Consider the following 72,089-nt stretch of genomic DNA (forward strand, 5'->3'; position numbering starts at 1 on the left):
ATAAAGAGAGCTGTGGGGACTGAGTGTGGAGCACAATATAATATTTTCTTGCTTGAATTTTGTTCTTTCTCATTTTTTTCTTTTTGATCTGAATTGTGAAATTTTGTATAGAAAAATGTTTAAAACATATTGGATTACTTGCTGTCTAGGTGAGGGGGTGAGGGGAAGGGAGGGGAAAATTTGGAACACAATGTTTTGCAAAGGTGAATATTGAAAATTATTTAGTCATATATTTTGAAAATAAAAAGGTTTAATAAAAAATAAATAAAAAGAGAGGAGTTGAGAATAACAATGACTTGAAATCTTTGCATATCTAATCAGTCACAGACATGCTTCATATTCTGCCTTTTTTTCTTGCCATCTATGCTGCTATCTCATACATAATCTATTTCCCCTTCTTCCTCATCACCCTCTGGAAATGTCATTAAATTAATACTGCCATTCCTAGAAGAAAGAACATGTCAATCAGTTCCCCAGACACTGTTCACTATCTCTATCATTTCTCATATCAAAACATCCTTCCTTGGCCACCATCTCCTGGATGTGCCATCTCTCCCTATTGGAATGCAAGCTTCTTGTGAATAAGAACTGTCTTCTTTTTTATATTTGTTATCTCCAGAAATTAGTATAGTGTTCAACACATAATTACTGTCTCACAAATCCTTTCTTATTCATTTATTGGTAGTTTACAAAGTATTTTCACATAACACTATTACTTGAACTTCACAACAATTCAATGAAATAGGCAAGTATAATTATGAGAGTCCCAGAGAGAGAAAGAGACTTTAGAGACCTCTAGACCTCTAGATACATGCCTAAGAAAAAAATCTCTTTTACAACAGAAATAAAAGTGTTCATCCAGTCTCTACTTGAAGACCTTCAAATATGGGACACTCATACTGCTTGGGACAGTCCTGTCCACTCTTAGAAAGCTCTATTTGTAAGAAAGTTTTCTTCTATCAAGTATAATTGTATTTTCCACCCATTTTGCCCTCTAAGGACAAACATTACAAGTCTAATTCTTCTTGAGATGGTAGCTCTTCAAATACTTAAAACAGTTATCATTATCTCTGTTTTAAAGACAAAGAAATGGAAGCCAAGAAAGTCTGTATATTGCCCAAGGTCACACATTCATCAAGGAATGAAACTAGAACTTTCTAATTTCAGATTCAGCATTCTCTCCATTACAAATGGGCAGAAATTATAAGGAGGCTCGATAGAAAGAACTCTACTGAGAACCGTCCCAAAAGGGAATATTCCCTCTTCTTAGGTAGCAAAGAGGTTGTCACTTCAAGTATTCAAGAAGAAGTTGAATGACTATATGACAAGGATGTGTCCTTCATTAGATAACAGGATGAACAGGGCAAACCCAAAGCTGCCTTCTTACTTTCAAGTTCTGTGATTCTACAGTCTTCTGAAATACAATATGGAATACTGGACTACAGAGGACCAGCCTTGTAGTCAGGAAGATCTGGGTTCAAGTTCTGCCCAAGATACATATTATCTACGTGTGACTCTCAAGCAATCTTCTAATACTCTTAAGTCACAAAAGAACTGATACTCTGCACCAGTGGTGGGAGTTTTCACCCTGAAAAAAAGATCTAGAACACACACATACACGAAGTAATCTAGTCCTACTTTCTATAGAGGTTGACCCAAAAGTCTGAGTGCTATTAAAAGTCTTTTAAGCTATTACAACTTAAAACTGAGCTAAGATTTGTGGGACAATAAGTCTTGGATTTACAAACAAATTGTGAAAGAATAGTTACTTAAACAACATTTAATAAACTTTTATTAAGTGCTTCCTATGTATTAGACACTGGAATTCAAAAGATTAAAAATAAAAAATAAAAGATTAAAACTAAATATGGTCAAATAGGTTTGTAAATCCAAGACTTTTATTGTTTTTTGTGTGTTACTAGTCGAATCTAGATTATATTTTGTTAGGGATATTGTAGAAAGGATTCTTACATTATAAAATGTCCCACAAGTCTTAACTCAGTTTTAAGTTGTAATAGCTTAAAAGATTTTTAATAGCACTAAGACTTTGGGTCAAGTTCTATAGAGGTCTTTATCTTCAAAGAACCAATATTTTACTAGGGGTAACATAAATCTACAACATAATTGGAGAAGGGAATAAACATTACTAACTGGAGTGATCCTAAACTTCCCATAGCAAATGATAGCTGAGCTCAGTCTCAAAGAAAATTCAGGATTCTAAGGGACAGAAGAAAGAAGAAGGTACATTCCAGGAATGGAGAGCACAACCTCTCCTAAATACTAAAGCTAAATACAGATAGAGGAAATAGAATTCAATGTATGAGGAACAAAAAAAAGTTTACTTTGGATGAACTGAAAAGTATGTGAGGGGGAGAAATATTTAATCTACCTGGAAAGGTAGATTGAAGTCAGATTCTGAAGGGTCAAAGAGAATAGTTTATATTTTATCCTGGAAGCAATTAGAAGCCCCTAAAGGGTAGTAAGCAGGGGAGTGACATGAACTAGCTTGTTTTTAAGTAATTTAAATTTGGCAGCTTTGGGAAGGATAAATTGGAGAGTGGAGTAACAGGAAGCAAGGAGCTCAATTAGGGGTTTTTTTTGCAATATTCTATGCAAGTGGTGATGAAGACTTAGAGTGATAGCTGTATGACTATAGAGAAGGTTAAAAGTATGAGATGTTACAGAGTTAGAATCACCAAGACTTGGCAAGTGATTTTATATGAGTGTAGGAAGGTGAAGAAGAGGAAGCTTAAGTATGACTCTGAAGTTTCAAACTCAAGTGATTGAGAAAGTAGTAATAGCCTCAATAGAAATAAGGAAGTCTGGAAGAGGGACATGTTTTAAAAAGGGAGACAGAGTTTCACTTTGGATATACTGTATTCAAAATGTTAATGTGATTTTTCAGTGGAGATGTGCAGCCCACAATTGGTGATGTAGAAGTAGAAGTCAAGAGAGATTAGGACTGGATATATTAGAATTATTAGGGCTGGGAGTCATCTGCCTAGTTGGGAGCTGATGGAATGGCCAAGAAAGAGCGTATAAAGAAAAAAGGGAAGTAGGTCTAGAAAACATCTGAAAAGAATAGTGACAAAAAATTGATGATTCAGTGAAAGACTGAAAAAGGAGTACCAAAAGAAAACAATGTCCCATAAAACAAGAAAAGAACATCCAAGCTACCAGATATAGCAGGTTAGAGATCTCAGAAGAACTTGGAAAAAGTGGTTTCAATCAAGTGACAGGATGTGAGAAGTAATAAATTGGAAGCAATAAGTATAAGTAATTGAACTTCATAGGAATTTAACAATGAAACAGAGAATAAATGAAGAATAGTAGTTTAAGGAAACATCAACATTAATTGAAAGCTTTTTAAGATAGACAAGACCTAGGTATGTTTGAAGGCAATAAGGAGGACCTAGTTGATAAGGAGAGGGTGAATAAGGAGAGAATGAGAATGATTGGAAGGGTCTTCTCCAGGAGGAAAAAGTGAAGATGGGATGAAAGATACAAGAAGTTAGACTTCAGAAGAAATAGACCCAAGTTTTGTCTTTCCTTTTCTATGAAATGCATGAACTTCCCACAGTCTTAAAAATTTAGGTAATGCAGGTTCAGATCCCCTAAAAGGAGTCAAAGGGAAAGGTGAAGAATTCTTCATACAGTGGCTTATTGCAGGTCTCTTATAAGTTGGGGATATTCTTTGAGACCAGGTAAGACCGTCCTTAGGAAAGATCAATAACACTATAGAGAAGCATTCTACCCCACTCCTCCTCATAAAGGGAAAATGTATTCACATGGAAAACTACAGAATTATACGTTGATACATGCAAAATAATATTTTACTATATCTACAAAAGCTTATCAAAGGAGTAATTGAGATGAGATAGCATTAACCAAAAAAAAAAAAAAAACTTCTTGAATGTGGTCAGGGAGAAACATTGTCCAGTATTTAAGAGACTATTCTAAAGAACAAACCAAGTGATGAACTATATATACGTGATCCTAGATCCACTCAGGTTGGCCATAGAGTCATGAATTTTTCAGTTGGACATCTCTCTCTGTCTTGTTCTGTCTCTATTTTTGTATCTATCTCTCTGTGTCTCTGTCCTGTGTCTCTGTGTCTCTGTCTATCTCTTTGCTTATCTTTTTCTATTTCTCTCTCTTTTCAACATTTCCCTGATATTACTCTTCTTTAAAAGTTGAGGGGTTGGGGGGGAAAGAGGAGAGGAGAAGAGAGATTTACAGTTAAGGCTCACTATACAATAAGACAATGGAGAGGAAACTTAATACTTGGAGTCATAACAGCTTAGTTGATATATAAATTTTATCCAAAAAAATTATAATATATAAATATAAATTTTATTTAAAAAATAACAATGAATGGGAGAAGAAAACAACAAAACTGGCCGTGTGCTTGAGTGATGGATAAGTCTATTCACAGTGGCTGGTTGGAGGACATATGGTTTGATAGTTAGGTCAGAGGAAAAAAATCTTGTACTCCCAAGTTCCCTTCCCTGTGCCCATGAGTCACAGCCTAAAGCCTGAGGCAAGACCTTTACACCTGTCTCAGTTTCATCACAAAGAAAATGGACATTGTTACCTAACCACAAAAGAGAGGCATCATCATGGGCTGGGAAGACTGTGGAGGTACTAGTTCCTCACTGTTAGAAGACAGACAATTACTCTGAAATCTTAGATTTCTTAGATATTTGGCAAGAAATGGCCAATTCAGAGAAGGGTTTTTGACTTGATTTACTAAACCGAGTTTCATCGGGTAGGTGTTTTACAGGGTTCCATGTGAGTTCACCCAAAACCCTGACACATAGTAGGAAGATCTCTCATAAATATAAAACAATTATATCCAATGAGTGCTCCATAATAACAGAAGCTAATAAATGTTTGCTAAACTAAGAAGAGATAAGAAAACTACATTAATTTTTATATGATGACTTTAAGGAAGAAATTTTTACAGCCAGTCTCTATCATCCTAGTTTAAAGTTCGCCTCATGAAATGATGTCACTACAATCTCAATTCACTCTAATATGTTCTGACCTCATTTCTTTCCTTCTAACACTCTTCTTCCTGCATCTTACTTTAATTGCCAAGAAAAAAATTGTAATGGGAATGAAGACACCTTATATGTCTTTCCCATCTTACCTCTAAAGAGCTCAAGGCACCTTACATATATGATCTCATTTGCTCTTCAAACAACACCCTTAGGATGAAGGGAGGGAGGGGATAGCAATCATTATACCCATTTTACAGATATGAAGCTAGGGCCCCAAGTGATTAAGTGACTCACCCAAGGTCACCCAGAACTTTATGATCCAAAACAGAACTGTTGTTCCAAATTCAGGATGTTGCCTGCAAGATTCCTTTAAAAAATCCTCATGGTGGATATTTTTCCAGTAAAGATTCACACTTAAAGTCTATCTCTTCCCACAAAAGATCTGTCCTCACAATCCAGTCATAAGAAAATTAGAATGGACCTATTTGATTCTAGATGTATTGTGTTATATGTATATAAATTTCCAATAATATGTCAAGTATTTGAGTCTAGGGTTGCCCAAGCTTGAAAGACTATCCAACTACATCCTGGAAGTGATCTCAGAGATATAGTTGATTGTAAGCAGGGTAGAAATGGTATTCTATCCAAGGAAACTTGAGATATGTTTTCTTTTTTGTTTTTTTGGGGGGGGTTGGGGGTTTGTTTTTTGTTTTTGTTTTTGTTTTTGTTGGGTTTTTTTGTTTATTTGTTTTGCTGAGGCAATTGGGGTTAAGTGACTTTCCCAAGATCACACAGCTAAGGAGTATTACATGTCTGAGACCAGATTTTAACTCAGTCCTGACTTCAGGGCTAGTGCTATATCCACTACACCACCTAGCTGCCCCATGAGAAATATTTTCAATGCTGCTGTTAATGAATAATGGGAAAAAATAACCCCTCAGAGTATGGGAGGAAGTTTGAGAAGCAGAGTAGATTCTTAATGTGGGAGGAAGGAGAGAGAAATGAATAATGACTATAGAGAACAGAGTCTGTGAATAGATATTAGACTATTACAAAAATTAGGGGAGAGTGTAGGCTAGAGTTGAGTGCATGTATGGAAGGGACAGAGACAGAAAAGGGAGCAAAATAAAGACAAAGAGATTGAGAGAGTTGAGATGAAAGGCAATGTATGGGAGGGAATATCAAGAGCTTGGAGTCCCTAGACGGTTTATGCCAGAAAATCAGAGTGAGGGGAATTTTGCAGTTCGAGTGAAGATTCAAGTATGTGCATTGGAGGCTAAAAGAGAGGATGCGTTCTATGCTCTTATACCCTCCTACAAACTGCTATAGATTCCGCTCAGATAGATTCTGTTTAACATGGCATGTCTCAATATGGGAAAAGATTGTTCACAGAGCAAAGTGGAAAGAAGATGTGGGCACAAGGGAGAATACTGACATAATCATATTTATTGTACACATGATCTTTTAGTTGCCAAACCTGATGGACTTTTTACAGTTCTTATTTTTCCTAACCTCCAGGTAGTATCTGCACTGTTTTCCATCCTCTCCTGCTCTATTACTCTCTTCTCTTTGAATTTTCCTTCAACCTACCTGACTACTTCTTCTCAGTTTCTCTGTTGGATCATCATCCAAATCACATCCCCTAATTGAAGATGGACCCCAAGGCTTTTTTATTATCTTCTCTCTATTCTCTCACTTTAGCAAAATCATCAAATATATCTATATAAATGACTCCTACACCTCTGTATTCATCCTTAGACTCCGTGAGCTATGTCTCCAGCTGACTATTGGACATTTCAAACAAAATTCCCCATGGTATCTCAAGCTCAACATGTTCAAAACAGAATCCATTGTCTTTTCCCTGAAACCCATCTCTTTTTTCCAAATTTCCCTATTTCTGTCAAAGCCACCACTGTTTTTGCTCTTCACTGTCACAATAATTACTAAATCTTGCTATTTCTACTTCTGTAACATCTCCATCTCTACACACACATACAACCATGATGTCAACACTCCTTCCTAGACTATTGTAATAATCTCCTATTTTGTCTCTCTTCCTCAAATCACTCCCAACTCTATTCCATTCTATGCTAAGCTGCCAGAGTGATCTATATCCTTAACAGCTTGAGCCTAACCTAGATTTTCATTCTGATTATATGCTCCTCCCCTTCAGTCCATAGTCAAACCAAACCAGCTTTCTTGCTATTCCCCATATATGATTCTCTACCTTCTAGCTCCATACCTTTGCCTGACATATACTTCCTCCTCAGCTTAGCCTTTTAGAATTCCTTGTTTTCTTCAAAATTTGACTCAAGCCCTCTATTCTACATAGTCTTTCTTGATTTGTCTCTTCCTACTCTCCTTCCCTTATCCCTCTTTACCTTATATTGATTTTTGTATGTATTTATCTCTATACAAGCTATTGTCTCCCAGTAGAATGTAAGTTCCTTGAGGGCAGGAACTGCTTTATTTTTTTTGTTTTGTTTTGTTTTACTTTCTATCCCCAGCACCTAGAACACTGCCTGGCATATTTGCTGTCATTTCATTCATGTCCACTTCTCTATGACTCCATTTAGAGTTTTCTAAGCAAAGATAATGAAGTGGTTTGCCATTTCATTTTACAAATGAGGAAACTGAGGCAAACAGGGCTTTTTTTTTCCATGGTTACATATATAATAAGTGGGTAAGGCCAGATTTAAGGGGTCTTCCTGACTCCAGGCCCAAAGCTTTATCTGCTGCACCTAGTTGCCCTGTCTGGTACATAACAGACATTTTAAATGATTATTTATTGATCAATTGATTGATTAACAGATTCAACCACAGGCATTCCCCAAAACATATGTCTGATCTGGTCCTTTTTCTCTATAAATTCACATGCTTCACTAGGTTCTCCTCCCCTTAAAGGGGATATCCATATATCTTCTGCATTTGTTCTATTGTCTTTTTATTTATTGTTGGCCATTAAATGGACCATTTATTATGTTGGGCATAACTGGAATAAATACCCTTTCCATACCATCAGCCAAACTCCTACCTATTCTTTTAAAGCCTAACACGGATGCCATCTCAACCAATAGCTCAACAAACACTAGATACTGGACAAAACAATGGAATACAAAAACAAAGAAAAATAGCACTTGCCTCAAAGAACTTATATTTTAATGGGGGGGGGGGGGAATTATTTCCTCCAAGAAATCTTCCTTCATCATACAGGCAGTAATAACTTCTTTTCAATCTCTGACTTCCTATGTTCCTTTGATTTCTATTACAAATTTATCGTGTGCTATAAATTATACCTCTCAATTCCATTTCTCCATAGCTGATTGTAAATATCACAAAGGTTGGGATCACTAGTGTCTAGTACAGTGCCTTATGTATAATAGGTTCTTAGTACTAAAAAGTACTAAGAACCTATTTGTTGGCGTATCCATTAGTGCTTTATAAATAATTTAAAGTGACCTGACAAAAAATAATTGATTCAAAAGGATAACCAATCTATATATCTTATAGGAAGGAGTGAAAAAAAGGGTCAGAGTTCAGTAAAGGTAAAAAGAGAAATCCTTTGAAGGTTTATAGAACAAGGAGGAAGATTCATCCACCTTTCCCACAGGAGAGCTATGAAGGGGAATTCTCTCCCCTTCAGAGCTCCAGAAGGCACACTGGTAGCCTGATAAGCCAGAAGTTTAAAAAAAAAAAAAAAAAAAAAAAAAAAAAAAAGGCCTGAACTTCCCTTATTGGAAAGTTGCCATTCAGTGGGAATATCAATAAAAATAACAGCTTCTGTTTATATAATGCTTTAAGGTTTACAAAAAGCTTAGCACACAGCTCATTAGAGTGATAATTCAAGAGGTCTTCAAGAGGTAAGAGAAAAAAATTAGAAAAGAGACAAAGCTTCCCTAATGACATCTCTGAGCAAGATAAAAGCATCAGTCTTGTGGTTCTCATGTGGTCAGTGATCAGCAAAATTACCACCCACTAAGTGAACTCTTTTCAAGATGCCTGAGACTTTGAGTGATTCATCCAAGACAGACCTGCTCTCCTCTTCCTAAAAGCAGAAGTGTGAATGTATGTATTTAAGTGGATGGTTGTCAGAAAGGGACAAGGAGTGAATGTACAAAGGGGTGAAGAAAGATGACCATCACATATATAATTTTTGAAGCCCAAATAATAAAGTGAAGGGTGATATAATGCACATCTCTTCCAAGTCCCCTGTTGATGTCCAAATATCTGACTACCAAAGGCAGTTATTCACGTATGAATTTCAACAACTCTACGAGATGCCTGCATCAACTGACTGGCTCAATAGGCCAGACAAGAAACAGGCTAACTCGGTAAATCCGAATCCTAATTCAACCACTGGGTGACCTTTGACAAGCAGCTTGACCTCTCAGTGGCCCTGTTTCAACATCTTGGAAAATGGAGGCGGCAGATCCTTCCATCACAGGGATGAGGAATAACTAATAAAAAGAAGATTATTAAATCCTCTGCAATAGACTCAGTGTTATATAAAAACTTAATCATTATAATCAAGCTAGGGATAGAAGTCTCCACATTCCGTATTCAGCACTTGGTAGTTATTGGGCTGGCATCAGATAACAGCCACAAACTAGGAAGCTATCTGCCTTGCCACTACCATTCACCTGCACAAACTGATCCAGCCCAATTCGGTTTTATTTACATAAGCTTCAAAAGATGGGGGAAATAATCCACTTCAGGTTGTCTTGTTTTAACCCCTGGCCATAATCATAAGCCATCTCTGGGGATGAGAAAGTCAGAAACTTCTTAAAATTGATCCTACGGAAATTCTTTGCCATCATTGCCACCTTACTACAGATGAGCCATGGTAAATAATAATAATAACAATAATAATCTCATATTTCTATTTAGAGGGATATCCTGGTAGTTATTACCACCTTGCTAAAGATGAGTCCTAATAAATAATGATAATAATATTAGTAATAATAATAATCTCATATTTATATTTAAGGGATATGCTGGTAGATATTTAAGAACTCAAGAAAAGTGCGTATGAAACATTTTAAACTTTAATTCAATATTTACATTTTCTCTATCACTTTTTTTTGCTGAGTCAATTGGGATTAAGTGACTTGCCCAGGATCACACAGCTAGGAAATGTTAAGTGTCTGAGACCAGATTTTGAACTCAGGTCCTCCTGACTTCAGGGCTGGTGCTCTATCCACTGCATCACCTAGCTGCCCCTCTGTCATTTTTTTAAAGCCAGATAATCACCAAAAAAAAAGCCCTGATTTGTAGCATTTACTGACTTCCAAAGTGTAAATGCTCACACTCATAATTTAACAATCAGCTCATAGGAAGCCATATAAACCAGCTCCAGCACACATTTCATACATTTCTTAAAGGTTTGTAAGTCACTTCACAGATATTACAGGATGCTGGGATCTAATTCTGACCAGCAGAATAGATCATGTCATACAAGAGGATGATAATGATACAAGGAAATGGAAAGACAGTTACAGTGAAAATTTCTGAACGTCTCTCTTTATTCTGTTCCTAATACAGAATATATAAAAGTTTTTTTTTTAAGTACGGCAAGGTTATTAAAATAAAAACATGCATTCTTTCATGAGCAGTAAATTTGTTTTATCACTGAATGCCAGTGTAGATCAAAGTGGTTCCTAGAGTCAGCCAGTTCTGCTTAGAGAGTGAGATGAAGATTACCAAATCATATCTTTTAGTTTCTCTAGTGTGCTCTGATTCACAGCTGTGGGGGCTGGGATTCACAGCTGTGGCAGAGGGCTTTGGGAGAACCAAGCTGCTCCTTAAAGTTGCAGTTCCCTTGAACCTTTTTACAGGCTTTTTGGATTCCATATTTACCTGGTCCTCAACACACAGACATCTCATTTGATCTTCACAAAACTCTATGAAATAAGAACTATTACTATCTCCTCTTAAAGATGAGGAAACTGAGGCAGATTAAGCAATGTGTCTAAGGCCTCAAGTTGTCTGGGTCAAAAATTGAGCCTAGGGTTTTATGACTCCAAGTGCAGCTAACTACCATATCAGAAAGAATATGTCTGATCTAATCCTACAGGTAAAGACTACATGATAGGACTAGGAGGGAAAATGTCATCTCTTAAAAGACATTTGCAGAATTACTAGGGAAATCAGTAGTAGAGGGGTAAGCACAGGATCTGGCCAGAAGACCTGGGTAGGAATCCTTTCTTCATCACTTACTTACTGGATGCCCTTGAAAAGTAAAGTCACCTCTCTAAGACTGTTTCCTCACCAAAATAATGAAAAGGATGGATTTCAAAGGTACCTTTCAATTCTAAAATCCAATTATTCAATGGTCTTCTAAGGACACTAGAAAGATCCCAAGGGGCATTCATCAACAAAGCAGGGGTTTCTACCAATGGGTTTCAATTCCAATGCTGTTCCTCCATTTTTGTTCCCTGGAATTCTGGATTCAGTCAGTCAGTAAATATTTATAAAGCCTTTAGCCTGCATCAGGCACTGTGCTAAGCACCAGGGACACAAAGAAAGAAGAAAGGTAAAAAATAACCCCTGTTCTCAAACAGCTTACAGTCTAAGTAAGGTAGAGACTATGCAACAACTACATACAAACATGATAAAGAAAGGATAAATTGGAAATAAGAAGCAAACAGAAGGCACTAGAATGAAGAGGAATTGGGAAAAGCTTTCTTTAGAAGGTAAGAGTTTAGCTGGGACTTGAAGGAAGCCAGCAAAAATAGGAGGCAGAAAGAGGAGGAAAAGCTTTCCAGTCATGGGGAACAGCCAATGAAATGAGAAATGTGCAGGGTAGTGATCAAAAGGTCCTCCCTTGTTCACCTATTGCCCTAACATGGGCAAAAGGAGTCACCCCAGCTTTGTTTTGCCTGTGGCAATGGGCAGCTTTCCTCACTATGCCAAATTCTGCTTATTCAAGACCTCATTTGAATAATAACAACAGCTCAGGCTAAACTCAGGTGATGATGCTTTTGAAACTGCAGTCCAAGGACAGATATGAAATCAGCCCCGTGACAGGTGGAGTTTTTTGCTTCAAATCTTGTTTTAATCTCAGAGACAGGTCTGACTTGGTCACTGCTTCATGCTGTGTGTGTGTGTGTCTCTCTCTGTGTGTCTCTCTATGTTCTCTTTCTCTCCCCTTTTCTGTCTCTGTCTCTGTTTCTCCCATCCAATCTCAGCTTTAACATGTCTATACTCCTCAATAAATATTTGCTGATTGATTGAAAATAGTGTCTCCCACTGATGTTACTAGTCATGATAATTTTTCTCAGGTTCTTTCCCTCTAGCACACCTAGAAATCCTTCCTTCTGTGGAGGGATCAGAAAACTTTCCCTGATTAGCCCAGAGTCTATGACCATTCTCATTAGCTCTCCTACCTTGGACAGATAACTTACTCTTTCTAGACACTCCCTCCCCCTGCTACCTTCTCTGTAAAAATAAGGGAGTTAGATGACTTCTAAGGTCCCTCCCATCTCTAAATCCTCTGAGCAGAGGAAATATGTCAGTTTGTAAGTCAGTTATCTGGAATTTGGAACATAGTCTAGGACATAATCAAAAAAACTTAGGTTCAAATTTCAGCTCTGTCCCTTGATAAACCTGTAACCTTGGACAGATCCCTTAAATTCTTTGGGCCTCAGTTTCCTTGTCTGTAAAATGTGACTTATCTGAAATCCTTCCCAACTCTAAATCTATGAGTATACCTTCCCTTACAAACATTATTCTAAATGGCTGTAAGGTAAACGGTTTTCCAAGTTTACTCACAAATGTTTCTTCAATTGAGTAATTTAGCACCAAGTATCAAGTACAGTGTGAAATTCTAGGGATATGAAACCAGACAAATATTAAACAACCCTATTCTTAAGGAGTTTACACTATAATCATTGTACTACACTAATAATATTTTAAGATATGGCCAAGAATAGGACTAAGAGCAAAAAAAGAAATCCAAACTCTTCATTTTACAGAAGAGGAAACTGAGGCTTATGAATGGCAAACTTATCCCTGGAGTACTTCCAATATCTAATTCCTCTATACTAACTTACAGGCTGCAAATAGAAGTGAAGGAAATCACATGACACTGCTGAGTACATTATATATTCTTAAATTTTATGAATTGGTTTAATAGTTGGTTAACCATTGATTAACCAATCGATAATAGGATTGCACAAAAATTGTTCTTTGGTCTTTGATTACCTAATTAATTATCCACAACAGCTTTTCCAAATCTTTCTCTACTTAAATCTCCCCTACCTTCCTCTTAACCCTCTCTCAACTGAGGTTCTCACCTCTTACTGAAAATTGAAGCAATTGACCTGAACTTCCTCTTCTCCCCTTCTCTTCATCTAAACCACCTTGACATCATCCCACACTCTACTCATTCTCCCAGTCTCTGACAATGACGCTCCCTTCAACTCTTCCTATCTTTTCCAGAATATTATAAACTCAAACATTGCTATTCTCTTAACTCTGTCTCTGTCTCCTATATGTCTTTCTATGTGTCTATTTCTCTTTGTGTCTTTCTTTCTCTTTTTCTCTCTCGTCAACCTTGTCTTCATATCTACCCACCTCCTCCCCTACTTCCTTCAGATATTCCAAATTTCACCCATCCTTTAAAAAAAAAACCTTAACTAGACCTAAATTCATCTCAATTTAACATTCTATATCTTTCCTCCCTTTCTCAAATGCCTAGAAAAAAACTGTCTATATTCTTCCCTTCACTTTCATATTCATCTGCTCCTCAATTCTTTCATCTCTTTGCAATCTGGTTTCCAACCTCATCACTAGACAGAAACTGCTCTCTCTAAAATTACCACTGTACTCGTAATTGCCAAATTGGGTAGTCTTTTTTTTTCAGTTCTTATCCTTCTTGACCTATCTGCTGCATGTGACTCTGCTATTCACCCTTCTTCTTACATATTCACTTCTCTCTGCATTTTCATGACATTCTCCCTCCAGCTTCTCTTCTGATATGTCTAAGCATTCCTTCTTAATCTACTTTGCTGGTTTATCATCAATATCATAGTCTTTAACTGAGAATGTTCCCTAAGATTCTGCTTTGAGCCCCCAAATATTCTTTCTCTCTCAATGACCTCAGTATCTCCCATAGATTATATCCCCATCTCTAAGCAGATGGCTTGTCTCATTCTTTCCCCTTAATATCATACTTGCATCCCCATTATCTGTGAAACATTTCAAACTAGATGTCCCCCAAACATCTTTAACTCAACATGTCTAAAACAAAGCTCATTATTTTTTCCCACAAAGCTTTACCCTCTTTCAATTTCCACATTTTGTTCAAAAGCCAAAAGACCTTTGGTCTCTGTTCATTTTTCCAGTCTCCCAAATTCATGTTTAACATTATCCTGGACATCTTGCTTTCCCTCACCTTAAGTATCCAAGGAGAAAAGAGACAGAAAGACTAGAAGAGATGAAATGAAAATGATGATCCAGGATAATTTTACTACCTCAGAAGTGGTGAAGAACAAAAATCATTCTCATCTTTAAAATCAGAGATTTGTTCTTGCTAATTGCTAAGCTCCCTTCCATTTCCAAATCCTAAAATCCTATGACTAGCAAGGATTGGCACCTAGTTTCCCCGGTCCCACTTCAAGAACTGGATTTATTTCAAAAAGCCAAAATGACTTTGGTATTTGAAGAGATGTAGAATTCAACAAATATAAATTGACCTCCAAGATGACTTCAAAATATTTGGGATCAAAAAACCCTAAATAAGATCTAGGTCATTCAAAATTTACAACATAAATGAGTTGCAGCTTTCCTTCTCTAATTCTAAATGTTTATTATAAGCCAAGCCTCAATTTCCCAAGTCCTTTTAGTACAGTGTTAGTTCTAAAGCAGAAAATTGGAATATTGTTCCAAATGATCTGACACCTCCTCTCTCATAAGGGAAGATGCTTTCTCTTTCTAAGGGTCAAGAAATGCAAAAAAAGAAAAATAAGATTGCTGTACTTCTAATTTTCTAGAGTCATTCCCTTCATAGGGTAATCTTTAAGAAGAATTCTCTGGGAAATCTCAGCAATCTTCAGAGAGTTTTGGTTTCTTTTTTCCCTTGCTGGGATATTAGTCACTCTCTAGAAATTGAATTCATTTATCCAATTAAAGTGTGCCTTCAAATAAGGTTCTGGGATCCCAAAAAGCTGCTAGCGTTAGAAAAAGGTGTTATAGGACAGGAAAAGATTTTTTAAAACCTTTGACCCAGGTGAGAATGAAAAGAAAGTAGGAGACTCAGACACTCTGGACCTTGGATGAAGGAGAACCTTGACCATGGTCCCTCTTAAGGCTTAAAACATGGTCAGCAGGCACTCCACTTCTCCTTATGACAAGCCTCTTCTCTTCTTCCATGACGTAGGATTAAAGCATCTGCTGACTCTTAGAGATGTAATTACCACCAGGGTGGGGGTGCAATTAACATGAAGATAATTCACCTTGAAAGAAGATAAAAATTAAGAATTATTAATGATCACAATAATTAGCTCTTTCATATCTACAAATCACAAAATGCTTTATAAGTCATAATTATCACAACTCCCCTCTGAGGGAGAGATTCTTGTTTTCCAACTGCTCATCTGACAGAAGGGTGACCTGATGCTCATAGAAACAAGAGCAGATTCCCAAAGTCATCTGTCTGGGCAGATGCCAACAAGAAAAGAGAACCCAGAAATCTCAGCTCCTCGTTTTGTATAATACCATTTTTGAATGGTATTATACAATATAATATTATACTTCTAATTTCATCGATGATCAAAATGCCCACCTAGCTCAGAGCTGCTGACTATTGAAAATGCTATAAGATAATAAAAGTATTTCAAGTTAATGACTATTTATCAAACAACTGCTGTGAGCCCAGAGCTGTGCTAGGTCATGGAAGGGGATGAAGGAGTAATAAAAGAAAGAAGAATCTTGGGCTTTAATAAACTTACAATTTATTTGTGGGATACAAGAAAAATATATGAAATAAGCAGAGAACGCAAAACCCCACATAGTCAAATCTTCAATTATGTGTTGTAATTGAACACATAATTGTTCAATAATAATAGACTGATAAAGGAAAGTTCCCTGAAAGTGGATGGTATCCCTTGGTATTAAGAGAATGTAGATTTGGGATTGTTGGGAAGAGAAACAATAAGCATAATCAGAAATGAGTCTTCTACATAAAGAAGGAAAATAAGAAAATCTGAAACTCAAGTTGAATATATTAGAGCTCAAAGAAATAGCTGCTTTTCATTCTCTCTTTGGGGACTTTACAGCGACTGGGGTGGGGGAGGCAGGGAAAAGTGTCTTCTTTCCCATAATGATTTCCTTCAAGTCACCTGACTTTGCACTTATTGGTGTTTCCTTCCATATTTCCTAGAATATGATCTTTCCAAACTCCATCTTCAAACTTAGAATCCAAAGTTTGAAGCCCCACAAAAGCAAATGAATTATGCCCCTTATCTCTATTTGGTTTCACAGTATGGAATGCAGAAACAACACCTAAGCTAGAGGATTCATATAGAATCTTGGATTTGGTGTCTTCTTTTATTGAGTATATGAAGAAGAAAATGAAGGAGTAGCATAAAGATCAGAGGAACTCAATTCAGCTGATGATTTCTTTTCAACAGAAAAACGTAAAATCAACATAGTCCTGCTTACCCCTCAAGATTCACAGATAATAGCTAGAAGGGAACTTTAAAGGTCATCCAAGCCAAACCCCCTCATTTTACAAACAAAACAAAACAAAAAAAAAAAAAATCCGAGGCTAATAAAGTTTGTAAAATTGCCTAAGGTAATATGGCTAGTGAGGGTCAAAGTCAATTCTGGGGCCTTTGATTACAAAAAACCCAATGCTCTTCCCACTGTCTTTATCTAAAGATTCTGTAAATATCAAGTTCTGGAGTGGCTAGGAATTATGGGGCAGTTTAAGTGATATAGATTTCATTTCCTCTTCTTAGCATTTCTGCAATAGGAAAAACTCAAAGTTTTGTACTATGGACATGCTAGCCTCTGGCCCTTGGTTGGGAGACAGCTCATGTACACCTGGAGGCTAACATGCTTGGGTTTCAAAACTCATCCTAAAACCAGAATGCTTTATGACCTCCTGGTGCCTCCATTTCCCGTTGTATAAAAACAAGTATAAATAAGATGTGTTTGCTAATAAAAAATGTGGAGATATGTTGATAAAACTCTCTATTCTTTGTTGACAAACCAAGATGAGTCTAAACTAAGTGATTCTAAGGATTCTCAAATGCTCTTACATAAGAATATACTGAACCAATTTGTCCTTGCTTGATAATTTTCCATAATCTGCAGACCTCCCAGGGAGCTGGAAAACAACCAAAATTATCTCCATTTTCAAATCTCACTGCAGGTCTTCCCTTTAAAAAGATGTCTGTCCTTAATAATTACATCCTGTTAACAAGGTACTTAATTTAGAAGGCTAAAAGGACTGCTTTGTTGGAGAATATCTGAACTTGTTTTAGAAAATAAAACTTCAAAGCATTTGATACCACCAATGAAGGGGATAGGAGAAAGGGGAGGTATGGTAATATTTTGCTATTCATGAAGATTTTCAATAGAAATCTTGCTGCTAAACCCATGTTGAGGTTGATTTTTTAAGTTTAAATAACCATTAAAATAACCATAAAGGGTCATAAGATCTTTGGTTATTTTGAAAAAAAAAAAAAAAAGCATGAGGTCTCCATGGCAAAATCAATGTCACTTCAGCCACTCCCCATATATTGTTCGAAAGATTATGCTTTTACTTGTTCCCATATCTGTTTAGTTTCATTAACAATCCCTTAAGTATAGCAAATTATATCACTCCATTAAGAGGACCCCTATGCTGATTTGCTTTTTAGAGGGTATAATAACCACAGGATCACAAGGAGACCCTGTCAGTTCATAGCATTCTGCTCATAGAACCATAAATGAAACCCAAGTATCCAGTTCAATTGGGGATCCCCAGAAAATCAGGAACAAATGCAAATGAATAAAATTAAAAGCAGATCCAATGACAGCACCTGAAATAGATTTTAATGAAATATATGTAACTTAGAAATTGAAAATCTACTCCACCCTAAGAAAAGCCAAGTTCAAGTTGATATTCTAAGAACAGTTCTATATCTATTGGATTCATGGTTTGTCAAGGCATTGATGCTAAGAGATGTCAAAGCAGAGGGCATAGTTGCTATTCCCAAGACTAAATATGCATTGTATCCCACAGGTTAACAGTTAACTAGTCATCTTAGACTCTTCAAGAAATCCCGACGGGTCACAAAGCTCAGGAAAGTAAGTCCTGTCCTTGTTACTATTCAGCTATTCTTACTAGAATCTTCCTGCCTTCTTTTATTTCCCATTTGGCTTTGGGCTTTATTATTCAGTTAGGCTAATGCCAAATAAGTCAGCAAACAAAACAAAACTGTATCATTCTGACTAACTGGCACACAAAAAACTACATTTCAAGTTCTGAGATATTACTTCTCCAAAGCTCACTCACTCTAAGCCATTGAAATCTTCAAACCTTTTTAAAGTCAATATTTTCTACAGGACAAAGGGAGGAACTGATCTGTCACACCACAACTGAATCATTTAATGATCTCCATAAAGCTCTCATGCCCCAGTGCTTCAGAGGCCCTGAAATGAAGTGGGGGGAGATATAAACAGATGAACAAAAAAAATCAATTTCTTTACAATAAAACAGCATTTCAAATTGCAAATCCCAGCCCATGTTGGGAAAGTCCTGATGGATATAATGGGAAAGAAGAATCTATTACTTTAATGAGTCTCTTAGGAGAGCAACAGACTAAAGTGCTTAGGTGTCATAACCATTAGCAACTTAGGTCCAGTATGATGACTATCTCTGCAGTAATGCATTACACCAAGTTTGTTCCCCCTAAGGCATTCATATGTTAATGAGTTAAGAAAAACTAAACTTCTTTTTTATGTGGCATTTACAAAACTAGAATTCTCCAATTTTGAATGTTTTAGTAAAATAATAATTATAATAACATCACCTCCAAACTTTCTTGCCATTGCTATAAGAAATCAATCATCTATATTCAATCAGAAAACATTTCTTAAGTACCTACTAGGTGCAAAGTTCCGTGCTAGGTGTTAGGAATAAAGTTTTTTTTTAAGTCCCTGTGCTTCAGGAACTTATATTTCCTAAGAGGATTGCATAAAGTACATATGTAAATAAATACCAACTATATACAAAAAAATTTCAAGAGGGAAAATGTTAGTAAATGGGAAACTCAGGAAGTGATTGAGAAGGATTTAGTTGTGCTTTGAACTTTGGTAAAGGATTCCAGAAAAATGACTTAGAAATATAAAGTTTGAATCTTCTTTCATGAGCACCTTTTGGGAAAGAATATGCATGTGTGTGTGTGTGCTATGTGCACATGTGTGTATGTTTGTATATGCATTTGTATATTGTGCTGAGTGCCTGGCTGTATTATACATGTCCAAATAAACTCACTCCTCATCTTCTGTGGCTGAGATAAAATCATTGCAGAGCAGTAATCATGTGCAGGTTCCCACTAACTGTAGAAATCTTTAAGAGGGAAAATGATGTTGTGCTTCAGTGTTATGCTGAATTTCATAATTCTCTAAAAATCTGGTTAACATGAAGTTCAATGGTTTATAGATTATTACTCTGCAAAGCCTCTCCTCATGCAACTAAACTAAGATATCAAAACTATTCACAACTAAAGAAAATCAGAATTTTTCCAAGTGTCTCTGAATTCCCCATTACACACACACACACACACATGCACGCAAGAAACTGAAGGTTAAGTAGAACCAGCACCCAGAGTGTCAAGCAGGGACTATGTACCCCATGAGAAACAGCTACGTGCACATATAGTGAGATAAACACACCATTCATGGAGATAGAGGTGGAGCTGGGCTTGGTTGGGAATGAATCAGGCCATCCCACAGAGTGGGTGTCTCCTTCCTAAGTGGCTCTTTAGGGCACAATTAAAACCCCTATAAAAGGCCCTGCTCTCTTGTGCTCAGTACCCTTGCCAGCCTGTCAACGTACACTTGACTTCTTCCTCTGGTGAAGTGGGTAAGTCCCATTGTATGGGATCTCGTTCGTCCTAGTGATGCTTTGCTTTGAACCAGGGAAGATGTTTGTAGAGACTTCTGCATTTTTGGAGAGGTTTTGGTAGAGTCTGGAGTTTTGACCCCTTTTTAAAGGCTCTTAATCTCTGTCTTTGTATCATTTGGAATTTAAGTTACTTATGAGCTAGGTCCTACAGAGCACTCTATTTTATTCTGCCTTCTTTAAGGTTATTACAAATAATTTCCCAAAAGTTTTGAGGTAGTTTTAACTTTAAAAGATACACAACAGTTGCATCTTATGCTGGTTTTGTCCTCTCTGTGTTTTCTTGTTTTCTTCAGTTGAAATGTAATGACTGTCAAGTTATGGGTTTCAGAGGTTGATTATGACAAAGAATAGGTGAGCCAAGGCAAAATATATAGCCAGTTCTGTTGTCTATTGGATTTCTTTAAGGCTCTGCTTTTGCCTGAGCCTTAATAGGTTCATTTGGGTGAGAGGGCAATTGGAGAGATTTAAGATTATTTATTTGTTTTATAATTTAAAAAGTTACCCAAAAGGTCAACTCTGTTCAAAGTATGTTCTTCTGTCCTCATATTGTTGCCCTTCCAGGAATGGTCTCTCAGCTGCTTTTAATAACTACTACACATAGTAGAACTGAGTTAATATATAATATTCTTTCTTCATTTGAAAATGGGACATCTTGAGCTAAATATCTACCTGGCCATTGTAATATTAGATGCTGACTTTAGCATTTGGAAGAGACAATATTTAATGGTGGTATAATGGAGTTGGAATTGGTGACTTGAAGGTTTGACTTTTGGCTTCTCCATGGATTGATTGCATAACCTGGCTTTCTTAAAGTATTCCAATTGCTAATATGCATATATGTGTGTCACATATAACATATATTTATGTGTGCATGTGTGTATTTGTTTTTGCATGTGAGTATGCATGTATATAGTTTGCTTTAAAGGTAGAACTATGTGAAAGTTTCATTCACCCCATAGCTTTTGCTCTTCCTCCTTTGCTCACTTTTAGAGAGAACTGATTATGAACAAGAGAGGCTTATTTAACATTCCTCCCACAGAATCACAGATTAGGAGGTAAAAAGAATTTTAGGGGGTATTGAGTCCAACCTTCTCATTTTATAGATAAGAAAACTGAGGCCCAAAAGAGCTAAGTCTTATTTCTTTGTTCTTTTAAATGTACCAATGAAGGATATATTATGCAAATTTATCAAAAGCTAGATAACCAAGAGTTGGCTACAGAGTAAGCTGAAGTGGACTCACAAGTTCCTTAGATTTAGAGCTAAAGGGTATCTCAATGGTGATTTAGCTCCATCCCCTTATTTGCCAGGTAAGAAAACTGAATCCCAGAGAGATGAAGTGATATTGGCCAAAGTCAAGAAGAAAATTAGTGGGAAAGTCAGGTTTTAAAGTCGCATCTTGTGACTCTGAATCCAGTTCTACCTACCACCCTGCCCTTTGTTCCTACCACCTTTCTGCTTGGTCACTCCTCTGTTGTTTCCCAAAATGTATTTATAGCACTTCATAAGCTATTTTAAGTGCTATATAAATAACATGCAGCAATATTTAGAGATGGAAAAGTTGAAGAAATCAAGACATAGCTAGTAAATATCAAAGGCAGGATTTGAACCTAGTCTTCTTACTTTCCATTCCAGTACTTCATCCATTGTGTCATGCTTTCTCTTAACAACAATCTTTATCCCTATTTCTGCTTTCTTTTCTAAATAAACATTCATACATAAACTGCTTTTGAAGACCACAGTAAAAAAAAACTTATGTATTGTTGGTGTATTGAAGTGTATTAAAATTAACTCCTAGGATATTAATAAATATAATTATTCAGAGGGAAATAGTTATTCCTAGAATGGACACTATTTGCCTAGATCAATGGAGTTAACCTAATTAAGAATAGAGAAACAAACTTTGACTCAAGCCCAGTGATTCCATGATTACCCTATTTTGTTCTTCTAGGTTTACTTAAATTTGCAGGGAAAAAATGCCTCAACTACTGAAAAGCATCATTGATATCATTGAAGTTTACCAGCAATATGTACAAAGTGATTGTGGTGGAACAGCACTAAGCAAAAAAGCTCTGAAGAATCTTCTGCAGAAGGAGTTTGGGGATATCCTCCGGGTAAGAATTGACAAAGAACTGATTGATCCTAAGAAATGTAATTGCTTCTGGGAAAGCTCGAGGAAATAATTTGAGAATATTTTGCAATTTTTCTATGATATAAATCTAGCCTAATTTAGGTATTTCTTTTGGGGCTTAATTCTTAACTGTATTCAGCAATGCTATCAAAATTCTCAAAGGTATGACAACTAATTGATAGGAGAGAAAGTGCACCTGTGATTCCATTGACATTGACATATTAGGAACTCCCAGATAAATTAATTCTCTCAATTAATGCTGATCTTCACCTTCTCTGCAACTACAAGTTCCCTAGAATCCTGAGAATTAAGAGATTTACCCAAGGTCATATAGCCAATATGTACCAGAGATGGGACTTGAAATTCAGTCTTCCTAACTTGGAGGCAGGTTTCATATTACTCATATTATTCTTATTAATCTATACCATCTCTCTTGATATGATGCAAGGTTTTTTTTGTTATAAAGGACTTATGATGACAAATCCTATCCATATTGGAGAAAGAGCTGATTGTGTCAAAATACACAAGAAACCATAATTTAAAAAAAAAAAACATTTTTCTCTTGAGAGTTTTTTTTGGGGGGGAGAGATGAACATCAGCATTATTGGAGAGAGTTAACTTATCTGGGAGTCCCTAATATTAATGGAATCACAAGTGCACTTCCTCTCTTATCAGTTAGTTTTCATACCTTTGAATATATCTTTTGAGAATCTTGACAACATTGCAAGTTAAGAGTTAAGATCTATTGGGGGGGGGGGGGTTTGCAACGTGACTTTCATAGAAATGCATAATTTGCATAACTTCACATGTGCCTTTTCAATGTGAGAGGGAAAGAGTTTTTTTCCCCAAAGTTTTAAAAACAAATGTAAAAAAAAATGTTCTACATATGATTGGAAAAAATAAGAAAATATTAAAACAATATAGTGTAAGCCAGGTACTGATATTAAATGATTTTTAAAAAGCAAATAACAAAAGAAGTTGAGAATATCACTACTACAGCTATCAAAACAATGTTCCTAACTTTTAAGCTAATTTGTGTTTGTTTTCTAATATAAATCTGCCATAATAAATATTTTGTTCTACAAAAATGTTATCTTCTTAATTATGAAAAACAACTTTTTCCTGGTTTTTGTAAAAAAAGATAGGTCTTACTATATGTGACAGCTGCAAACTATTTCACAAATATTGGATTTCACCAAAAGTTCCCATTTTGTCCATGAAGATGCATGTGAATTTATACTCAACATCAATAAATAATGGAGTTTATTGGGTCTGAGATTACTCTGAAGTGAATCTGCAAAAGATATGGAGGCAAAAAAAAGAGAGATAAATTGGTTGGTGAATGAAGGATATATGGATGCTAGATATGACAAGTGAAGACAACTAAGTAGAGCATCGGATAGAACAATGGGTTTGTAATCAGGAAGACTCATCTTCATGAGTTCAAATCTGGCTTCAAACACTTACTAGCTGTATGACCCTGGGCAAGTTATTTAACCCTGTTTGTCTCACTTTCTTCATCTGTAAAATGAACTGGAGAAGGAAATGGCAAACTACTCCAGTTTCTTTGCCAAGAAAAACCCAAATGGGATCATGAAAAGTCAGAAAAGATGAAAAACAATATGTCAGTTCCTAGTATCTATGACCTTTAAAACAAAACACCCATCTTACAAAGAGAAAACAAGACTTGCAATTTTGAATCAGGGTTCTACAAAAGGAAGGGATCTTAGAGACCATCTGGTCAACCCTATCATTCTAGAGTTGAGGAAAATTAGGCTTAGAGTTTAAGTGACTTGTTCAAGGTCATATAATAATAAACAGCAGAAGAGGGGGTACATGGGATCATAGATCAAGATTTATAAAGGATCACAAAAGCCATCTGATCCGACTCCTTTATTTATAGAGATTAAATGACTTGTCCATGGTTATGTAAGGTGTAAGCTGCAGGGGTGGGATTTGAATCGGGATCTTCTAAGTAATTTCATTCATATTGCTTGAAAAAGAATCTCTTAGATGATAAGACCTCGCAAAACATGATGGGTAACTAAAAACTCTTGGGATTCAGAAACCCTTTTTAGATCGTCAAAAATTTTCTTTTTTCTTTATTTTCCTATAGAGACCACATGACCCCGAGACTGTGGACCTGGTCCTGCAGCTTCTAGATCGAGATTGTAATGGGTTTGTTGATTTCAAAGAGTTTCTTTTGCTATTGTTCAAAATAGCTCAAGCTTGTTATTATGCGCTTAGCCAGGCCACAGGGAACGAAGAGAAAAGAAGAGTTAAGCGAGAGGAAAACCAGAGGAAGCGCGAAGCCCAGGAGAGGCAACTCCAAGAGGAAGAAGAGCTGCAGCGGGCCGAACAACAGGAACGCGAGAGGCAGCGAAGTGAAGGGCGCCAGCAGCGGGAGAGGCCGAGGGCCTCTAAGGAAGAGCAGCTGCATCAACAAGAACAAGAAAGGCGGCTCCAGAAACTGGAAAGGACACTCCAGGAGCGCGAGCAGCAGGTCCAGGAGCGCAAGAGACAGCGCTTTGAGGACGAGCAACTGCAAAGACCGGGAAAGGAAAAACAGAGAGAGAGGCAGGTTCGAGAAGGTGAGCAGAAAAGGAGACGAGAGCTAGAACAAGATCTTCGGCGCCGCGAGCAGAGACAGGAGCGCACAGAAGAACGGTACGGAAAACGCGAGCAGGAGAGGCAGCAAAGGGAGAGGCAGAGAGAGCGCCAGGAAGAAAGCAGGCAGGAGCGAGCAGAGCAAAGCTTGGAGGAAGAGCCCCAGCTGAGACGTCAGGAAGAAAGACAGGTCCGCGAGCAGGGTGAGAGCCGCGGCCTCCGGCTGCAATGGCAACTCGAAAGGGAAGTTCAAGGGCGGCAGAACAAACTCTACTCTGAGCCCCGCAGACAGGAGGATGGCCAGTTCCTGGAGGAAGAGGCGAGGCGCCGACAGCAGAGAGAGGAGAGAGAGCGGCGTCAGGAGCGAGAAAGGCAGCTGCGCGAGGAAGAAGCACTGCAGCGTCAGGACAGGTTCGGGCAGCTGCGGGATGGGGACTACGACAGCTTCGAAGAAGAGCAGGAAAGACAGCGGCGTGAAGAGGTGCAGGCTCGCCGCCAACAGATACGCGACCGGCAGCGCCAAGAGGAGGAGCGGCGCCGCGACTTCAAAATCCAGTGGCTGCCAGAAGAAGAAGCCGAGAGACGTCGAAATCGGCTCTACTCCAAGCCCTCTGAGCAGGAACGTCGGGCGCAAAGAGAGAGGCAGCTGAGAGAGGAAGAGGAGCGCGAGAGGAGACCGCTCCAGGAGCAGCGGGGACAGCTGTATCGCGAAGAAGAGCAGCTCCTGCAAGAGGAAGAGCAGCTCCGACGGCGCCAGGAGCGAGAGGAGAGACAGCGGCGTCAGGAGCGAGGGAGGCAGCTGCGCGAGGAAGAGGCACTGCAGCGTCAGGACAGGTTCGGGCAGCTGCGGGATGGGGACTACGAAAGCTTCCGGGAAGAGCAGGAAAGTCAGCGGCGTGAAGAGGAGCAGGCTCGCCGGCGACAGATACGCGACCGGCAGCGCCAAGAAGAGGAGCGGCGCCGCGACCTCAAAGTCCAATGGCTGCCAGAAATAGAAGCCGAGAGACGCCGAAGCCGCCTCTATTCCAAGCCCTCTGAGCAGGAACGTCGGGAGCAAAGAGAGAGGCAGCTTCAGGAGGAGGAAGAGCAGCTCCAGAGCCTGGAACAGGAGGTAGAAAAGAGGCGTGAAGCCTTAGAGAAGAGGAAGCGCCAGGAGCAGCGAGACAGGCAGTACCGGGAGGAAAAGAAGCTCCAAGAGGAGAAAGAGCAGCTCCAGCGCCTGGAACGGGAGGAGAAGAGGCGCCAGGAACAACGGGACAGCCAGTACCGTGAGGAAGAACAGCTCCAGGAAGAGGAAGAACAGCTCCAGCGCCTGGAACAGGAGGTAGAAAAGAGACGTAAGGAGTTAGAGACGAGAAGACGCCAGGACGAGCGAGATGGACAATACCGGGAGGAAGAACAGCTCCAGGAGGAAGAAAGGCAACTCCGACGACTGGAACAGGAGATAGAAAAGAAACGTGAGGAGCTAGAGAAGAGAAGGCGCCAGGAACAGCGAGATGGACAGTACCGGGAGGAAGAGAAACTCCGGAAGGAGGAAGAACAGCTCCGACGTCTGGAACAGGAGGTAGAAAAGAGACGTGAGGAGTTAGAGAAGAGGAGGCGCCAAGACCAACGAGATGGACAGTACCGGGAGGAAGAACAGCTCCAGGAGGAGGAAAGGCAACTCCGACGTCTGGAACAGGAGGTAGAAAAGAAACGTGAGGAGCTAGAGAAGAGAAGGCGCCAGGAACAGCGAGATGGACAGTACCGGGAGGAAGAGCAGCTCCAGCGCTTGGAACGCGAGGAAAAGAGAAGGAGCCAAGAGCAGCGAGACAGACAGAATAGAGAGGAAGAACAGCTCCAGGAAGAGGAAGAGCAGCTCCAGCGCCTGGAGCAGGAGGTAGAAAAGAGACGTGAGGAATTAGAGAAGAGAAGGCGCCAGGAGCAGCGGGACGGACAGTACCGGGAGGAAGAACAGCTCCAGGAAGAGGAAGAGCAGCTCCAGCGCCTGGAACAGGAGGTAGAAAAGAGACGTGAGGAATTAGAGAAGAGAAGGCGTCAGGAGCAGCGGAACAGACAATACCGGGAGGAAGAACAACTCAAGGAGGAGGAAAATCAGCTCCGACGTCTGGAACGGGAGGTAGAAAAGAGACGTGAGGGGTTAGAGAAGAAGAGGCGCCAGCTGAAGCGGGACAGAGAGTTCCGGGAGAAAGAACAGCTCCAGGAGGAGGAAGAACAGCTTCAAGAGGAGGAAGAGCAGCTCCAGGAGGAGGAAGAGCAGCTCCAGGAGGAGGAAGAGCAGCTCCAGGGTCTGGAAAGGGAGGTAGAAAAGAGACGAGAGGCATTAGAAAAAAGGAGACGCCAAGAGGAACGGGGTAGACAGTACCGGGAAGGCCAGAAGATCCAAGAGGAGGAAGAACAGCTCCAGAGCCTGGAACGGGAATTAGAAAAGAGACGTGAGGAGCTAGAGAAGAGGAGGCGCCAGGAACAGCGGGACAGACAGTACCGTGAGGAAGAAAAGCTCCAGGAAGAAAAAGAACAATTCCAGGAGGAGGAGGAGCAGCTCCAACGTCTGGAACAGGAGGTAGAAAAGAGACGTGAGAAGTTAGAGAAGAGAAGGCGCCAAGAGCGGTCGGGCGGACAGTACCGGGAAAGAGAGAAGCTCCAGGAGGAGGAACAGCTCCAAGAAGAGGAAGAGCAACTCCAGCGTCTGGAGCGGGAGGAGAAGAGGAAGCGCCTGGAGCAACGGGACGGACAGTACCGTGAGGAAGAACAGCTCCAAGAGGAGGAAGAGCAGCTCCAGCGTCTGGAGCGGGAGAAGAGGAGGCGCCAGGAGCAGCGGGACAGACAATACCGAGAGGAAGAACAGCTCCAAGAAGAAGAAGAGCAGCTCCAACGCCTGGAACAGGAGGTGGAAAAGAGACGTGCGGCGTTAGAGAAGAGGAGACGCCAGGAAAAGCGGGACAGACAGTACCGGGAAGAAGAACAGCTCCAGGCGGAGGAAGAGAAGAGACAAGAAGAACGAGAGGAGAAAAGGCCGCGCCTGCAGCAGCGAGACCGGCAATACGGGGAGGAGGAGGAGGAGCTCGGATTTCAAGAGAGAGAAGAACAATATCCTGAGAGCGAGGAATTCCAAGAACAGGAGAGTGACCTGCCATTCCGTGAGGAAGCCCAGAGCCGGCGTCTGAAATGGCAGTGGCAACCCCAGAAGGAAAATGAAGCACGTAACCGAAGGCTTTACTCCAAACGTAGGGAGGATGAACAGAGAGATTGGGAGCAAGACGATTCTCAAGTCCGAGACTGGCCAGCAGATGATGATGACGAGTATGGTCGTGGAGACCTGGACAGACCGTTCCGGTACGAGAAATCTCGGCGGGGACAGGACAGGCAATTCTATCAGGACGACCAGGAAGAACGGAGATCCAGGCGGGAACGAGAGGCGGAGAAGCAACGTCTCCAAGAAAGGGATGAGCTGTCCCGGGAAGAAGAACAGAGGCTCCGACGGGAAAGGAGACGCCTCCAGGAACAAGATGGGAAATTCTTGGAGGAAGAGCAGTTGTCCCGAGAGGAACAAGAGGAATATGAAGAAAAGAAAAGATTTCGTCAGAGCAGAGACAGGAAGTTCCGTGAGGAGCAGGAATTTCGCAGACAAGACCAAGAGAGAAGGAAAAGACTCACCCAGGCCCGAGACAGGCAACTCCAGGAGGAGGAAGAGCTCTACCCTGAGGAACGAGACAGACAATACCGTAAGGAACGGGGCTCCCAGGAGGCCCGGGACAGGCAGTTCCAAGAGGAGGAGAGCGTACTCCGGCAGCAAAGAGAGGAACGAAGACGCAGACAGGAACAGTTCTTCGGGAAGGAGCGAGAGCAAGCACTAAGACGGCAGCAAGAACAAGACAGAACATTTCGTGAGGAAGAGCAGCTCCGTCGCCAGGAACGAGAACAAGAGCTGAGACGCCGACAAGAACGAGATAGGGCATTCCCCAGAGAAGAGCAGCTGAGAGACGAAGAACTAGAGCAAGAACAGAGACGCAGGCAGGAACGAGACAGCAAATTCCGAGAGCAAGAGCAAAGTCTCCAGCAAGCGGTAGAAGAAGAAAGGAGACAACGTCTAGAACAAGACAGGAAGTTCCGTGAGGAAGAACAGCTTTACAGAGAGGAGCAGGAACAAAGACGTCGCCAGGAGCCGTCCAGGAGATCCCGTGAGGAAGAACAGCTCCGCAGACAAGAGCTAGAGCAGGAGCAGAGACGGCAGGAGCAGAGACGCCAGGAGCCCGCCAGGAGATCCCGTGAGGAAGAACAGCTCCGCAGACAAGAGCTAGAGCAGGAACGGGAGCAGAGGCGCCAGGAGCAGAGGCGGCAGGAGCCCGCCAGGAGATTCCGTGAGGAAGAACAGCTCCGCAGACAAGAGCTAGAGCAGGAACGGGAGCAGAGGCGCCAGGAGCCCGCCAGGAGATTCCGTGAGGAAGAACAGCTCCGCAGACAAGAGCTAGAGCAGGAACGGGAGCAGAGGCGGCAGGAGCCCGCCAGGAGATTCCGTGAGGAAGAACAGCTCCGCAGACAAGAGCTAGAGCAGGAACGGGAGCAGAGGCGCCAGGAGCCGGCCAGGAGATTCCGTGAGGAAGAACAGCTCCGCAGACAAGAGCTAGAGCAGGAACGGGAGCAGAGGCGCCAGGAGCCGGCCAGGAGATTCCGTGAGGAAGAACAGCTCCGCAGACAAGAGCTAGAGCAGGAACGGGAGCAGAGGCGCCAGGAGCCGGCCAGGAGATTCCGTGAGGAAGAACAGCTCCGCAGACAAGAGCTAGAGCAGGAACGGGAGCAGAGGCGCCAGGAGCCCGCCAGGAGATTCCGTGAGGAAGAACAGCTCCGCAGACAAGAGCTAGAGCAAGAACGGGAGCAGAGGCGCCAGGAGCCGGCCAGGAGATTCCGTGAGGAAGAACAGCTCCGCAGACAAGAGCTAGAGCAGGAACGGGAGCAGAGGCGGCAGGAGCCCGCCAGGAGATTCCGTGAGGAAGAACAGCTCCGCAGACAAGAGCTAGAGCAGGAACGGGAGCAGAGGCGCCAGGAGCCGGCCAGGAGATTCCGTGAGGAAGAACAGCTCCGCAGACAAGAGCTAGAGCAGGAACGGGAGCAGAGGCGCCAGGAGCCCGCCAGGAGATTCCGTGAGGAAGAACAGCTCCGCAGACAAGAGCTAGAGCAGGAACGGGAGCAGAGGCGCCAGGAGCCGGCCAGGAGATTCCGTGAGGAAGAACAGCTCCGCAGACAAGAGCTAGAGCAGGAACGGGAGCAGAGGCGCCAGGAGCCCGCCAGGAGATTCCGTGAGGAAGAACAGCTCCGCAGACAAGAGCTAGAGCAGGAACAGGAGCAGAGGCGCCAGGAGCGAGAGAAGAGAGTCCGCGACGAGCAGCTGCGCAGACAGGAGCGAGAAGGGCAGCGGTACAGTCAAGAGTTCGACGCGCAAACGCGGGGCCAGCTCCGAGAAAGGCAGTCTAGGGAAGAAGACAAGAATCGTAGGCAGTTGCAGGATTTTAGCTCCCGTCAAATTTCTAAACCAATTGTACGTTCCAGCCCACTGTATGAATATATTCAAGAACAAAGGTCCCAATATCGTCCATAGGAGAAGTTGTCAAAGTCTGATCACTTACCAAAGTTTAGACAACAGGAAATGGAAAACACCGCGTACCAAGTGATTGATCAAGCACAAGTTCTTTTTGGTTATGGGAAAACTTTTTCTGTCCAAATAACTGGGGGCGGGGAGAATTCTGCCCCCCCCCCAAAAAAAAGTTTAATCTAACTTTCTTTCTTCAGTTTTTCTTGTAGTTCTTTACTACAGAATGTCTTCAGTCTTTGATGCAGATGTGGTGTTCATTAAGAAATAACATTAAGGAACTTGAGGGGGGGGTCTGCATTCGATTGTTCATCCGGTCGTCAGAGTTAACACAAGAATCAAGATCTGCGGGTCTTCCTTGAATGGGACAATTAGGCTTGAAGCTATGTCAATTTCTAAAGCATGGGCAAATTAAGATTTCTCTGAAAACAAAATTCAGTTTTCCTTCAATCCAGATTACATCTTTAGTGGAAGTCACTCCCTCCCCCCCCCCCTTGTAGCCTTAAGGCTTCATTTTTTGCCATTTTAGGCAGTTCACTCGTGAAGGCAGTCCATAATTGGAATAAATGTTTAAATTTTGAGATCTAATCATTTAAAAATTAAGAAGACTTGGATTCAGGACTGTTTCTCAAAATAAATAAATAGCCTGGAGACTACAAACAAGATCATGAAGCAAAATCAAAGTGTTTCTTAAAAAGCTCCACAACTCAAATTTCAAATAAATATATAAGTAGATGTCTAGTATAGTCTGTAGTACTTTAGTTCTTTCCCCTAGTCCTTGAGAGGGTTGTAGATCTTTGCACCTCTGTGAATTTCAGCTGGTCATAAAACCAACTCAGAGAATTCTGAAGATCTGCCTTAGTGATTGGTACCTGGAACCAGAGTTAATTAGGAGGAAGGGACAATGTATAATAGAAAATGTGTGGAGGATTGCACAGGTACCCTTAGACCCTAGGACAAGACTCATCAACCCATAACCCTTTGAGGCTCATTGATACTATCTTGGGGACATTCTTGTTGAAATAATTGGACTATGGAAATCAATTAATAAATGTTTGGCAATTACTTTTTTTCTGTTTCATTTCTTCATCTTCACAACAAAAGGACTGGAAACTGACATACTCCCCACACACATACCCAAATCACTACATTTTTTATTATGTATGAAAAGATGTTAGGGACATTTTTTCATAAGAAATACAAAAAAAAAAAACACAAAAAAATTACCCAAAGGAGAGTACTGAACAGGCCAGATTGTCATGGACAGCCAAAATTAAATTCACAACATGAGAAATCAACCATCTCATCCCCATATGTACAAAAGTGAGCAACAATCAAAAAAGTTCCATTCCTTCATATTTTCCAAGGATTTTTCATGATCAAGAGCAAAAACAATGTAATGGGTTGTTGCTGTTTTTTCAAAATTTGATTTGGTTCCAGAAATGGTGCCTTCAACCTCAAATGGCCTTAAAATAAGTGTACAGGACTATTGATACAAGACTATATTATGGTGTGACCAAAATTGCATTCCAGTTGTGTTCTTTTAGAGGGGAATGAAAACTTGACCTGTGACTTCACTGATACAGGGAATTTTGGGGAGTGGAAACATACATTACTAATGCAGATTGGCAACTTTTCTGCAACTTATAGTTTTACTTTCCCAGGATCTCATACACACTATGTATAAAAGATAGGATTTGCACAAAGATTTCTCTTAAGCCTAGCTCTCTCTTTTCACCACACTCAGATGCCTCTTTAAATTTAAATTCATATTCTTTAAATGAATATGCTAAAAGTTTTCACTAAGGACCACTAAAGCCCACGACTCTCTCTATCCTGTGGACTAGGCACTTGATCTTAGAACATAAAAGTGAAACACTTTTCTAAAGAATTTTTCTAATCTTCTATTTTCCTTCCCAACTCACTTATTTATGTAAGATTAACCTTTTCTTAGCTTCATAAACTGAGCTTTTCAACTAACTATTCTATATGCTTTCTCAGAGTTTCTAGACTCTTATTCACCACAGCTCAGTTCGGCTCCTCTTTTTGCCCTGTATTTCTAATGCTATTACTGTGATGCTTATTGACACTTGTTTAAACGTTTAATGTATTTCCATATATTTGCCTCCTCAATTAGTGGCAAAGAATTGTTTAAAGGCAGTTTTTTAGGGTTGTTAGTTTCCCTAATGATTTAAATAACAATTATTAATAATGAAGAGGATGATAGTAATAGCATTTATATAGCACTTTAAGATTTAAAAAACACTTTACATGCTATTTCATTTGATCCTTACAACAACCATGAGGTGGTTATTATTATTGATCCCATTTTGCAGATAAAGAAACTGAAACTGAGAAAGACTATGACTTGCCCACCATCAACAGCTAGTAACCATCTGAAACAGAGTTCAGATACAGATCTTCTTTGACATCCAACTCTGGTGAAGCACCTGTTAGCATACTGGTGCATCAAGTGCTTGAATATACAGGGAGAGCCAAGATGCTGATATAATGGTATCAAACAGTTTGGGTCTGGGTCGAGAAAGGCAGAATACCCCAAAGCTACACTCATTAAACATTATAATACTAATGCAAATAAGAAAACTAAGCACAGTTCACCAATCTACTAAGAACATTAGTCTTTGAGCACTGCCTTTTTTTTAAAGATAGGAAACAGAATTAAAGTAGAAAAGTCCAAAGATCTAGTTTCAGATTCTGCCTAAAGCAATTTTTTTTTTTTTTTGGCTGAGGCAATTGGAGTTAAGTGACTTGCCCACATAGCTATCACACAGCTACCAATTGTCAAGTGGTCTGAGGCCAAATTTGAATTCAGGTCCTCCTGACGTCAGGGCTAGTGCTCTATCCACTGTGGCACCTAGCTACCCCAAACCATTTATACACACACACACACACACACACACACACACACACAGATATAGATATAGATATCTTTGGAAGAGTAAAGACATTTTTTACTCTGAGATATTTTTAAAAGAGTCTCTAAAAGAGACTGCTAACTAAAATTCTATGATCTTTTCCTCCAGGGAATACTCGGACTTCATTCCTTGTTGCTCCAGCTTAATGTAACTGATTGACAGGGTCTGAAAACTTCCATAGAACTGACCCTTCTCTTGTCACTAACTACTTGTTTGATCTTAGACAAATTATTTCATTTCTCTGGGCTTCAGTTTCCCAGTTTAAATGAATAAATTAGAAAAGGTTCTTTCTAGCATCTGTGAAAATTATCTGAAAATCATGTCTTTTTTCTTAAGGTTTCTATTTGAGAAGCTGATTTCTCTTCAGTACATTGCTTGATGTCGTTAAATATTGTTCAGTTCTATCCAACTTTTTTGTGATCCCATTTGGGATTTTTTTCACAGAGATATTTGAGTTGCTTGCCATTTTCTTCTCCAGCTTATTTTATAGATGAAGAAACTGAGGCAGAGTTAAGTGATTTTCCTAGGGTCACATGGCTAGTAAGTGTCTGGTGTCATATTTGAACTCAGATTTTCCTATTTGCAGACTTGATGCTCTGTACATTATGTCACTTGGCTGTCCATGTCCTTAAAGAAGTATGGAGTTTAAAAATTCATCTACATCTAGGATTCCCCCTGGTTCCTCTTAAATGTGTATTTTTCTGAAAATGTTTTGATAGTACTAAGCCCTGACATACTTCTTAGTTATATGCTTGCCAGCTGGTTCCCAAACTGGCACATATACATAACAATCACAGCATTTATTTCAGTCTTCTTGTAACACTTTACTAGCAGAGTCAACTTCCAAAGAGTAATTTATCATAATTAAAATAACACATAGTAAAAACATGTGTCATTCAGTCTATGCCCTCTGAGTTGTCCTTTGAGGGTGCTGGCATAGAATCAAAGATCAGCCCTACTGATTGTTCTTGTGAGCAATGTGGTAGCTAGAAGCTTAACTGTAAATTAGAAGTCCATTTTCCCTGGCTATTCTTGGAACATGACTATAGAAGATAAACAGAGAAGTTGATCTGGACACAGCACGAATTCATTTGTTGAGAGGTCTGTGTAGATGGATGTAACAGAACACTACATATTATTCTATGCAAGCTTAAAAACTGTTTTCTAAAGGTGGAGTCCCTAGTTTGGATCCAATAGTCTTCTTTATCCATTTACATAAAGTCTATTCACAACCAGTTATCTTCCAATGTATCTGCCTCAAGCTTCTGTTTCAGGAAAAGACCTATGCCCATACAATCATAATTTCCAGAACTATTTGTTAACCATATTTAAGCAACTGAGATGAACAAGAAGTCCAAGGATAATGTTTCTGGGCAACTAATAATTTATTAATTAGGCTCACTGATAATCAATAAATTTATGGTCAGTGGTCTTTCTCAGTAGTCAAAGACAAAAATATGGAAATCCCAAAATACTTATATATCTTTGGAAAAGGAGGTGCCCTTGAGAGGTAAAAATCAAATAATTAAGAAAGGAGTGGACATGTTAATGAAGAGATGAATTAAAAGTTTTCAGCTCCTCCAGGACCAGGAGATCATTATATACTCCAACAACAATACTGAAGGAGGATGTATTCTGATGGAAGTGGATATCTTCGACTAAGAGAAGAGCAAACTCAGTTTCAATTGATCAATGATGGATAGAAGCAGCTACACCCAGAGAAGAAACACTGGGAAATGAGTGTAAACTGTTTGCATTTTTGTTTTTCTTCCCCAGTTATTTTTACCTTCTGAATCCAATTCTCTCTGTGCAACAAGAGAACTGTTCAGTTCTGCACACCTATATTATATCTAGGATATACTGTAACATTTAACATGTATAAGACTGCTTTCCATCTAGGGGAGGGGGTGGAGGGAAAGAAGAGAAAAGTTGGAACAGAAATGAGTTCAAGGGATAATGTTGTTAAAAAAAATTACCCATGCATATGTTCTGTCAATAAAAAGTTATAATAAAAGAAAAAAAGAAAAATAAGAGAAAAAAGTTTTCAGCTCTTCCTTTTGAAGAACATGACTTGAACATGAGACTCAGTCACTTCAACAATGTAGACAAAGAAATCTATCTCTACCAAGATCCTTCTGGTTGATTTTTCTCCTTCCTTTCTCTGGACTGCAATGCAGGGGTACAAGATCACAAACTCACTTTAAAGCTGGAATGCATGTAGATTAGATTCTGTAGATCTGTAACCCCTGGTTAGGTGGGGTCTGCCCAGAATCACAGATCAAGGACTCAGAAAATTTGGTCAATCTCATTAATAAGCCTTGTCCTTTGGAGACTGGCTGAGTGAGGAAATAGGAAAAAAAAAAAAAAAACTTCAATCCTAATGTAATCATTGGGTGTTAATATTATAGAAAAAAGATCACTTCTTTCCCAACAAAAGAAAGTGTTGGGGAGGAGGGAGAAAAAGAGGAAGGAAAGACAAAGACTACCTGAAAAGAGAAAATACAGGTCCAATTATAGAAGTATTGTCCTCTACCCGATCTACCTTAGTTCTCCTTTAATCTACATTCAAATTCCTCTTCAGTAGTCCCTGAAATTAGGTTGGATTTGTGCTTTTTAGGGAAAATATTGGTGCCTTACATACTTTTTGTGACTCTTGTAACTCAACCACAAACTATTATCTAAGTTAACTTCACTGATACATTCATCTTTAAATTTTCAAGAGAAGAGATAAAAAATAAAGTCTTCTGAAGATAGATGATTTGCTACCAAATAGGACCAGAAGTCAATAGTTGACTTCAATGTGGAAATCTGGCAGTAAGGCATCTCATTTCCTATTTTGATATCCATTTATCATAACAGTAATTACCCAACTCTACCAATAAATGTTCAGCATAATAGTAATTATGAGTTTTCTCGACAAGGGCACAAGACTGTAATCTGAGGCAGATTCTCATCTATGTAATGAATAATAAGTAGTTGTTTTATTTGCTAGTAAAAAGCTGACAGAGATATGCCCATTCAAGACCAAAATCCAAAGATGGAGTTCTGGGTTCTGTCTTCCTATTCCCATTCCCTTCAGGAATCTAGTGAAACCAGTTCTGAAAGCTCAAAGAAATTCTCAATTCTCTTTCATTGTGTCTCTTATATGGTATTTTATGGTTTACAAATCACTTTCCTCACAATGGCACTTGTTTACTACCAGTCTGGACCCAATTACATTGTGTATGTGTTCCCTTCTGAGCTGGTAGAGTCCCTCCACCAGCTGCCACAATAGGATCTCCATGCTAATTTCCTGCCATTCTACCAGTAGGCAAACTACCTTAACAACTCTTCTATCTCTACAGATCTACACGTAGTCGAACCTTCAAGGTTCAAGGACCTTCAAAATGCCTCTTTGTTTAATAATAACTAACATTTATAGAGTATTTTAAGGTCTGCAAAATGTTTCACAGATATTCTATCATTTGATCCTCACAACAACCACAAAAATGAACCTTATTATTTATTCTGATTTTGCAGGTGAAGAAACTGAGGCACACAGCCAATAAGCTTACCTGAGGCAAGATTTTAACTCAGTTCTTACTAACTCTGACAATCTAGCACTTTCAACTACCGAGCTATCTAGCTCCTTTTAATAATAATAGCTAATATATATATGAAGATACATATATGCACATATCTAAAATATTATATAGCATTTTGTATAAATATCAGCTATATATTTATGAATATATTCATAGTTTGTGTATATGAGTATATAACATATATATACATATCTCTGCCCATCTATAACCTTCACAATGCATTTTGTATGGAATCTCCTCTGATCCTGACAATAGGCCTTTAAGATAAATGCTATTATTTGGAATTATGCTCAAAAAGTTATCAAACTGTGCAGTGTTTGATCCAGCAGTATTACTACTGGGCTTATATCCCAAAGAGATTTTAAAGAAGGGAAAGGGGCCTGTATGTTAAGAATGTTTGTAGCAGCCCTCTTTGTAATGGTCAGAAACTGGAAACTGAGTGGATGCCCATCAATTGGGAAATGGCTAAATAAATGGTATATGAATGTTATGTAAGAAATGACCAGCAGGATGACATCAGAAAGGCTTGGAGAGACTTACATGAACTGATGTTGAGTGAAATGAGCATTATATATATCATTATATACTTCAACAACAGTACTATATGATGATCAATTCTGATGGGCGTGGCCCTCTTCAGCAATGAGATGAACCAAATCAGTTCCAATAGAGCAGTAATGAACTGAATCAGCTACACCCAGAGAAAGAACTCTGGGAAATAACTATGAACCACTACATAGAATTCACAATCTTTCCATTATGTCCACCTGCATTTTTGATTTCCTTCACAGGTTAATTGTACACTATTTCAAAGTCCGATTCTTTTTGTACAGCAAAATAACTGTTTGGACATGTATACCTATATTGTATTTAACTTATACTTCAACATATTTAACATGTATTGATCAACCTGCCATTTGCAGGAAGGAGTGGGGGGAAGGAGGGGAGAAGGTGGAACAAAAGATTTTGCAATTGTCAATGCTGAAAAATTACCCATGCATATACCTTGTAAATAAAAAGCTATAGTTAAAAAAAGATAAGTGCTATTATTATCACCATTTTGTACTTGGGGATTTAAGAAATTTTAAGATATCAATTCAGAAAAGCAAGCTCATTTACCTGTTATTAACATCAGGACATAGAACATGGCTATCAAAGCAATCAATGACTTGAAACTTTTAACTACTGTTGCAATCTGCTGATAAATCCACTATGTAATTGGCAGAAATGCTGATTAGGTATTTTATATTTCACCTCTATTCTGCACTGTGTCCCTCAAAGTCTTTATCTTCTGGCAAGTCAGGCCTTTTCTGGTCAATGGTAGGTGCTCCAATTCAGGAATTTCCCCTCCTACTAATCAACTCCACCTACTAGCCCCGGACCTTTTCAACCTCTTGAATTTGCAGTCATCTTCAAGCCTGGACACATCCACCTCAAGATCAATGTTTGGGCATTATTTCAGGCCCGGCCTGACTAACACTAAGATTCAAAATTGGAGTGAAATAAAACATTCAGAGACCACCTAATATTTAACCAAAGGCTGTTCACTTTTAGTCATTATATTGAAAGAATACTCAACAACTAGCACTGGTTAAGATAGATTAAGCAAATTTACTATTGATAATTATAATAATAAACATAATAACAATTCACATTTATGAGGTACTTTATTAATGATTCTGTAATTTCTTTAACATATGGTTTGCCTTCTCCAAATTTAGAAATGCATTGGGGCAGAGTTGTAAATAGCAATTTCTCTCTTGGGGTAAGTGATATAAAAGGTACTCTTAATTCAATTGGGATAGTTGGGGGGAGAAAAGGAAGGAGGATGGGAACTGCAGAAGTGGAGATGGGACACCTTGAGGTTGATTCTATAACCAGACCACTTAGGAGTGGAATAAGGCCAGGGAGGAGCATACCAAAAGTTTGGCCACTGGGGGGAGGAAGCACACCATCTGGTAATATCCTGTTTTAATTATTATTCTTACTAATAGTGCTAAGCTCAAATGTTTCTACATTACTAAAGGACTTGGTACAGCAGATTTGGTGGATCTTGAAGACCTAGGATCAAATATTGCCTCTGACACTTAAATATCTTGGCTAAGACATTTAATGTCTCTCATCCTCAATGCTCTTATCTTCAGTATGAGGGGGATGAACTAGATTCCCTCCAACCTTAAAACTATGATCCTATGGCAGCAAGTATTGTGAGTGACCTTTAGGCCTCAAGGCCCTGACCCCCTCCCAATTTTGATTCTGCTTTGGAAGATGGCTGAGATGCATCATGTGTCTCAAAGCTGTCCAAGAAAATGTGAACTTGATAAATTTTTTTTCTTGATAAATTTTACTATTACCTTCAGAGTCATTCCTCTGATCATTCTTTTCAAAAATAGCTATTTGGACAGCTTCACATTTCAAGACATAACTGAGGACTTTAGCTGTGAAGATTTGAAGAACTTATTTGATCTTTTTTTATCTCCAATTCATTGCTTTCTCCCAGTCCCATCAAACTACCATCAAGAACATCCTAAAAGGGGAAAAGTCAGAAGTTTAATTGCAGAAAATTCAATTTAGCCATTCATAGATATTTATTTTGTACCAAATTCAATGTGTTACAGTGGAGAGTCAAAGCCTTGGATAGACAGTAAACTACAAGAGAGACAATTTTCACATTTTGCAAGGGCACAAAAACCTTCAGTTCTATTTCTGGCCCAAGTGGAGTATGTTTATAGATTGAGTACATATAAGCCTCAGGATATTTTCTTTTAATTTAAAAATAACTGCTAAAGAATCATTCTTCCTCCCTCTGTCCCTCCCTCACCCCTACCTGCCTGAGTCACTAAGCACATGGGATTAAGTGGTTTGGTCATAGGATCATTGGAATGACAGCCAAAAGGAACTTTAGAGATGATTACATATATGCCTCTCATTTTACATTTAAGGAAATTGAGGTCTAGATGGAAAAAATTACCTTTGCAATTGCTATCTTATTGTTCAAGATCACAAGTAGTGTCAAAGGAAAGATTCGATGTGTGAGATCTTAAGTTCATATACAATGCTCTTGGAAGATAGTTTGGTGTGATAAAAAGTGCATTAGATTTGGAGAAGATCCTGGATTCTGAATTAGAACTCTGGTTCTGCTTCTAACTCACTTTTCAGTAGTTCAAAAGAAACATGAGGTACCCACATCTCCATTCCAAATGTTCATATGAACCATCTGTGCCTGGCTTGTGATAGAGCCCTCCAAGCTCATATAGGTCTGATAAAGCACACACAGACACACTATCCCTTGACTCCAATACAGTGATGTCATTTTGGTCCTCTTTGAGCACGAAGAACAGCAAACAACCAATTATATGATGTTGAGCACACTATTGAATTTCATTGGATCTTATTTTCCTCAACTGCAACATGAAATGGTTGGAATAGGAATGGAAGAGAGTTCAAAAGTCATCTATGCCAACCTCCCACACTAATCAGGATCTGCCCTTTACCAAATAGAATCGAAAGTTAAGGTAGCTAATGGAAGAAGCATCAGAAGCTCTGCAGCTGAAGGGAGTCCTGTATTGTGTCCTAACTATCATCATTTACCAATTGATCAGGGGGAAGAACTTGGCTTCTTCCTCAATATCCCCTTCTTTCCCTATTTCTCAAAAGTCAAAACTATGCTCTTGAGTATTTAAAAGCAAAGATTTTTAGCCTGTTTTTATTCATGGATTCCTTTGATAGTCTAATGAAGTTTATGGATCCTTTCTCAGAATAATGTTTCTTGCCTAATTTCATAATTGAAGGAAAAATACGACTTTTAGTGGGAGTTTAGTGAAAATAAAGAAAAGAAAGATAATTTTTTCTTATCCAAGTCCACAAATATCCTCAAGTATATTAATAGGTCCTTTAAAAGGAGGTGGGGAGGAGGAGCAGAGATTATCCATCAAGTTAAGAATCTCTATTTTAAAGGAGTTTAAGGGCAACAAAGGTATATAGCTAAAAAGATAATTTACAATTTAATCTCGACACACAAAGTGTCAACAATAAAGATGTAAGTCTTGTACCTTCTTAGTTCCCTGTTCCCCATTCCCTCATTTGCTTCTGCCAAGTTAGTTCAGCTTTCCATCTTTGAACCTGGAAAGGTGGGCTTCTGTTTCAGCATCCCACAGGAACTGGATTTGGCAGCCTTTGTCCCAGAACCCACAGCCTAAGAAGTATTACCCATGGAACAGGCTGTACCTGCTCTGTACTATATCACCACAACTTCCTTAGCCTGTTACCAACAAGCACCCAGGCAAGTGGGAATGTCCACTACCCAAAGCTGATACTCTATAGTTTTTCCTCCTTATTGTACTTGGTTTTGAGCTTGTGTAAGCTAAAAGATAGTGGTATTCTTTATGGAAATAGGGGAGTTAGGAATAGAGAATGGTTTGGAGAGAAAGATAATGAGTTCTGTTTTGAATGTGTTGAATTTAAGATATCTATGGGATATCCAATTCAAGATATCCAGTAAGAAGTTGGAGACATAAAATTAGATGTCAATAAAGAAGTAAGAGGTGATAAATAGATCTCAGAAATATCTCTACAGAGATAGTAGTTGAATCTATGGGAACCAATAAGATCACCAAATGAAATGGTATAGAGAAAAAGGAGATCTGGCAAATAAAAGTCATTGGTAATTTTGAGAAAGTAGTTCTAGTCGAATAATGAAGTTGGAAACCAGACAGCAGAGTTAAAAAGTGAGAGGATGAGAAAGGAAGTGAAGGCATTGATTGTATATATTCTTCTCAAGAAGATTATTCATAGAAGAAAGGAAAACTATGAGGTGACAGTTATTGGGGTTGGACCTGGAATGGTAGAGCATTAATACAGTTCCTTCTCCAATCCAGGATATGGAAGTCTTCCTTCTCTTGAATTTACTCCCATCTGTGGAAGTACTAAGTACTAAAATAACTGAGAGAAGCACTGATTCTTTACTCCTAATAATCATGAAGTACACAGTGTCTGGATACTAGTATCCAGACATTAGAACTCTTGCTGCCAAGATTGGTGTTGGATTAAGTCTTGTGTAAGTCAAGTCTAGCCAGGAATCAAATATATCTTGGGTGTGTGTCATTCCCCAACATTCTGGAATGAGTCTTGGAGCATTGGTTGGTTGTTGTCCTTCATTCTCAAAGAGGATCAAAACACCATCATTATGTTAGTCAAATTAGTGCGTCTGACTGTGACTGATTAAACCAATATGAGCTCAGAATGCTCTGAAACAAGTGGAACATAAATAGTCCCTGTGAACATTTGGAATGGATTTTCTAATTTTGCTCATCTTGTGTTTCTTCTGAGCTAATTCATTTCTGTTTTCTTCATGGAACACAGAACTTTCTATGATGAGAGCATACCATGCTGGTCAATCCTGTGCTGGAGACTCCCATATCATATAATCAATTCTAAAATTCCTAAGAGAGACATTGAGTACTCTTTGTGTTGCTTTTTCTGACCCCCTTCTGACACCCAAGAGCACTTGCCTTGTGTGAGTTCTCCATAAAATAGTCTTTGGCGATTAAACAATGTGGCCAGACCAATGAAGTTGTACTTTCTCCAGTAGAGTTGAAATGCTTGGCAGTTTAGTTCAAGAAAGGACCTCAGTGTCTGATATCTTATCCTGCCGGTGATCTTCAGGATCTTCCTAAGACAATTCAAATGGAAGTGATTCAGTCCCCTGGTATAACATTGGTACACTGTCTAGGTTTCACAGGCATACAACAATGAGGTCAGCACAATGGCTCTGCAGACCTACAGTTTGGTAATCAGTCTAATAACTCTCCTTTCCCACACTTCCCCTCAGAGAGTCCCAAATACTGAGCTAGCTCTGGTAATGCATGTGTTAACTTCCTTGTCGGTGTGTGCATCCCTAGAAAGTATACCGCCAAGTAAGTGAATTTATCCATAGCATTCAAAACTTCTCCATTTGCTGTAACTGATATTATGGGGACCTTTGGTTGTGAAGTTTCAGAAATCAGAAAGTGGATGAGTCATGTGTGGGGTATCTCCAGAATATAGCTCATCCTGCTGTCTTGGAATGAGGCATCAGAACTTGGGAGGATTGTGAGTTCAAGAAGTGACATAATCAACACCTTATTCTTCCTCCAACACTAAGATCTCTCAGCTTTAAGAATTATTGACCCAGTGAGATCAGCAGAAAAGAAAGACCACTCCAAATCTATGTTCAATCATCATAGGATTTAAGTGAAAGTGCCACTCTATCATTGGTCACTTCTCATATTATGGAGAAAAAATTTCAGATGTTATTTTCCTTATCACCGTACCTTAAAGTTAATGTCTATTGAGAGGAAAATCTCCTTTTATCCCTATTATCTATCTCTTATCCCTAAACAACTAAACCCTACCCCTTCATAGTTCATATCTTTCTTTTCCATCTTGTTCCATTGGAATTACTACTTGATTACTAATAAATTTCCCTTTATCCTAGATCTCTTTACTTCATATATCTTTTTAAACCAAGGAAAATCTGGTTTTCCCTAGATAGCACAGCCATAGCTAATGCCTAATATTGAGGTTATAGTTTTTCTTGGGCCAAAAGAAAGAGTATTCTAAACTCCCATTTTCAAACTGATCCTTTGCCACCCTCATGATCTTCTGCTGAATAGACTGAAGTCGATTCCATATATCTTTATCTTCCAGGTCAATTTCTTCCTGCTATCATCTATCAAACTGCAAGTCATTCTTTCTTCTTTCTCAAGCAGTATCCAAATTATTGATTTCTTCCTCATCCTAATTCCTGTAGCCAAACTTGGAGGCTCTAATGTACATATTGATGTTTCCTCAAATCAATTAATTTCTCTATTAATAAGTATTTAATAATCTCCCATTATGTGCCAAGAATTATGATAGTTCTTACATATAGAAAGACATAAATCAAATAATTCCTCCCTTAAAGAAATGGCATTCAGAAAGCTAACTTATCGACAGGAAGACATAGTGCTGGTGGAAACAGCTCCAAAAAGTGTGACCCCAGGCAGGAGAAAAGAAAGTCAACTATGGATTAAAAAGAGAATTAATTCTGTCAAGTTGAAGTCAATTTCATTCATTTAATGTTCATTTATTAAGTGTCTATGATGTTTCCAGGACCTATGCAATATGCTGGGGATACAAATATAAAAGTAAACCAACATTTGCTCTCAAGAAAATAACATTCTTCTATACACTTGTACATGATATGTTGTATTCTCCAACTTTTTCCCCATTCCAACATTTTTTCATCCTTCACCATTCATTTCCCCATTGCTTCATCTTCAATAAAAGATATGGGCCTTCTTGACAAAATTAATTCCTCCCCTTCTGATCTTGATCCCATCTCCTTTCCTCATTTAATCTTTCCCTCTCTTTTTCTCATCATTAATTTCTTCAAATCTATTGACTCTTTCCCTACTACCTATAAAGAGGCCCAAGTCTTCCCCATCCTAAAAAACAAACAAACCTTCCCCAAAAAATTTCTTTGATCTTACCACTTTCTAGCTCTGTTTTCTTTGTGAATCACTTTGTGTGTCTTTCATTTGGCTTTCTTCTTTTCTCAGTCAAATTTCTATAGAAAAATATATATAATAATTGTCTCCATTTCCTTACTTTGCATCCTCTTCTAAATTCCATGGAATCTGATCTGCAGCTCAATCTAGGCAATCAAACTAGGCAAAAGCTTCCCTTTCTGAGGGTACTAATGATACCTCAATGATTAAATCCAAAGACCTTTTCTCAATTCATGTACTTCCCAACAAAATTGTTGCCTCTGTTGATCACTCTCTCCTAGATACATTCTCCTTCTTTAGCTTCTACGACACTCTGGTTTTTGATGAACTTCTTAGTTTCCTTCACTCATTTTCAGTCTCTCCTGCCAGATTATTTTCCTCCAAACCAATTGTTAATCTCTCTCTCTCTCTCTTTTTCTTTCTCTCTCTCTCTCTTTGTTCAGTCCTCTTCTTCTCCCTAATCCTCAACATGTTTTCAGTTCCCAGGAGTTCAATGATTATTTCCATGCAGATGCTTCCTAGATTTAGCCAATCCCAATCTATCATGAGTTTTAATACCACATTATCTGGTTCCACATTTCCCAAATGGATGTCCTATGGAAATGGAAATTCAATATGTTCAAATGCATTCTATTTCTCAAAAAAAAAAAAAAAAACTCATTACTCCTCCCAACTTCACTTTTTCTGCTAGGGGCAACCAGAATTCTAGTCCAGATTTACAACCTCAGGTAATTCTTGACTCTCACTCAACCTTCCCTCTCATATCCAATAATGTGCCAAGTTTTGTTAATTCTACTTTAACAATATATTCCATACACACATAGACACCACTTTAATTCAATCTTTCATTTCCTCTCACCTGGACATTGCAATAACCTCAACTTGTCTCCTTGCTTATAGAATCTCCATTTCATTCTTATTCCTACTCATCTTATACATCACAGTAAAATTTACATTCTTCAAATATAAGTCTGACTATGTCACTCCCTCATTAAGGAATCTTCAGTGACTCCATTCCCTTCTTTCACTGAACCATTGATTTAGAGCTAGAAGCAATATTATAAACCATTTGAGGTTGAGAGAAGTTAGACAATTTTCCAGAATCACACAACTAGTGTGATTCAGAGGCAAGATTTGAATTCATGTCTTCTTGACATGAAGTTCAGGATGTATCCATTACTCTACCTTAGTTTTGACTATATTGGAAACCTTCACCATATCATCAGCTACCTTTGAATTCTATGACCTTTCTGCTCTAGGGTAAAATACAAACTCCTTTCTAAAAAATTATTTAAAGTTTTTCACAATCTGTTTCTAACTAATATTGTTGGAATTCTTCATGCACTTTTACATCCTTACTCATGCATTCTCTGTTAAGCTCACCTCTTTTGTTTCCAGTGCATGCTCCACATCTGTGCTTTTTGCTAAAACTATCCCTTATCTATGAAATGGTCCCCCTCCTTCCTTCATTTACTGAAGTCTCAGCTCAGGTACCACTTTCCTCATTTGCTGAAGTCCCTGATTGGTATTCCACCACCCATCTCCAACATATTGAAATTATATTTATTATAATTATTAGACTTATTTTATTATAAATAATTATTATACCTATTATTATTATAAATTACTTTTTCATATATTTTTACTTACTTGTCTATATGTTGTATCAGCCCTATAGAATGTAAGTTCCTAAAGGGCAGGAACTATCTTATTTTTGTCCTTTGGGATCAACATGTGACATGGGCATACCAATACTTAACATGGCTACCTCAAAGGTTGGTTGTGAGTTTCAAACGAGTTAATGTTCATAGAGTGCTTTGTAAATTTTAAAGATCCTTGTAATTGTTAGTTACTATCTATCTTTTCCAACTTCTTCCTTTTACTCGTGAGGAAACTGAGATCCAAAAAGCTAAAGGGATTTGTCAAGCTCTTTAAATAGCACCTTGTAAAACCTAGGTTCAAATATGGATGCTTGAACTGAAAGCCCAGTGTTCTTTTCAGTTTCATCATATTTCTATTTTACAAGTGAAAAGTGCACAGGCATAAAATATATTCTCCACCATTCCCTCATGATTCCTAAAATCAATAAAGTTCACTGCACTACAGAGATTGTTTTTAATGTTTGAAGGCTGTTAGATTATATGCCCTGAGTCTTTTCATCTTAGAATAAACACCTTGATTATCTTCAAGCAGTCTTCATATGACATAGAGATTACAAGGAATTAGCCAAAAATTCCATTCCATCTATTGGTGAAAGGATCTTCGTTCCATCATCCCCTTTCTTGCAATACTCAGAAATCATCTATATATCTAAAGCAATTGATACAGGATTTATCCCCTATACTCACACAGTGCTCTCATGATGAATATCATGGTTTGTGCTCTCTAAGAGAAGGAATCTGCTTCTGGAACTTCTAAAGAGCACTGACAATAAGGTATCTCGAGGTCTCCTTCTTCATTCTCCTCCCCTCTCCTTCAGATTCTTCCCAATGTCTCATTGATAATTCAGATTTTAGTTTTTTTCTTAGCTTCTCTGCAGAATCTTCATGTAAATTAGATTACAAGGAATTAGCCAAAAATCCTATTCTATCTATTGGTAAAAGGATCTTTGCTCCATCACTTCCTTTTTTGCAATTCCCAGAAGTCACCTATAGTATATAAAGCAATTGATACAGGATTTATCCCCTACACTCACTCAGTGCTCTCATGATGAATATCATGGTTTGTGCTCTCTAAGAGAAAGAATCTACTTCTGGAGCTTCTAAAGAGCACTGACAATAAGGCATCTTGAGGTCTCCTTTGTTCTCCTCCCTTCTTCTTCAGCTTCCCAATGTCTCATTGATAATTCAGGTTTCAGTTTTTCTCTTTGCTTCTCTGCAGAATGTTGTCAATAATCTGTGCAGTTAATTAACCCTTTGTATTATAGAGAATAAGCTGATTTGAGATCTTATCACTGAAATTGTGACTATTCCCTTCTCCTTCAGCTTCTTCCCATGTCTCATCAATAATGCAGATCCTATCTCTGAAATTTTGACTATGTGATCCTGGGCAGGTCCGTATCTCACAAAGTTGGGGGAGAAGGAGCAGAGATAAGAAGTGAAAAAAATAAATATTTTTACAGCATTTACTTATGTACTGGCTACTATGCTAAGTGCTTTTCAAATATATCATTTGATACAATTCTTCAAGGTAGATATAGTTATCTAAATATCTTTATAACTAAGGTAATATAACTTTATAATTAAGGTAAATAGAGACTAAGTGACTTGTCCAGGATCACTCAGCTTATAAGTGTCTGAGACTGTATTTGAACTCAGGTCTTTCTGACTCCAGATCCAACACTATTCACTGTACCACCTACCTGCTTAGAAATTAATACTTTCATGAGCTCCCATTGGCTCAGTTATCATCCCTAATACAGATAATTCTCAGATCTATATAACCAGTTCTTGGATCTACATTTTCAGAGCTAATCACACATTTCCAACTGCCTCCTAGACATGTCAAATGGATGTCCTGTAAGCATCTCAAATTCAGCATGACAAAAACAGAATTTTCCTCCTCATTATCTTTCTCCAAAACCATCCTCTCCTCCTAAATTACTCATTACTGACAATGATACCAACTTTATTCCCATTCCCCAGGCTTGAAATGTCAGTATCAGACTTTGACTTTTCACACTCACCCTATATATCCAATTCCTTTTCAAGTCTTATTACTTCCAATATCAGAAATCTATCACTTACGTCCCCTTCTCTCACTTCATACAACCATACCTCTGGTTAAAGTTCTCATCAGTCCTTACCTAACCTACTGTACCATTTTTCTATCTGGTCTCCATGACATCTCTCCTCATTTTCATCCAAATTCCATTCAGCTGTAAAGGTGATTTTTTTCCTAAAGCATAGATCTAAGTCATCATTGTACTCAATGACCTCCCCCAGTGGCTCCCTATTTCCTCTATTCTCAAATATAAAGTCTTTTATTTTTTGTCCCCAACTATTTTTCCAGTCTTCTTACACCTTAGTTGCTTCCAAGCACTCTACAATATAGCTACACAGGCCTACTTGCCATCCTTGAAACCATACCATTTCTATGCCTTTGGATTTGATGCCCCCCCCCACACCTTGAATCCTTCAATTCTCTCATTTCAAATTACCTTCAAGCTTCAATTCAAGTCTTATCTTTTGTAGGAAGTTTTACACAGTCCCTCTAGCTGTTAATGCTCTCCCTTTTCAGATTAGCTTCCATTTACATTAATTTCATTCCTATATTTTATATGTACCTAGTTATGTATGTGCTGTTTTCTGGTTTAGAATGTACTGTCCTCAAGAACATCCATTGTGTTTTTCCTTTCTTTATATCCTCAGTGACTTACCACAGTGTCTTGAACAAACTAAACACTTACTGAATACTTGTTGACTGACTAAGTGACCTCCTGGCAACCTCTCGATTCTCTAGGGAGCTTTCTGGGACTATAGACTTAGAGAAATTCTTGACTGACATGGGTAGAAAATTTCTTCTTGCAGGTATTCCCTATATTAATGAAATCACTGTTCTCTCTCTTTATTCTTGTACTGAAAATGTCTTCAAAAAATAGCTCTATACCAAATAAATAAACACAACATCACAAGAATGGGGCAGATTCTCTGCAATTAGTAACAGGTTGGGTTTTTTTTCCCCTAATTCCACCTCTAGGCAGGAAAATGCCACATTTATCTCCCACACCTGAAAGAACTAGTATCTCTGCCTTGTCACATGGCAAAGCGGGCTCTTTATTTTAAACACATGATTGACATCCTTCTATTGGGGTTGGGTCAGATTGCCATCCTGGAGGCAGAGGAAGGAATCAGATGACCTCTAAGGTCCCTGATAGTCCCATGACTTGTCAAAAAGAAATGCAATTGGGCCCTTGGGTTAAATTAATAGTAGCCAACTCTACTGGCCCAAGTCCACAACTACAATCCTCAGTCTTCGGAAAAATCAAACCCAAGATTGATCAGTGCTGATGGCCTTCCAGTGGATAATGCTCGTGCCTAAATCTAACTGAAGCATCATGTAAAAGGAATTGGGAAACTGGCCTGCCTGGCTACAGGAAAGGAAGGGGAGGGAGGAGGGCTGGGCTTGGCTGATGATGAATCAGGTCATCAGACCCAGAGGGTGTCTCCTTCCTATCTCCCATGTGCAATTAGTGACTGAATAAAAGGTTACAGGTGTCCAGCCATCAGTCCACCAACGGCTGCCCCACACATCACTTCCTCCTGTTGGTGAAGGAGGTGAGTTTCAAATCTTTTCTACTGGGAAGGGGGGAGAGGAGAGAATTTAAAATCCCAAGTACATTACTTTTATGCACCAAAAAAACCTATGGGGAAAATCTTAGAAAATATTATATGTCTTTATTACTCATACTAAGCAGGTGAGTGCCATGGTTGGAGTATATACAATAATAATTATAGTAAAAAATAGTAACAATAATGAGCTGTGTTACATTTATTTAATTTTTCATAGTCACCGAATGTTTTAGAAATATTTTTCCTTTGTTTGATCTACACAAGAACCCTATGAGAAAAGTAATATAATTATTATTTCTGGTTTATAAACAAGGAAATTGAAGTAGGGAAGAAACAAGATTTGCCAGGATCTTCCCTGGTTCATAAAATACATTTCCAGAGCTCAGACATGAGTCTTCTGATGTCAATCACACTGCTTTTTCCAGTACTTCTTTGGGCCTTTTTAGCTTCAAAAAATTATTTTTAATTATTTGGCTGACACAAGTACAAATACTTAGTAGAACAAGTTGAACAACTTTGTTTCCCACACAGATAAAAATTTTTAGATTAAAGCCATTTAAATGATGGTTGGACATTGGGCAAGAATGACTCAAGGGCTAGGAAGGGCCTTGTTTGATCAGCAGGTGATTTATTACAATGTCTTTGAAAGACTATCAGGTGTTTTCTGAAACAACAGCCTCAAGTCGTTTGTTTGATGCTCCCCTTGACCTGGGAGGCTTAAATCATTGATGCTAAAATTCATGTTTTTCTAGCTATATTCAAAAAGTGCCTTCTCTGTAAAACATAACTATCCCATGAAGCCAGGAGCTCTTTTGGGCAGGAAGTCTCAGTCTGGAGAGGAAAGATCTTTATTCTTCTCTTAAATCATTATCCCTGATCTTATCAGTCAAATGCAAAAGCATGTTGAGAACTTTAAAGTGTCATGTAACTATTAGCAGTTAGTCATCTTTCACTGAAGAGGTAGTATGGTACTGCAGAGGGATCATGCACAAGGCCCTGAGGCCCCAGATGACCCAGTGTGGCTTGAACCAGATTAAAATGAAACTAGGAAATATTTCACAAAAAATTGTTAAAAATAAGATAAAATATAAATGATATTTTAAAAACTAAGTCCAAATGTAGCCCACAGGGATGCTTATGTACTTTTTAATGTTCCTTGGTTCTACTTGAATTTGAAACGATTTGTGTAGGAGATGGACCTAAACCAGAAAGACCTGGGTTGGAAATCTACTTCTGCCACTGTATGACCATAGGCTCTCTGAGCCTTAATTTCCACATTTGTAAAATAGTAATAGTCCCTATCTCAGGTCAGGTAAGTGGTACAATGGATAGCATCCCAAGTCTGGGACCCTGAGTTAAAATCTGGCCTCAGACACTTTCTGACTATGTGACCCCACGCAAGTCACTTAACCCTGTTTTCTCATCTGAAAAATGAGCTAGCAAAAGAAATGTCGAACCATTGCAGTACAACTACCAAGAAAACTCCAAAGAGGTCTCAGAGTAAGACAAAACTAAAAAAAAATCAATGAACACAGAGGCTATTGGGAGAGTTAAATGAGATAAAGGATGTCATGTCTCTGGTCTCTGTGGAAAGGACTACTGAATCTAGGATTATACACCATACAAGTTGCCTCAAACATCTTAGAGCAGCTTTAATAATTTTAATAAAGCTGCTGCACTAAGACTTTTGGGACACCCTGTACGAATTTCATTCATCTATTATAATTACTCTTATCCCCAATGTCTCATACAAGAAGATGGACAGTAGGTTCAGTTGTCGTGCTTGAACATATTACTAGTGGATTAGAAACAGGAAGTGGGACACAAGGTGGGGAAGGGAGCAGGAAGATAAATAACAATTTTGGCATCTCTTAAGGAATCCAACTTGACAAATAGCTTTTATTCTTTCTCTCTCCTTTTCCTCTCTCTCTCTCAGTTTCTTTTAAACTGGTGAAGATGCCTCAGCTCCTACAAAGTGTCATTTATATCATCGAGACTTTCCAAAACTATGCAAGAGAAGAAGATGATTGTTCAACTCTAAGCTTGGGACAGCTAAGGCAGCTCCTCCTAAGGGAAATTGGAGAACTTCTAAAGGTGAGAACTATTAAAAGCTACAAAAGAAAAAAAAAATTTGCTCTTTCTTCTTGTTCTGTACCAAGTGAACACTTGGTTAAGATGACATGATTTCCTCCTAATATACTTCTCTTAAATTACCTATGCAGATAGAATCTAAAATATTTTTTATCAAATCAGTTTTTCACATGGACTTACTTTGTTGATCATATACATTTTAAAAATATATAAAAAAACCAATAATCTGCTACTCTAGACTGTCCATTATTTCTGGAAATCAGAGTACCTTTTCAGGGATCCACTAAGTGTCTTTGGTCCAAAACAATCTTTACAATTTAACATATGGTGTAAATGCTCCTATTTATCTGCATCCTATTTAGGATTGTAGATTTGGAGCTGTAAGGGAACCAAGAAGTCATATAGTTCAATCGCTTCATTTTACAAATGAAGAAACCAAATATTTGAAAGACTGCATGGCCCAAGATCACCAGAGCAAGTGGCTGATGCAGGATTGGACTAGGATCCTCTTGTTCCAAATTCTGGGTGCTTTCTACATTGTCATTCAATGTCAAATGTCAATTGGAAGCAAAAGATTCTAAATACTTGGAGAAATCCCGGCTATTTTCAAGTGCTTATGTTCACCTGAAAGTTGTGCCAGACATATTAATAAATAATTTTTCTTGCTTTTTCCCCCTACAGCCATTTGATAGTCTTACTACAGAAAGCAGCTTAAATGTTCTGGACAGAGAGGACAATGAGACTATCAGCTTCAATGAATTTATCCTTCTGATCTTTGACTTGTTGAATGTATGTTACCAGGATATACAGTCTTTCTTAAATCTGGAATTTAAAGCAAAATCTGACACAGAGGAGGAATTGTCAGGGGGCATGGAAACATGTGAGACCAATGAAGATTACCAAGAAGAAGCAGAGCTAAATCAGTATAAACAGAGACTGACAGATAGTGAATCTCCATCTCTAGTCAACCCCATAGAAAATGTACCAGATACTCTAAGCAAGGAGGACTCTCAGGATGGCCTTGAGGATCCCAGATTACTGGAAAGAGAAATTGAACATGACCACACTAAAAATAAGTCCCAAAGTGAAGGAGATCATCAGAGCCAAGAAAGAGGCCAAGTCCAAGGAGGAGGAGGTGATGGAATTTCACCTGAAGAAAAAGAGCTACCAAAGGAATTTGTGAAGAGAACCTCTTCTCAAAAGGATGAGAAGATTGTAAGTGAGGGACATGAGGTACCCAGACAGCAAGATGATACAAACCCAGGGGATCAGCCATCAGAGCAGGAAGGGGAGCAAAATGTGGAGATTCTCAGTGGACAAAAGGCCCAGACAACATCTGAGAGTCAGGAGGGGACCATCATAAAGGAGACTGAGGAACACACTGAGACACAAAAACCATCATCCCAAGAGAATCATGAGAAAGAATCAGAAACAGCTGGCCTACCCACAGAAAAGGCTGAGGAAAAATTATCTGACACCAAGAGATTATCAGAATTCAGTGATGATGATAGAACTACAGATATCCAAGAACCACTAGTGCAAGAAAGAGAATATGAAACTCAAGACATAGTAGCTAAAGGTAATGACAGTAGAGTCCCAGAGATAGAAGTACTTATAGATGAAGGGAAAGGGAAGAGAAAACTGAAAAACTTAGAAACAGTAGGGCAAAAAGAAAATGAGAAAGGCAATCAATTGGAAATATTCACAGAACAGGAGTCTGATGGAAAAGAAAAGCAACTTGAGGGACTAGCAGAAGGGGACATTAGAAAAGACTCTGAAACCCCAGATTCAAAAGCAAATAATCAAAACCACCCCGAATGCAAAGGACCAGCAGCCTCAGAGGAGGAAGTCACAGTTTCTAAAATAAGTGAACAAGAATTCTCAGGAGACAATAGGAGTGCCTCTGTGGCAGAGAAGACACCAGAAACAAAAGACAGAGTGCAAGGATCAGGACCACAAGATGACCAGTCTGGAGGAGAAAATGAGAAAATCACTCAGACTCTGGATGAATCAATTGAGCAATATGATGGAAACAAGGTAGAGAGTCAGAATGATGGGACAATTTCTGAAATATGCAATAATCCAGAAGAAGATGAGAGTGGCTCGGAGTTAAAGGACCTGCCTGCACAAAGGAACTGCCAAAGTCAAGTGGATGCCCAGGAACTGCCTGATCAAGAAGATGGCAAGAATACTCAGGAATCTCCAGTACTAAGTGACAAAAGTAGAACCCCAGAAACAGAAGTACCAATAGCTAGAGAAGATGAGAACAACACAGAAGAACAGCTGGCTGAAGAAAAAGAGAAGAAATCATCAGTGCCTAAAACACCAGCCATGATTGAGGAGTCTGTGAGTCATCCAGCATCTCAGGAATCCATGAAACAAAAGGTAATAGAGATCACAGATCCCAAAGGTGATGATTATGAGCAGCTTTCCACAGTACAACAATCAGAGAAAGAATACTTTCAGAAAGATCCAGAGGCTCATGATGCAGACACAGAAGAAAAAGGGGAAGAGTCTGAAAGCCAGAAAGTTCCATTAGAAGATCAGGACCTAGAAATGCAAGATCTCACCATGGATTCAAGTTCTGATACCCTGAAACCAATGGCAAAGGAAGAGCAGAGCCCCCAGAGACAAGCAGGAGAAGTGAGTGAACAACATGTGATGAATAAAGAGGAGGATTCTTTACCAGGGCTCTCAGAGCAGATAGACAGGAAATCCAGAGACACAGAGCTTTGTTTGTCCTCAGGAGATGAGCTAGATTCCAAAGTAGTAGATGAAAATTTACAGAAGATATCTGCCCAACCTGATCTCCCAGCCCCAGAAGAGGACTTAAGTCAAATTGATATATCTCAGGCCTGTGGTTCTAAGTTAAGGGTTGAGAGAGAATCTCAGAGGAGTAAGACCTCTAAGTTCCCAGTCCTCCTCAATCCACTCTGTGACTACAAACAAGAGCCGAGGCATCAAGTCGGGGATCCTGAGCCTGAGGAAGAATATGTCAACCAGCAAGAGATCCTAGTATATCAGTCACAGGAAGATGACCAGATTCAGCAAGAAGAGCAACAAGAGATAGATGGCAGCTCTCAAAAATGCTGATTATTATTGGAGAGAAGTAGTCAATGTGACCTTTGCTTATCAAAAACTCACCCACCACTCATTCCCAGAACACACAAACACTTCATCATCACCCCTATCATCACTATCATCATCATCATCATCATCACCATTATCATTATCACCTTTTAAGTCCCCATTCTGAATTTTTACAAAACCAAACACTAATCATTTAGCATTGGAAGTTATCACCAAAAACACAACTTGCAACCAATTAGTTACGTTTTTTTTTTTAATCTAGAATATGACATAGAGTAAGCCATAATGGACTCTGGTCATTTGGGCATCTTCTCTGGAGATTCTTTTCCACTAAAAATTTTGAAGTTCTCCCCTAGAACTTTTCCTTTTTCTTCTTACATCAGATAACAGTTTCTTCAAATCATAGATTTTCAAGTTATTTAATCATAGAGTTTTTAATGATGACAGTGGGGAAAGTTGTCTCTGAACTATTATTTTACAACTAAAGTATGCTATTCATTCATGAACATAGATAAGTTGTTCTAATAGAGTTTCCAAATTCATTCTAAAATTTCATAACTCAGTGGAAATGACTCTGATTTTGGAGTCAGATAATTTGTTTCAAGCTCTACTCAGTGACTAACTGACCTTAGTCAAGCTATTTAGCTTTTCTAGACTTTAGTTTCCTCCCAGATATTAGTGCTAAGTAAAATATTTCATTATTCTCCATCACCAACTTAACTGTTTAATGACATTACTCTTGGCTTTGGGAGACAGGTATGACAAGTCACCTGAGTAACCTACTTTATAGGCATTGGCAAAAAAAAAATTAAGGATGTGAGAGAAGTGAAAAAGTATTTCATGCATGCCCAGTTCTTACTGTAATCATACATAAAACAGTGCTCCTGTTTCCTGTTTCTTTTTGTCCAAACCTGTAAGTTGCCAGTGAGGAAATTTCTTCTACCAATAATGCAACTTAAAACATTGTCCGGATTAAACAATTTGCCTAAGATCATACAGTCAGTCAGTCTATGTGAGTCTTGAAATTGGTCTCCTTGACTTGAAGGTCAGCTTATTCTGCATTATGCCACAGTCTCTCTACTGATCTTTTAGTACTGGTCTTTCTTGTTCAGAATACTGCATGAAAATTGAAAATAAAGTCTATTGATGATCAATTCCTTTTTTTAGTTGATTTTCTCTTCAGTTCCTACCTTGCAAGCATCAAGAGAAAAACAATCATTCATGGTTACTAAGAATTATAGATGATTACATTTAAGGATGATGAGCTTTGTCTGAGCTATCTGTCATGATTTAGGGAGAGGTCCTCAGAACCCTTTTCTCTGACCTGATACTTCAATCCAGATTTAAAAAAATAAGGAAAAAATTTATGCATGATTATATATTGGCATAAATTCAATCATCATCAGAAAAGCTGGCAAATCTATTCCTCCATATTTTGAAAAAACATCCTTTTGTCAAAATAACAAGATTTATATAAGTATCACAGGCAGAAAAGCCCTAGGAATACAAAGAAAGGGGAAAGCTTAGGATCTAATATTGAAAACATATCCCAAGATTTCAAATGTTGTTGACAGAAAATTATGGTTTTATTGCTATAAATAGAAGGAAGAAGGCATGCATATTGGGAGAAGTTGAGCCAGCTTTCTTCATAATGCTATGTTCTACTCTAGGCATGCTAGGTTGCCTGGGTCTCTAATTAGTCACATCAGTAATGTATATTCTTATACATTGGAGATTACACTAAGTCCATGATTTTATTGCCTTCATCAACTCCTATTTAACTTACAGTGCTAGAGAATTACTTAAAACTCTAAGAGATCAAGTAACTGGCCATTGGGCATCAAGTGGGTTTAAGAGGCAGAATTTGAATTCAGGTCTTCCTGAGTTCACATCCAACTCCATAATGATGATTAGTGCTTAGGGATCCTAAAATCACCCTCACAAAGGCATCATGAAGAAATTGAGATTAAACTAAATTTTTTATATCCCTAGCTTGGTGCTTTACACACAGTAGATGCTTAATAAATACTTGTTTAATTAAAAAATAAAATAAAATCACCCTCACAGACTTTTCTGTAATGGTTAGGACCTTACTAGATAACTATATCACTCTTAAGGATACATTATTGTATCTTAACTCTAGAAAGTAACCTTTGAATTCTCTAAAAATTAAACCAGTTAAATGTAACACATATTATGGAGGAGTTTGGATTTGTTGCCCAGTTTTAAAAAATAGTAGTTTCAAATATTTTAATTATAATGTTAAATGTAGTCATATATGATTTCTTCACTCTGAGTAAGTCTTCATAGTAAAAGTTAAGTGACATCCTCATTCACATACTAGTAAATGTCAGGAATAGGAACCAGAAGATGGGGGCCTAGTCCCAGGCTGCCATTTTCCAATTATATGATTTTGATCAAATCTCTGTTACTGTTGAGATGATTTGGGGCATATGGGCTGTTCAGGAGAACCAGCACTTGTAGCTTGAGGTCTTGCTGAACCCTGCTCAGTGCTGCTTATCCATCTTAATGTCCACCTCTCACCCAGAACTCACCTGTGCCTCCAAGAAGCTATAGCATGCACAACAGCCACACCCCAGTAAAACTATCTCCGCAGATAGATTAAACCAAGTTAAGGGTAACTGATAGGTCTCAAATCTGTCAGTGAGTTAGGGGATATCTTCCCCCAGCATGAGAAATCATCTTCCTACGGAATGGGTGGATGATAACAATTTGTTCCAATGGCCATAAAGGTGGCTAAAAGAGATACTGTGGAACACTTAGAGCTTGGCAAGACACCAATGATTACATTCCAGGCCATGGCCAGTCATCTTGACTTTTGTCTTGCCTTTGAACTTTGACAATTCTGGAAGAGAGAGTGAAGCTAATGACTGTGCAAATCTGCCTCACTTGAATCCAATTCCCGAAACCTGATGATGTCATTGAGATCTTAGCAAACAAAAACAACTTTCAAGGTTCCCATCCTCCCAGGCTCACAGCCTATACTCTCCTAAATTATTGCAATAGAAATAGAAAATTCTGTATGACTTTTCTTCACAGTTGACTCTTCCAAAATTTCCAGTCTCTTTACACTTTATTCTTCACATTCTACGCTCCAACAACACTGAGCTTCTTAATGTTTCTAAAACACATTTTCCATCTCCTATTTCAGTGGCTTTTCATCAACTGTTCCCAGTACTTGCCCTCCAGACTTCTACCTCCTCGCCTCTCTTCTTTTTTTTTAAATGTAAATATTATTTTCTTTTTTTCCAATTACATATAAAGATAATTATCAGCATTAATTTTTATAAGATTTTGGATTTCAAATCTTTCTCTTTCCCTTCCTACATACCCTCCCCAAGATGACAAGCAAGGTGATAGAGATTATACATGTGCAATCATGTTAAACAAATTTCTGCATTTGTCATGTTGTGAAAGAAGAAACAGAACAAAAGAGAGAGAAAAACACAGGACAAAAAAAAGCAAAAATAGCATCAGTTCTTTGTCTGGTGGTAGATAGCATTTTCCATCATGACTATGACCTGTATTCAAAACTCAACTCAAATCCTACCTTCTGAAAAAGAACTTTATTATCTTCCCATCTCCCAACTGTTAGTGTCATCCCTGTGAGATTAACTTTTAGTTACACTGTACTTATCTTGCACATACAAATTTTTGTTGAGGTGGAAGGTCATGTCTTCTCCATTAGAATGCAAGCTTTTCAAAGGCAGAAGTTCTTTTAGCTTGGGGAGGGTGCTTGCCTTTCTTTGTATCTTATCACAAAGACTAGATGAGAGCAAACGTTTAATAAGTGCTTTGTTGATTTATTGACTGAATGAAGGACTTTATCTCCCCCCCAAAAAACCTGTTTTGTGTCTATAACCAAAAAAATTAGGTTAGATAAATTATTTCTAAGAGTCCTTATAGTTCTAAAGTTCCATAGTGTCTTATGTATGTTTTTGTGTGTTTATGTATGTTTGTATGTGTATTTATATATGCATGTATGTAAATATTTATTTAAAAGTACTTAGAGAAATGAGCTAAGGGATATGAGGTTGTTTAGTTTAAAGAAGAAAAAATTAATAAGTTAATTAATCTAAAGATTACACTTAAATTTCTATAGATGGGAGGGATTTAGGTAGAATATAAATTCCATTTCTATCAGCAGAGTATATATAATTAAGCAGTAGATCAGGGAAGAGAAAAAAAAGAGGGATTAATTAAGCATCCACTATGTGCTAGCCACTATCCTAAGTAAACACTTTGACAAATATTATTTAACTTGACCTTCATAACAACTGTGGAAAGTAGAGGGTATTCTTGTTCCCATTTTACAGTTGAGGGAAATAAAGCAAAGGTAAGGGAATTTGCTCAGAGTCACATGACCACTCAGAAATTGGTCTGAGGCCAGTTGTGAATTTTGGTCTTTCTAACTCCAGGTCCAGTGTTCCCCCTTATCCACTATACTACCTACTTGCATACCTGGCCAGGTAATCAACATCCTTAAGGACTTCCTTACCTAGAGTTCTTTCAGTATTAAATAATTGTTAACACCTACTGTACCCTTGTACGGTATCCCATCAGTTTTAGGGTACTTTTGCTTGGGAGTATGAAAGGAAACAAACTAAGACATTTCTAGAGGCTCTTTTCTGTTGTTAGACATCTGACCTGCCTTTTTTTTTTTTTTGAAACACTAAATGCAGAGCAGCATTTTCCATTTTTGCCACTCCAATGTTTTCCATGTTGCCACTCCAACCATAAATCAAATGAAAAGTAGTACCTAGAGAACTCTGCTACAAATGTCTCATTTTTAAAACTTGCCAATCCATTTTTCCCATGAGGAAAGGTGGGTTGAGTGAATTCCTGCTGCTAAATAAATGAGAGTCTTAATGAACTCCTTCGTAGCATTTCTTCATCTCCAAAATGAGGGGGTTAGACTGGGTAATAGGTAAACCCTAATATTTTCTACAATCAAAATCATCCAAGATGACAGGTACTGGCCAATTTCCAAAAATCAATCAAAATCATTTCTTAAATGCTTGCTGATTGATATCATTGAACAATTTTTTACATGTTATTGATACTTAATTTGCAGATGATGTTAAATCAAGCAGTCCATCATAACAAAAAATAAATACTAAGTTGTTTCATCAGCAGATATTTAACATTTCTTAGAAAATATTTTCTTTGGGAGTCCTACCAAATTCCTTTTATGACAAAACAGCCAATAACTTTAATAATATAGTGTTTGACAAACCCAAAGACACCAGTTTCTGGGATAAGAATGCATTATTTGACAAAAATTGCTGGGAAAATTGGAAATCAGTATGGCAGAAACTAGGCATTGACCCACACTTAACACCGTACACCAAGATAAGGTCAAAATGGGTTCATGACCTAGGCATAAAGAATGAGATTATAAATAAATTGGAAGAGCATAGGATAGTTTACCTCGCAGACCTGTGGAAGAGGGAGGAATTTATGGCCAAAGAAGAACTAGAGATCACTATTGACCACAACATAGAAAATTTTGATTATATCAAATTGAAAAGTTTTTGTACAAACAAAATAAATGCAAACAAGATTAGAAGGGAAACAATAAACTGGGGAAACATTTTTACAATCAAAGGTTCTGATAAAGGCCTCATTTTTAAAATATATAGAGAATTGACTCTAATCTATAAGAAATCAAACCATTCTCCAATTGATAAATGGTCAAAGGATATGAACAGACAATTCTCAGATGAAGAAATTAAAACTATTTATAGACATATGAAAATATGCTCCAAATCATTATTAATCAGAGAAATGCAAATTAAGACAACTCTGAGATACCACTACACACCTGTCAGATTGGCTAGAATGACAGGGAAAGATAATGGGGAACGTTGGAGGGGATGTGGGAAAACAGGGACACTGATACATTGTTGGTGGAATTGTGAACACATCCAGCCATTCTGGAGAGCAATTTGGAACTATGCTCAAAAAGTTATCAAACTGTGCATACCCTTTGATCCAGCCATGTTTCTACTGGGCTTATACCCCAAAGAGATACTAAAGAAGGTAAAGGGACCTGTATGTGCCAAAATGTTTGTGGCAGCCCTGTTTGTAGTGGCTAGAAGCTGGAAAATGAAAGGATGTCCATCAATTGGAGAATGGTTGAGTAAATTGTGGTATATGAATGTTATGGAATATCATTGTTCTGTAAGGAATGACCAGCAGGATGAGTACAGAGAGGACTGGCGAGACTTACATGAACTGATGCTGAGTGAAATGAGCAGAACCAGGAGATCATTATATACCTCAACAACGATACTGTTTGAGGATATATTCTGATGGAAGTGGATATCTTTGATAAAGAGAGCCTTAATTAATCAAAGATGGACAGAAACAGCTACACCCAGAGAAAGAACACTGGGAAATGAATATAAACTGCTTGCATTTTTGTTTTTCTTCCCGGGTTATTTATACCTTCTGAATTCAATTCTCCCTGTGCAACAAGAAAACTGTTCGGTTCTGCACACATATATTGTATCTAGGATATGCTGTAACCCATTCAACATGTAAAGGACTGCTTGCCATCTGGGGGAAGGGGTGGAGGGAGGGAGGGGAAAAATTGGAACAGAAATGAATGCAAGGGATAATGCTGTAAAAAATTACCCTGGCATGCGTTCTATCAATAAAAAGTTATTTTAAAGAAATAAAATAAAATATTTTGTTTGCTTAAAAAAAATGCTAGCTTTGGCAATAAAAGTTTAGAAAGAGATTGAAAGAATTATAGTAGGTAATGAGGAAACCAAATTATCACTCTTTGCTGATGATATGATGGTATACTTAGAGAACCCCAGAGATTCTATTAAAAAGCTATTAGAAATAATCCACATCTTTAGCAAAGTTGCAGGATACAAAATAAACCCACATAACTCATCAGCATTCTTATATATCACTAACAAAATCCAACAGTTAGAATTAGAAAGAGAAATTCCATTTAAAGTAACTACCAACAGTATAAAATATTTAGGAATCTATCTGCCAAGAGAAAATCAGTAACTATAAGCAAAACTACAAAACACTTTCCACACAAATAAAGTCAGCTCTAACCAATTGGAAAAATATTAAATGTTCTTGGATAGGGTGAGCAAATATAATAAAGATGACAATACTACCTAAACTAATCTATTTATTTAGTTCTATACAAATCAGACTCCCCAAAAAACTATTTTGATGACCTAGGAAAAATAACAAAGTTCATATGGGAAAAAAAGGTCAAAAATTTCAAGGGAAGTAATGAAAAAAAAATCAAATGAAGGTGGCCTAGCTGTACCAGCTCTAAAATTATATTATAAAGCAGCAGTCACCAAAATCATTTGGTATTAGCTAAGAAAGAGATTAGTTGATCAATGGAATAGCTTAGATTCAAAGGACAAAATAGTCAATAACTTTAATAATTTAGTATTTGACAAACCCAAAGATCCCAGCTTTTGGGATAAGAACTCACTATTTGACAAAAACTGCTGGGAAAATTGGAAATTAGTATGTCAGAAATTAGGCATTGACCCACACTTAACGCTGTACACCAAGATAAGGTCAAAATGGGTTCATGACCTTGCCATAAAGAATGAGATTATAAATAAATTAGAAGAACATAGGATAGTTTACCTCTCAGACCTGTGGAAGAGGAACGAATTTATGACCAAAGAAGAACTAGAGATGATTATTGATCACAAAATAGAAAATTTTGATTATATCAAATAGAAAAGTTTTTATATAAACAAAACTAATACAGACAAGATTAGAAGGGAAGCAATAAACTGGGGAAACATTTTTACAGTCAAAGGTTCTGATAAAGGCCTTATTTCCAAAGTATATAGAGAATTGACTCTAATTTATAAGAAATCAAGCCACTCTCCAATTGATAAATGCTCAAAGGATATGAACAGACAATTCTCAGATGAAGAAATTGAAACTATTTCTAGCCATATGAAAAGATGCTCCAAGTCATTATTAATCAGAGAAATGCAAATTAAGACAACTTTGAATTACCACTATACAACTATCAGATCAGCTAGAATGGCAGGGAAAGATAATGCGGAATGTTGGAGGGGATGTGGGAAAACTGGGACACTGATACATTGTTGGTGGAATTGTGAATATATCCAGCCATTCTGGAGAGCAATTTGGAACTAGGCTCAAAAAATTATCAAACTGTGCATACCTTTTGATCCAGCAGTGTTTCTACTGGGCTTATATCCCAAAGAGATACTAAAGAAGGGAAAGGGACCTGTTTGTGCAAGAATGTTTGTGGCAGTCCTCTTTGTAATGGCCAGAAACTGGAAACTGAGTGGAAGCCCATCAATTGGAGAATGGCTGAATAAATTGTGGTATATGAACGTTATGAAATATTATCGTTCTGTAAGAAATGACCAGCAGGATGATTTCAAAAAGGCCTGGAGGCATTTACATGAACTGATGCTGAGTGAAATGAGCAGGACCAGGAGATCATTATATACTTCAACAACAATACTATATGATGATCAATTCTGACGGACGTGGCCCTCTTCAACAATGAGATGAACCAAATCAGTTCCAATAGAGCAGTAATGAATTGAACCAGCTACATTTAGCGAAAGAACTCTGGAAAATGACTATGAACCACTACATAGAATTCCTAATCCCTTTATTTTTGTCTGCCTGCATTTTTTATTTCCTTCACAGGTTAATTGTACACTATTTCAAAGTCCAATTCTTTTTGTACAGCAAAATAACTGTATGGACATGTATATATATATATTGTATTTAACATATACTTTAACATATTTAACATGTGTTGGTCAACCTGCCATCTGGGGGAGAGAGTGGAGGGAAGGAGGGGAAAAAATGGAACAAAAGGTTTTGCAATTGTCAATGCTGAAAAATTACCCATGCATATGTCTTGTAAATAAAAAGCTATAATTTAAAAAAAAAGAAAGAAAATATTTTCTTTAAAAATACTGTTCCTCTATGCTCAAAAAGTTATCAAACTGTGCATACCTGTTGATCCAGCAATGTTACTACTGGGCTTATATCCCAAAGAGATCTTATAAGAAGTAAAGGGACCCACATGTGCATATTTGTGGCAGCCCTTTTTGTAGTGGCCAGAAACAGGAAACTGAGTGGATGCCCCTCAATTGGAGAATGGCTGAATAAATTGTGGTATATTAATGTTATGGAATGTTATTGTTCTGTAAGAAATGACCAACAGGATGATTTCAGAAAGGCCTGGAGAGACTTCATGAACTGATGCTGAGTGAAATGAGCAAGACCAGGAGATTATTATACACTTCGACAACAATATTATATGATGATCAGTTCTTATGGATAGCAGATGAGATGACCTCTTCAACAATGAGATGATCCAAACCAGTTCCAATTGTTCAGTAATGAAGAGAATCAGCTACACCCCAAGAGAGAACTATGAGGAATGAGTGTGGACCACAACATAGCATTTCCACTCTTTCTGTTATTGTTTGCATGCATTTTTGTTTTCCTTCTCAGGTTTTTTTTTTTAACCTTTCTAAATCCAATCTTTCTTGAGCAGCAAGATAACTGTATAAATATATTATACATATACATATATTATATTTAACATATATGTCAACATATGTTAACATGTATTGGACTACCTGCCATCTGGAGAAGGGGTAGGGGGAAGAAGGGGAAAAGTTGGAACAGAAGGTTTTGCAAGGATCAGCGCTGAAAAACTACCCATGCATATGTTTTGTAAATAAAAAGCTATAATTAAAAAAAATACTGTTCCTTTAGAATGTTCATTTTAAGGACATGCCTAAAATTTATCTGGAATAGAGCCTTCTAATTTGGGTTTTTAATTAATTTTTAATTGTCAAAACAAAATTTTCTCCCTCCCACCTCCCCCCTCTCCACAGGGGGGAAAAAAAAGGAAAAAGGGTCTTATAAACAGATAAGTACAGTCAATCTTATTGGAAAGGACTCTATTTGCATTATATATAATGTTAGCCTTTCTTAATTCTCCTTAATTTTAGTAAGTTTATTTATTTATTTATAATATTATTTTTTTATTTATAATTTATAAATAAATATACATATATAATATTATTTAATTTAATATTATCTCCAATTTATCCATTTCCTATATTTGATTTGTAAATTTCCAATAAGATTGAGGGTAAAAAAGGATTTTTATTGCTGTTACTACTATTTGGAAAAGTGGAAATACTAATGATATCTGAGATAGTGAAGAAAGAATGAGATGATATTGTGATGATAAAATGAGTCTAAAATGAGATAATATTTGTAAATCAATTAGCACAGTGCCTGACATATAATAAGAGCTTGATAAAAACTTGTTCTCTCTCATTGTCTCTGTCTCTGTCTCTCTCTGTCTCTGTCTCTCTCTCACATTCTTTTTCTCTGGGTCTCTCTTCCTCTGGCTCTATCTTTCTGTGAACATCTGTGTCTTTCTATGTGTGTGTCTCTACTCTTTCTCTGTCTCCCTCTATATCTTTGTCTCTCTGTCTCTGAACATGGCTTTCAAGTAGTCCTGTGATTCTTAAATTATCTCTACTTGATCTGGAGATCATCTTTTTTCTGATTCTGTCTTTTTTCCCTTAGTAAAATGCAGCTATTTCAACAATATTTGATGAGTTACTGCTATTGCTTCTCTTACCTCATTACTGTATCAGAGATCATGGGAGATAGTAGACATAACATAACATTCTCCAATTCAATTAAACAAATTTATAACCCATTTACTACATGCAATATACTACACTCAGATTTTTACCTTTAGTAGAAAGGCAAAAATAGAATATTCTCTACCCTCAAAAAGCTTATATTCTAATGGGGAGGATCCAGGATATACAAAGAAAAGTAAATATACATATGCAAAGTTTTACAGTGTAATTTCTAGGGGGACAGCACTAAGAACTGGATAAAATTCAAAAGGTTTCATGTAGGAAGATATATCAGAAATGTTCTTTGAAGGAAACTAGGGACTCTGTGAGGCAAAAGTGAGGAGAGACTCCATTCCAAATATGGTGGATCATCTAAGAAAAGGTATAGAGGCAAGAGATGGAATGTCACATTCAGGAGACACTTAGCAAGACAATTTAATTAGAACAAAGAGTATGGCAGACTGAACAATATGAAATGGTCCTGAAAGGGTGGCTGGAGACAGATTACATCATAAAGTATACATTTAGTGGTAGCAGGTACACTAGAAATCAGCCAATCCAAAACCTCATTTTATAAATGAGAGAATTGAAACCTAGAGAGATGAAATGGTGTGAACAAAATAGCAAAGTAGCAAAGGGGCAAATGTAGATTTGAACTCAGCTCCTCTAACCCCAAATTCAGTCTTCTTATATGACCCAGAAAGGTAAGGGATAGTAGCCACTTAACTCAGAAGACTCACACCAAACTAAGCTCTATTTATTTTCTGTATATCAAGAAAAATCAAGAATGGCCCTGAGTACATTGGGTGGACTAGCTATGATGAACTCATGAGAGACAAGAGCAGGACAGGAAGGACGGGGTTCGAGGGAGCATAGTCATCAGTGAGATCAGAAATGTCATTTTAATATTTGAGTGAGGTTAGTTGAGAGTTCTGTTTTTTCTAACCAAAGAGCATGACTGAGCTGAGTCAGAATATCATCAAGACATCTGAATTCACAATATGCCCCAATGCTTTGTTACATAGTTACACCCCTTCCTAGTTGTAATGCTATTTGGGGGAATCTTAAATTTGTGTAATTATTGACCCAAGGATATTTTAAGAAGCCTCATTCACCTGGAAAAAATGCTTCGTGTTTAAACAGTGCTGAACCCCATAATAACAGGAACACCTGGGATTTACATAGCACTTTTTTTTCAGATCAGCTCAAACCACATCATAAGTTCCTATTTCTTTTAACCTCCCAATATCCCTATGAGGAAATTAAGATGAGGATCTGTGATTATCCCCTATTTTGCTGTTGAAGGTACTGAGGCAATGAGAGATTATGAAATTTGCATATGAGCATTCAGCAGAAGCAAATATAAATTAGTAATCTCCCCTTCCTCCTATAAGTGCAGGACAGGAGGTCACTGCGGGTGCCACCTTATCTCAGTAAGGGGGCAAAAAGTAATTTTAGAGGGCTCAGCGTCAGGAGCCATCATCCAAAACCTCCTTTGCCCAGCTTCTTAAAACTCTTGTTCTCAACCACAAATGGGCTCTTGTAACTGATGGGGGGGGGTGTCACAAAATTATGGTTCATTATCAGTAAATTTTTAATTTCTATACCTACGTCATAAACCTATATACCTGAGGTCACGTAAAAATTTCTTGGGCAAAAAGAGGTCAGGAGCTGAAAAAATTTAACAAGTCCTGTAATTTATGACAGTTACCACAAAAGTGAGATAGTTCAAAAAAAAAAGGCATCTCAATTCAATTAAAATATTTATTAAGTGATGCATACAAAGTACATTGTGGATGGACCCAGAGAGGTAAGGGGTATGGGCTACTTAACTCAGAAGATTCATACCCTGCTTAGCATAGTTTAATATCAGCAAATTGGATCCAATGAAAACAGAAATGACTTCATCACATTTAATCAAAGACAAACTACAATTATTAAACACCTATTGTGTATGTCAAGGCTTCTTAAACTTTTTCTACTCACAATCCAAAAGATATCTAAATCAAGCATTTACTGATGATAAGTCATAATTTTGTGACCTCCACAATCAGAGTCACAATCCCATAAAAGGTCACACAATCCACAATTTAAGAAGCTTTGGTGTAGGGCACACTGTGCTGAGTGCTAGATGAAATACAAAATTTAGAGAATATATAGAGCTTGCTCACCAAGGTTATAATGAAGAGTTTATTGTTTAGTAGCCAAATGCAAGGCAAATTTTATAAATATGACTTGATACATGCATTTAAGAGGTACTAAGCAAAGTGCAATGTGAGATGTGAGAAAAAAGGCTGTGGCTGAATGAGACAGCTGGAAGAACTGGTATTTGCTTCAGCTTTTAAGGGATACTTTTCCTCACTAACAACACTCTGGCTCTGATTTTTGTGCTGCTGTATTGCAAAGACTGGAATCATCTCCCCCACTCCTAGTTTTCCTCAAAGTTTAATTCAAGCATCAACTTCTCAATGGGACCTTCCTGCATCCTTAGCTGCTATATTCCTCCATCACAAAAAATTACTTTGGGTACAAATATCAAGACAAAGAGAGAGAGAGAGATATGCATATACATATAAATACAAATATATATATATATGCACTTATGTATGTCTATATACATATATGTATGTACCTATAGGTACATGTGTGTTTAATATGTATGTGTCTTAAATGTGCTTATATGTGGACATATATAATTTATATATTTCTCCCCCAGTAGAATATAAGCTTTCTTCTTTGCCTTTTGTCCCTTCCCACAGCCCAGCTGAGGGCTGCTTAACTGCTCATACAGTTTAGATAAGTCATTAATTAATCAGTAAAATGGAAAACCATCAGAATCCTGCCTCTAATTCTTTCAGATCCCCAGGACTGTCTTCTGATCTCCTGATAAAACTTAAGGACACCCCTGGGCCTCTCTGTAAGCTCTACCCTCCCCCTGCACCCCTAGGATTTCCAAGACTTTCTGTCTGCCTTACTGTGAAACTCCCTTTCAAATGCTGTCTTTCACAATTAGACTGTGAGCTCCTTGAGAGCAGGATAATCTCACATTTTTCTATTTTTATCCTCAGTGCTTAACAGAGGCCATTGCACCAATGAACAGCAATAAATGCTTTTGCACTCATTCATTTAGATACAATTTCACATTTGTCTATCACATGGTGCCTGTTCACATAGTAGGAGCTTAATAGATGTTTGTTGATTAATGAGTGGGTACAAATTCAATGGGAAGAATAGGAAGGGCAATGGAAATTGGAAAAAAGAGACATGTACTGGGATAGCTGTTTATACTAAAGATCCTTCTAAGAATTTTCTGCAGGAAAGTTAAATTGGAAAGACTAGAGTGGCTTCTTAGGGGAAAGCAATTGAAGTGTTTTTCCAGAAGGATAGTTAGAGAGAGAAAGAGTGAGAGAGAGAGAGAGAGAGAGACAGAGAGAGCGAGAGAGACACAGAGAGAGACAGAGAGACAGAAACAGAGAGACAGACAGAGAGACAGAAAGACAGAGAGAAATACCAAGAGACAGAAGCAGAGAAACAAAAACAAAATAGAGAGAGACAAATAGACAGACAGAACAAGACAGAGATAATCAGAAACAGAGAGAAGCGAGACAGAGACTACTTCTTAGTGTTGTCGTGAAAAATCAAATGAGATAATAATTATAAAGTGCTTAACATAATATCTGATGGGATGTCTGGCACATTATAAGCACCATATAAATGTTAGCTATTATTAAAGTAGGTACTAGGTAAATATTAACTATTACTGCTATTCTTAGTTGTATGAACTTGGGCAAGTCATTTGATCTCTGCTGATTTCATTCTCCTCAAATGTCAAATGAGGATAATGACAGCTTTATCTTCCAGGATTGTTGTGAGAATCAAATAAGACAATATTTGTACAGCACTTAGCATAGTCTCTGGAACACAGTAGGTGCTATATAAATATTAATTTTCTTCCCTGAAGAGGTTGGCAAGTTTCTTGCCTCAGATTTTCTTCAGTCCCCATTGGCTGTGTTTCTACCATGTTGAGGGGTCCAATGAATAGTGTCCCCATTCCATTTAACTGTTTAAAATATTGGATTTGCTTTTTGAAAAGGATATTTATTTTAAAGATATAAGGAGATGAAATATACAAACATTTCCTTCCAATACCACTTTAGGAACATAACTCCACCACCACCACCATCTTGGTCTTGTGGTAGAAGAGGGAGTGTAGAGTTAGGCTCACAGCTTAGTTCAACTCCTACATAACATTACTCCCACCATGTTCAAATCCAAAGCCAGAAGTGCTGCCTTTTGGGGGGCTGGAGTCCCGGGATCTTTCTTCCTCAGAGTTTCATTACTGGGCTGGCTCGCAACACCTAAGCTAGATTCCTGAATCCTTACAATTTGAATTAATTAAAAGGTTAAAATCCTAGAACCATCTCTCCAGGCAAGATGGCTTAAGAGAGAAAGAAGAAATGAGGTCCTGGGGCTCTCTCCCACCACACCCCATGGTATGAATGAAGGAGTCTTTATCCTTAGATGCTAATATATCAAAAGCTGTAGCATGCATGGATTCAGGCCAATTTAAAGATGATGAGAGTCCTAATAAAAGAACCAATTTTAAAAGGTTGCTCCAAGCCTGATGGTAGATCAGTGTTGAATGTCCATATATATATACCAGTCTTCCAATCACCTAAAAGGTGCTCAACATTTTCCACATGGACGATGGAGTTTCAGCAAATTAAAAGTGTCTGCACATGCACTTCCAGGAATGAAGGAGGGAAGGAAAGAAGGAATAAAGGAAGAGAAGGAAGGAGGGAAAGAAGGAAGGAAAGGAAGGAAAGAACACAAAGATGAAAGAAAAAATAAAAAATGAGAAGGAAATAGCATGAAATAGTAAAAGAAAAAAACAAATGTGGGTTGAAATAATCCTTTTCAATTTTATTAAGCACCTGTACAAGGTACTGTATTAGGTTCTGGGAATACAAAGAACAACAACAAAAAAAAAAGCCATAATAATCCATGTTCCTAAAGAGCATTTATTCATTCAATTGGGAATATATAACTTATTCACAGAGAAGTAAATGCAAAGTTAAAAGGTAAATACAAAAAGAAAAAGAAAGACAGATGACAAAAAAAGAAAGACAGAAACTCTGAGGAAGAATCTCCAAAATAAGAGCTATAGAAACAGAGAGACAGAGACAGAAAGATAAAGACAAAGAGAACAAATATGAAAAGAAAGAGGCAGAAACAAAAGGGAGAAGGAAAAAAGACCAGAAATTGCAGAGAGTAACCTAAGCTTTCATCAGACTACATGACCAAGGACAAAAAACCCCAAGGCCCTAGCTAACATTTAGAAGTTCTGAATGCCACAGAGTTATTTACAAAGAGGGTGGAGGTGTAATTTACACAAGGACTATTCTTCTTAAAAGACAGATTTTTAAACCAAGAATGATAATTATTCCACAACTCTAATTAATTACACTTATAATGGCACTCAAGCTCTAAGTACTTAATGACCACTGCAAGCATGATCACTACAGTCCCTGCCCATTAGACACACAGGGTAACTGGCTTGTCCAGTGGCATACAAGTTACACATCAAAGCTAAGAAGTCAGATGTCCTTTCCCCTCCTTCATTAACTCAACAATGCTTTAGCCCTCCTAAGGGGACCCACCTCAGTGTGGGCACGAAAGGGCTTCCTGCTGGAAATTAAAGTAGGTCAAAGATTATTCATGAAATTCCCAAAATGTCCTTCTTAGTTCTCTAACACAAAGTTACCCATAATGGTCTAAATATATATTTTTTATCCCTAAAATGATATTCCTTTAAAATAATATATATATATATATATATATATATATATACACACATATATAATGGGTATGTGTATACACATATACATACATGTATATACAATGTATTTTGGAAAGAAAGACATGAAAATGAATTAAATCTTTGAATAAATGGAAGCTTATATATTATTTTTGTTCATCTTTTTCTCTGATTATATTCTCCTGGATTATATTCTCTGAACCTACTTTCTTAATAGATGGCTGGTAGGTATGAAATATATATATAATATGGGACCAACTAGATCAGAATCAAAGATTCTGTAATCTTTGTAGAGTACCACAGAGGCTGTCTAGACTAGCCCCTTTGTTTTGTAGAAAAGGAAACTGAGCCTCATGGAGATTGTGACTTCCCCAAGGTCATTTTGGTAAAAAGCATCAGAGAATAGGATTTCAACCCAGAGCCAGAATTCTTTCTAGTATGAGTTAAGTGAATTTTCATTCAGTCAAGATAATTCAGCTCGAGGTTAAGAGCCAAAGCTTAGTGAATAATTCCACTAGGGTAGAATAGAGGGCTTAGTGTCAAAGTTTGAGTTCAAGTCCCAGATCCAAAGGATCCTTGTTTGTTGCCTGGCTTGGTCCTATTCTCCTTCCTCTT

General features: G+C 38.1%; 2 protein-coding genes across 2 annotated transcripts; both read left to right on the forward strand.

The window, feature by feature from the left end:
- Nucleotides 1-22,095: 22,095 nt before the first annotated feature.
- TCHH (trichohyalin) lies at nucleotides 22,096-31,509 on the forward strand. Its single transcript, XM_051996520.1, has 2 exons — nucleotides 22,096-22,233; nucleotides 24,367-31,509. The coding sequence occupies exons 1-2, from the start codon at nucleotides 22,096-22,098 to the stop codon at nucleotides 30,451-30,453; spliced, it is 6,225 nt and encodes a 2,074-aa protein (XP_051852480.1). The 3' UTR covers nucleotides 30,454-31,509.
- A 20,231-nt stretch (nucleotides 31,510-51,740) lies between these two features.
- Nucleotides 51,741-56,119, forward strand: TCHHL1 (trichohyalin like 1). The gene is made up of 2 exons (XM_051996521.1): nucleotides 51,741-51,878; nucleotides 52,557-56,119. Exons 1-2 carry the CDS (start codon nucleotides 51,741-51,743, stop codon nucleotides 54,966-54,968), a joined length of 2,550 nt encoding a protein of 849 aa, XP_051852481.1. The 3' UTR covers nucleotides 54,969-56,119.
- Nucleotides 56,120-72,089: the final 15,970 nt, after the last annotated feature.

Source organism: Antechinus flavipes, chromosome 4 (genome assembly GCF_016432865.1).
Source record: "Antechinus flavipes isolate AdamAnt ecotype Samford, QLD, Australia chromosome 4, AdamAnt_v2, whole genome shotgun sequence".
Lineage (NCBI taxonomy): Eukaryota > Metazoa > Chordata > Mammalia > Dasyuromorphia > Dasyuridae > Antechinus > Antechinus flavipes.

Coding starts and splice junctions, on each gene's coding strand:
- TCHH (XM_051996520.1), top strand. CDS start 22,096: ATGCCTCAACTACTGAAAAGCATCATTGATATCATTGAAGTTTACCAG. Junction 22,234..24,366: donor AGTTTGGGGATATCCTCCGG/GTAAGAATTGAC, acceptor ATTTTCCTATAG/AGACCACATGACCCCGAGAC.
- TCHHL1 (XM_051996521.1), top strand. CDS start 51,741: ATGCCTCAGCTCCTACAAAGTGTCATTTATATCATCGAGACTTTCCAA. Junction 51,879..52,556: donor AAATTGGAGAACTTCTAAAG/GTGAGAACTATT, acceptor TTCCCCCTACAG/CCATTTGATAGTCTTACTAC.